The sequence below is a fragment of the Eptesicus fuscus genome, chromosome 3 (genome assembly GCF_027574615.1).
Source record: "Eptesicus fuscus isolate TK198812 chromosome 3, DD_ASM_mEF_20220401, whole genome shotgun sequence".
Taxonomy (NCBI): Eukaryota; Metazoa; Chordata; class Mammalia; order Chiroptera; family Vespertilionidae; genus Eptesicus; species Eptesicus fuscus.
The window spans coordinates 67,049,993-67,122,081 of NC_072475.1; the positions used below are offsets into that span (position 1 = coordinate 67,049,993).

Consider the following 72,089-nt stretch of genomic DNA (forward strand, 5'->3'; position numbering starts at 1 on the left):
CCAGATTCTATTTTGCCTTTTGTCTTTCATCATAAAATTGAAGATAGTTTTAAACTGGTTTTTAAATACAATGCAATGACCTTTAAGATTGTAGTAAATTCTTTAAATTTGCACATTTAAATAAATGTATAATTTTATGATCAAACAATACATGATTATAATAAGACAAGGGTCAAGATTGAAGTTTAATTACTAGAGGAGATATAAATGTAAAGCAAAATTGGCTTGTGAGACAGGCTTCTTTGAACTCTTCTTTACTAAAATGAAACAAGAAGTCTGATTCTGAGGGCGGGCTCTGTCTCCAGTGGAGCTCTTGGGACTCCAGCTATGGAAGGATAAAGGGCCATCATGCTGACAAAAGTAACAAAATAGATATATTTTAAAAATACATATTGCAAATGTATTTTTTACAAATTCTACCTAATTAGCATAGGCTTTTTATGTAAAGAAAAACTTTAAATAGTGAATCATAAAGTTTTTGTTCCGAGATAAACAAAGTTTATATAACTGCTCTCCAGTTTGTGACAATATCCTGAGATCCGTGGTTTATGGTTCATGGCTTTTGACTCCTGGGGCCATTTTAAAGGGATAATGAGCCTTGTCTCAGCTGCCATAGACAGTTTGCACTCCACCTTGAGCATGGAGAGCTGTGTAAATGCTGCATGAATATTTCACAGGGTGTTTACTGGGTAAATATTGGAAGCTCTAAGAAGTTATATATAATTGCTGTGGGTTACACTGTGGTGGTTGAAATGCATGAATACCTAAGTTTCAACACTAAAGGTTCATATGAGAAAATTACAGTACTGATTACTGAGCTCCTTAAAATCAGGAACTGTGACAAAATAAAATAAAATCAGGAACTGTGATTCATTCATCTTTGTGCCTCCAACCTGTGCACAATAGTTTATTTGGATCAGTAAGTACATGAAAACTGTTTTTTTTTTTTTTAACCTTATGCACTTAAAACCATTGAAATTGGGCCTTGGAAGAAAATTGCCAGACTCTGAGAGAAAGACTCACAAAACCAACTTCTGTCAATGACCAGAGATGTCACAAATACAGATTTCTCATTTGGAATCTCAAGTGGGTGAATTTAATGAACTCTTATAATTAGAAGCTAATTATTAGAAGTGGCCTTGGAGCAAACAGTCCCACATCCACCCTGAGCTATCTGATCTTGAACTTTTCCATTCATTCCCTTATTGTTTCAATTCTATTTAATCCAGACAATAACCACATGAAGAATGTTGAAAATGAAAGTTTCCTTTAATTGGTATTCAAGATGTCATTTAGCTCAAAACCTTATTATTTGGAGAGAACATGTAGTTAATACTAACGATGATCTTGTTCCATTGATATTTATCTACAGATTAAAGACAGTTGCCCTTCCCTCACCTGTTGAGGAAGTGCTTCCTGCCACTCATTTTCTCCATAACCTCAAGCAAACCTACATTGGTTTAATGACAATAAGCGTTCTTATTTTACCATGACATGATGTTTGGGAAGAAAAATCTAAAATCTTTTACATAAAAGAAGTTTCATAATCACATGCTATGAAAAGGGGGAAAATAAGACACTTACCACAGGTACTTTTTACCATGAATTTCTTGACCTTGATTTCATTAAAGTCTCAACCTAACATTGCAACAATATAGATTTCTTTAGAGTTTGTTCATTTCATTGAAATTTGATTGAGAAAAACTTCAATGTGGGACACAAAGGGTGATAAGTAGAAGGAGAAGTTAGGGACTGAGCTGCTTTGCAGATCAGAGCATTTGAAAGTGAACACCCAATGTGACAAGAAGCAAAAACCACAGGATACCACGTACTCTTTCTGTTCATTTTGCTTCTCAAACTACTCAAGCTCTTCCTAGTGTCTGTACCTACATCCTCTCTCTGTATGTCACAGATGTCGCTGAGGTAGTGAACCTGATCCAACCCTGAAGAGCTCAGGGGAGGAAGGAAAGCCTTCTACTTCAGAAGATTTTGCTCCCGATGGGCACAGGAAATGAAGATATTGCCTGCCATGCTTGGAATTGGGAGATTGTTTTGGGTCCTCTTCTTAATCGCACCTCTGGGCATCTGGAGTATCGACGGTAAAACACCTACTTAGATTATTATTATTTTTTTTCCTCAGGGTGCATGTTGGAGGTAATGTTTTTCCTTGCTGATCTTATTAGGATGTGGCGTTTATATGGAAGACAATGGTAGATAAAACGAAGTAGTTAGATTTGCTCACTGAAGACATTCTAGGACCGTGGTCGGCAAACTGTGGCTCGCAAGCCACATGCGGCTCTTTGGCCCCTTGAGTGTGGCTCTTCCACAAAATACCACGGCCTGGGCGAGACTATTTTGAAGAAGTGGCGTTAGAAGAAGTTTAAGTTTAAAAAATTTGGCTCTCAAAAGAAATTTCAATCGTTGTACTGTTGATATTTGGCTCTGTTGTCTAATGAGTTTGCCGACCACTGTCTAGGACATTAACCACATTAGAACATGGTATTCAAGTCACTTTGGCGGATTTTCTTAAAAACATGTTCTAATAGTAAGAAAAGGAATTGGGTAGATGTTATAAATAGTTAGGGACAAATTTAGCACTACTACTAGCAAAATGGCTCTGAATGTCATACTGATGGTGAATGGCTTGTTCTTTCCAAACCGAAGCTTGGCAGAGTGAGTGTTGTATTACTCGGTTGGGTAGGAAAGGTATCGGATACCTCACTCCATGGCCACTCTGGAATAATGTTGCTAAATAAAATCATACTACTTGCTTCCATGGAGTGTGTGCCTGGAGAATACTGATTGAGAAAATGCTGAGAAAGATAGGATTGTAGCATTCTGTCATTGAGTCTAAGAAAATGGTTCTGACTCGGGTGTCATTTGACATAGAAAACAGCATGGGTTCTGCATAAATGATGTTTGGCCACTTTTGCAAAGATTTTATGTGAGTTCACTTGCTCCCTAACTTTGACACATTATAAAGGGGGAAGGGCTATAAATAGCTAGTAGCGGTTTTAGATTTTTCTCAGGTCTGGTTTCAAATATCCTACTTTATAATACCCACAAGCACATATACTCTTTCCAGTTTTAAAACCTATAAAATGGCATCTACAACTCTGGAATGGGGTGATTTGGAATTTGTCTCCAGGAGCAAAATAAAACTTCCCTTTAGTCATCTAAGTATTTTCATGATTGTATATTTTTATGTGTGTATATTTGGTATTACGTTGACAAGGGGGTTTAGTTGGATGACTGGACTTTGCACTTTCCATAAGATGCCTTCAATCACATAGCTACAACTGGAGCCAACTATCATAAATATTATTAAAAGTAATTTATACCAATTTGAAGAATATATATACAATTCCCTGTAAAATGAAATAAAAAGAATTTTTAGTGCTGTATCAGACTGGGATTGGGCTACAAGTTCTATTCCCCCTCCCAACATGCTTACAAAAAAGAACTTGAGTGTTAGAATGGGGTTAATTTACTGGCTTTGCCACTTACTGTGTGCCTTTGGTTAAGTTTCTTATCTTCTCTTATCCTTAGTCTCCTCCTTTGTAAAATAGAGATAATAATTGTACCTAAATTGTGGGCCTATTGTGGACACTACCTATGCAGTAATATGGATAAAGTAACTGGCACAACAAGTGCACACAATAGAAGCTTGCTAAATATTAATGGCATTTTTGCTAATATTCTTTTCACAAGAAACCCCCACAGAATTCAGTTAAATGGGCAGCAAGTTTTAACATTATTATTTAAAATAGTTGAGTTTTTAAAGCTAAAATAAAATGAATATATTTGGCCCACATCGTGAACCGAATTCTTTGGAAAATGAAAGGGAAAGCCTTGGATAAAGTCCTGGCCAAGTATCTTACACAACTGTTGATGGATTACAGCATTTCTTGCATTAAATTAGGACACAGGTTGAGATAAGGGAATGTTTGGCGAGATTTGCTCTCCCAGACAGAGCTTATGGCTATTTTTTAAAAATCACACAACCTTTAGAGCTTGGAGATTTCCTGTGATTTAGTTAATCACGGAATTCTTTACTACTGGCACAGTTTCAAAGTGTTTAAAAATAACTTAAAAATATATTTTTCATCCTCCACTTCAATGCAATGTGAGATGGGTGTGCCTCTTCCCAGGAATCAGGCTGCACTGAGAATACGGTTGTGAAAAATGTAACATTCACTATAAAATACCTTCTCTATAATGAAATCATGCATGCTTAAGTGTTTCTCAAAAATGCATCAGGGGGGCACTCTGCCCCTCGGTACCTGGCGTAGAATTTCTATTCCGATGAAAAGTACATGGGCAGAACACGCTGGCAGGGACTAGGCTGCAGTGCAGAAGCCCCTGTCAGTCACCTGCCTCATTGCCCGTGAGCAGCTCCAGCTGTGAGGCCCTGGGCCACTTGTTCAGTTGAGGGTCTACCTAGGATTCCCCCTTCAAGCAGGCAGAAGCACTGCAGTTAATGTCTGGCTACACCCCTTGGCACTATATAAGATCCTGAATGAAGGCTGTAGGAAATCTTTGCTTGATCACGGCTTATTGTGAGAAAAAAAAAAAATCCTAATCTGGTCTAGTAGCAGAGAACACTCATAGTTTGACTCCTTTGAGAACACAGTGGTTATGGCCAAGTCTCCTTTGGGTCTTGCCTGTGTCCTCTTTAGCCTGTGCTGTGATACTTCGGTATGAACCATGGATCCACACTCCACCTCCCACCCACAAAGATGGTGTTGCTTCACCGTGAACTGGCCATAATGTTAGGTCAGAGCAGAAACATTAGGGCAGAAAGTGCTCTGCGTGTGTTTCTCATTCCTTGAAGTTTCAGGGTCTTCATCAGGCTTATTTCTAAGACCGTATTTATTTGTTCCTATTGCAATGGGCACAGGAGGTGGAGCTCTGCCTTCTGCCAAATGCCTGTGTATTGTTATTATATGAATGCCTGCCACTAAATATGGCTACCTTGGACGTAAATGCCTAGGAGTACTTTCTGCAGCTGCAGGATTTCCTGAATTAAGGTGTGAATAGGTTAACCCCTCTGCTGATTACAGCCTTGAAGAGACTTTCCAAACACTGAAAAGCGCTTTAATTAAGTGTTGCTTCCTCTCTCCCACTATCAAAATTTCCTCTATTGTAAGGTTGAAGTCAAGTGCTGTTTGTCTTGCTTCACTGGGACTCTCCTACTTACTTTCTATTATTTGTGAATGTCACCTTTACTGAGAGTTCAGAGTTGTTGAAAGAAAATGTTCACAGGTATCTGTAATCAGGTCTAAAACTGAAATCAACTTTTTGCTTTGTTCTTTGGAGAGGCAGTGGTGGGACTCTAGAGCTAGGACTGGATTACTATCCCATCTCTGCCATTCACTGGTTCTGTGACTATAATCTCCCTGGTTCTCTTTCCTCATCTAAACAATGGGGACAATAATGATATTAACCTATTTGGGGTGACAAAGTCATCAAAGTCAAGTAACTGTTGATATCATTACCTGCTATCATCCCCAGTCACCAAGAAATGATAATAGAATTTGGGAGTCATGAGATTTGCGTTATATTCTGTCATCACATTGTATCATAAGCAATTTGCTTCACTTTTCTAATATTCTCCATTCTCTTACCTTAAAATAAGCTCGGTATTATCCACCTTTATGGTATCCTCTCATGGATTCTTACTTCTGTGTTTATCCCATAGAAGAAATTACTTACATGCATGTTTCTGTGTGTACACAAGCAGGGGTATCATTTTAGTTTGCTCAGAATGTAAATATGTACATTTTGAGGTTCACTTTGAACACAGGGCAGACAGTGTTAGAGGCGCCATCTTGGCCAGTAGTAGGGAAACACCAGGTTTAGCTGGTAGAGCTCCATAACTCCCCGCCTCCTTCCTGATAGCCACATTTATCTTATGAGTACAACCTGGAATTTGAATATATCACAAACAATCCATTGTCCAGAAGTGGCTATAAGGAAGGTTGGGGCATTTAGGTTCTAGCTGGATGGTCATGGCTCCATTTCACTTACTTCTCTGATATTAGAAGAGGATAATTAATATTTTTTTTTGGGGGGAGAGGACAATTGGCAGTTTCTGCCCACATAGATATTGTTAAGTATCTTCCAGGGCTTTGAAAATGCCAGTGAATCTCAGTGTAGCAGATTGTATTAGGAAGCCCAGGAAGTATCTGGGAAAGAAGTGAAAATGAACTTTCCCTGTGTCTTTCTGATAACACATAAACCTAAACTTATTCTGAGCACCACACTTAACCATTCTATCACTGAAGGCAATATTTAAAAATACCGGTACCCATGTTGGTTTCTTTTTTTAACTAAATTTTTGGGGTGATATTGAATAAGATCATATAGGTTTTATGTACACATCTCTATAATACATGATCTGTATATTACATTGTGTGCCCACCACCCAAAGTCAAATCACCTTCTGTGGCCCCCTTTACCTCTACTAGCCCCAATCCCCTTCCCTCTGGTAACCACCATACTGTTGCCTGTGTCAAATAGTTTCAATTTTATATCCCACATATAAGTGAAATTATATGGTTTTTATATTTTTCTGACTCACTTGTTTTGTTTAGTATAATAATCTCAAGGTTCGTGTTTTTATGGCTGAGTAATATTCCATACTACTTTATCCAATCCTCTATTGAAACACACTTTGGTTGTCTCCATGTCTTGGCCACTGTGAATAATGTTGCAATGAACATAGGGGTGCATATATTTTTGCAAATAAAAGTTCTGAAGTTTTTTGGGGGGTAGATACCTAGGAGTGGGATTGCTGGGTAACTCTATTCTTAATTTTTTAAAGAACTGCCATACTGTTTTTCATAGTGGCTGTACCAATCGACATTCCCAGCAAATGAGGTTTCCTTTTACTACAAAATCTCTCCAACACTTGTTATTACGTGCCTTGATGATAATAGCCATTCTAACAGATGTGAGGTGGTATCTCATTGTAGGTTTGATTTACATTTCCCTAATCATTAGTGAGGTTGAACATTTTTTTTCATATATCTGTTGGTCATTTGTATGTCTTCTTTGGGGAGGTGTCTGTTCAGGTTCTTTGCCCATTTTTAAATTGGATTGTTTGTTTGGTGCTGAGTTGTATGTGCTTTTTTTTTTAAAATATATTTTTATAGATTTCAGAGAGGAAGAGAGAGGGAGAGAGATAGAAACATCAATGATGAGAGAGAATCATCAACTGGCTGCCTCCTGCAAGCCCCACACTGGAGGTCGAGCCCACAACCTGGGCATGTGCCCTTGACCAGAATCGAACTGTGACCTCCTGGTTCATAGGCCGATGCTCAACCACTGAGCCACACCAGCCGCACTGTATGTGTTTTTTATATATTTTGAATATTAACCCCTTGTCACTTGTAAATATTATCTCCCATTCAGTTGGATGTCTTTTTGTTTTGTTTTTTGTTGTGCAGAAGCCTTTTAGTTTGATATATTCCCAACCATTTATTTATTTTTCTTTACTTCCCTAGCTTTTGGGGTCAAATTCACAAAATGTTCTTCATGACCAAGGTTCATAAGTTTAGTACCTAATGTTATCTTTTATGAAATTTATTATTTCTGATAAAATGCTGAAGACTTTCTTTGATGCTGCTATCTCCAGCTTCTAAGATATTCTCTTAGCTTTTTCTGCCCTGCTTTTCTTCCTGAAGTCACTATGACCAAGGTGAAGGGCCTATCACCTCTGAAAGACAGGCCCACCTATGTCAGGCAATTAGTGCCTTTCCCAGGCCAGAGCTAGTCTCTAAATTGACAACATAAAACATTGTTTTTTTAGGTCTCATGGTATTGGCTAAAACATTTTGCTACGCCAGAGAGATAATTACACATTGGCCAACAAACTTTCCACGAGATACTCAAACTTGTCATATAGGGTGGGCATGACTCTGAATCCTCTGTCCTGGGGAGGCAAACACGGTGCCAGTAGGGTAGAATCACAAGGGGACATTTGTTACCTGGTAGGGAAATACTTGGAAAAGTACTCAAAGGCAAGTATTTGTTACTTGACCAAGGCCGGCCTTGCTGGTTAGTGTATTTCTGTAGGATTTCATCTCTCAGATAAAAGAACATTTTTCTCTGGGATATACTGCCTTTTCTGTATTATATTTGTTTGCCTGGTGAGTAAACCCATTTTTATACATCACTGCTGATTCCTATGAAAGCAGTTGGGAAAAACTATTCAGAGCAGAGGCACTCGAAGCAGATCTGGGTTTCCGTCTTCTCTCTGCTACCTACATGCCTTGTGACCTTGAACAATAACTCAACCTCTCCACATTAATTTTATTCAAAATATGTAATACCTGGCATTTATTGTTTATTAAGAGCAAGCAGAGTCCTAAGGACCCTTCCTATATGTTCTCATTGACTTTCACAACTATCCCCCTGCAAGAAAAAAGCTTGTACTTTAGAGTTAGTTGGCCCTGGGTTCAAGTTCTGGTCCTGGCTCTGCCTCCTACCAAGTAGTTATCTTGACCTGTTAGTTTCTCTAACACTTCGTTTCCAAAACTTAAAATAAAGATAAAAATAGTAACTACCTCATAAAATTGTTGTGAGGATCAATGAAACAACACACATATACACACACACACACACACACACACTCACACCCACACACACACTCACACACACACGCGTGCGTGCACACACATACACATATAGCACCTAATAGTGCATAAGACATAATAAGAACTCAAAAAAAATTAGTCATATCCCTGTTTCTTCTATTTGGAGGATCTAGGATGAATCTACAGCACTCAGATAATGTGAGATGCAATGTGCTTGTGGGCTAGTGGCAATGAATGCAAAGCAGTGATTCTGGAGGTGAGCTCCCAAAGTGACAAACCATCCATGAGCTATCTGACCTAATGATCACTAAAGCTCTCTGCTTGTCCTATTCTTTAATATCTCAAAAGAGACATGGCACAGGTACTTTGTAACTTTGCTAACTTTTTTTAAATTGATTTCAGAGAGGAAAGGAGAGGGAGAGATAGAAACATCAATGATAAGAATCATTGATCGGCTGCCTCCAGCACGCCCCAGATTGGGAATCGAGCCCGTAACCCAGGCATCTGCCCTTGACTGGAATCCTTCAGTCTGGGACCCTTCAGTCTGCAAGCCGATTCTCTATCCACTGAGCAAAACCAGCTAGGGCACTTTGCTAACTTTTAGGCAAAGCTATACTAGAATGACTGTTTCAAAACAAAACAACTTCAGAATAATTACAAACTAGGTAAAGCCAAGAGATACATGGCTTGGTCTTAAATTGCTCAATACAACTACATTGAAAAGATAGCCTTCACATTTTCCTCAAGTAGTTATATCACAAGATGAGAAACTCTATCTCTAGAAAAAAAATTGCTTCAAAATATGCTAAATAAATACCTTATAAAGCAAACCTAAAAGAAGGTTTTAAAGAGGAAATAATAATAAAAGATGACTATGACAGTTCTCTTAATTTTCTTGTTTCATGGTCTTTTAAATAAAGAGAATAAATATGGAATTACACCATGTGTATTCTTGGTGTGAAGTTAATTATTTCCAGTTCCATTTTAGCAAAAAAAAACACTTCATATTATGTAAGTCTCTCTGTCCTCTCTCTCTGTCTCTCTCTCTCTCTCTCTCTCTCTCTCTCTCTGTCTCTCTCTCTCTGTCTCTCTCTCTCTCTGTCTCTCTCTCTCTCTCTCTCTCTCTCAGTGTATGTGTTTAGACTGGGAAGAGATGCCTACTTCTCTCAAAAGAATAGTATCAGACAATATGCACAGAAAAGAAAAATTTAAACTATTATTGCATAATAGTTCTATGTCTTTTATCTACGTTACATTATGTGTTTCTCAGGTAGATGTGGGTGAATATCTTCCATCTTACAATAAGGGCTGAGACTCAGTCAGTTTTTATTATACTCCTTAAGATTAATTTATAGAATTTTCTTAAACTAACAATCATCACTCTTTACAATAGAAACCCTGATTTTGACATATGTATGTGTGCATCTTTCTTATTCAAATTTCCCCAGGTATTTCCAGCATTTCTTGCAATATCTGATTTATGGAGTGGGTTTGTTTACCACAGAGTTAAAGTAATAAGTTTAATCAACATTACACAATACAACATAATATTAGTGGTTCTGTATGAGGTGGAACTCCTCAGCCTCATCTCATGTCACCACATTTCTGATTTTGTGAGTCAATGGCAGCTAGTTTATGAGGGGAAGAATGCCCAATGGGCTTTCTGATGCTGTCCATGTAATTCCCTGGGACTGTCCAGGTGGATGCTCTTCCAGGATCTTTGATGGATGATTACATGGCTGCATGTACATGGAATGGCCTTGCTGTACATGGATCGGCCTTGGCTACGCTCAAGCCACTGCCTCAAGGGATCACTAAATTCACACCAATCTATAAGGGAAGCAGCACTGGTTTCTCTTCCCTGGTAGTCATCATAGCTCCTCTCTTATCCAAACTCCAATCCTCTAAAGGTAAGCAGATCAGCCCACCTGCATCCTCTGAAGACCTATTTTCCTCCTGAGGCTGAAGAATTATCTTTCCATATCCTTCCTACCATGTATCTGAAGTTGGTTAGTTGGTGATCTATCATAGTATCTTCTGAAAGAAGCTAAAATCCTAGTTTATGTCACAGAAAATTAGCATATTATACCCTACATAATCATTTCAGTTTTTCAAAAATTGTGTGTTTACATTTTTTATGTTCAACTCTAATGTTGTCTTAGCTCCAGTCAGACATTCTGCATTTATTACAGGTGCTCCTTTCTTTCAGTGAATATAATCACTTTGAACTTTCCATAAATATGTAAGAATTTTTCCAATGAAAATAATTTTTTCCAATGGAAAGCTTGGTTGGAATTTTCCTCACAATAATAATCAAGGCATATGGACTTTAAAAATAAGAAAATTTTTTATTTCATATAAGATTTTAATTACAAACTTTTTTTTAAAAGAGCTAAGTTTCACAAATTATCTATCCTTTTTGGCTCCTGATGGCATTTATACCTGCAGCTACACTTGCTCAGCTGGGAGGTACTGGACCAGGCAGTTGTTTGGGGCTGGCATGCCTTCCTGATTGGTTGATGTGGGTATCTGGATGACCACAGAGTGGTCACTTATTAAATATTTTGAATATCAACCTGGGTCAACATAAATCAGGTCTTTCCACACTGCATACTCATGAGGTCTAGTTTTTCTTTAGTGGTTAAAGCTTAACCACTGCAGGGCACGTTGAGGTGCATACATCCTCCACCTCAATGCCTTTGACTGGCCTCTCTAAGGGAGTTCAGCTGTGTCTGCTCTGTGTCCGCTCTGTGTCCTTAGTACACAGAGAGCATTAGTCAGAGTTGTGGTCAGATTTTTCTCTCCATGAAGCTGTCTCTGTTAAGTCTCAGGGTATATCATGCCATCTCACTTTTGTACCTTTTCTAAGGCCATCTCCTGGGTAGAGGCAGGTACCATCCCACCAAAAAGGTTGTAGAGCAGATAGGAAGACAGATGTATAAATACATATACTATATAATAAAGAGCTAATATGCTAATTAGACCAGACAGCAGAACGACCTTCCAGAACCACCAGTGGGTGGGAGGCGGGGCCGCAAGGCAGCAGGGGCTGCTGGGAGGGCCGAGCCCCTTGCATTTGTTGACATCTGAACATGTCCCTGCAAGTATTAAAGAGTCTCTGGAGGGTTTTAGGCAAAACGTCATATGATTGGACTTTCATTTTAAGAATGCAAACTATCAGTAATGTGGAGAATGGATTGAAGTAGGGGGAGGGGAGCAAGGCCAAGTTTGGGATGTAGAAGATTAGTTGGTAAGCTGTGACAATAACCCACATGGAGCATAATAAGACACAAATTAAAGTAGTGGCATGAAAACAAATTTTCCATGCTGAATCAAGTTACTTGGGGACTGATAGAATGGAACAGTAAAGGTAAAAGATATCAAGATGACTCCCATGCTGCTACATAGATGATGGTATTATGCTATGATAATGGGAGGAAGACCAGATTTGCCCCAGGATGGAGTATGGGGCTGGAGGGAGTTCAATCTCCTCCTTGAAGCCTTTCTTGATTGATCCAGCCACAAGGGCTCTCTCCCTCTTTGAGATTTGAAAGCTCTGAGAGACTGTATAATCAAGATAATCACCTGACCGGTTTGGCTCAGTGGATAGAGCATCAGCCTGCGGACTCAAGGGCCCCAGGTTCGATTCTGGTCAAGGGCATGTACCTTGGTTGTGGACACATACCGAGTGGGGAGTGTGCAGGAGGCAGCTGATTGATGTTTCTCTCACATTGATGTTTCTGACTCTCTATCCCTCTCCGTTCCTCTCTGTAAAAAAAATCAATAAAATATATTAAAAAAAAGATAATCAAAGAAAAATCTAATGGGAAAATTAAGGAGCAATGCAAGCTTCTTTCTGCATCCCCTTTGCACTAGAAACATTCACATTACTAAGTAAACTATCACATGAACAATGGGATATTCACCCTCCTGGTGTGGGCAGTAAGGGGTACATTGTCTGTACAGAATTTAAAAACAAATAAAAGTTGGTCTATTTTTAATTATCACCATGTCCCAGCAATTCTAAATAGCATCAGGGTAGAATATTCCTCCTCTTAAAAATAACTTTGGTTTAAAGTTCTAAATAATTACTATGGTTACTGCTGAGTTTTAATAATATGTATGAAAGCTTCAAATTAGCATATTTTTAGTACTTCCTCTTTGATAACCATTACATTCTATGCAAATAATAATGTGGTGAAGGCCTGAGGTGGGGCAGGAACTAGGTAGAGGGTGGTAGTGGGGTTAAAACGGGGTCATCTGTAATACTCTCAACAATAAAGATAATTTTTTAATAATTAAAAAAAGAAAATTAACTCAGAGAACTTCCCAGTTATAAAGTTGGCCCTGGACATATACAAATTCAACTACATTTCAAGAGTAAATTCATAATGCTCCAGGCACAGTGTGTAAGTCCAGTCCCTGTGGTTTTCCACATTCCTGCATTTAAACAGTAGATTTTAAAAACACAATAATACCACAGTGATTATAGAGACAAAGAGACAGAATGTGAGAGGTTTTATTTCTTTCATTCTATGCAACCATTTTGAATATTTATTCATTTAAAATTTGAAACAGTAAAACTGTACAGACTATGAAGTATAATTTCATGTATGAACTAAAGTGCATTCATACATGAAATGTTTGATTGATTAATATCTTTACAATTGAAATATATTCTTCTCTTTAAAGTGTTAAATATTTTTAAATTAAAAAATGAGTCAAGAAAAAAAACTTTATATTTAGTAATTACCTACATTTTATCTTTTTTAGCATTTCAGTTTTTAATATAATTCACTTATTAGTTACTAGAAAATTATTTATATAAACTAATATATCAGGCTATAACTAAAGAATTAAAGTTCATACTAGGTAGATATAAAATTATTAAGTACATTTTTACTTTCTTGAATTTTAACATTACTTTTCAAATATCTTTTAATTTGCATGGTTATATATACAAAGTTCAGTAAAAATTATTCACTGGCTATGTGTCTTTTCTTTTCATTTTATTTGTTTCATTTCACAATTATTTCTGAGAATATGTTTCCATATAGAAGAGGGATTGTTAAAAATGTTCTCTGAGCATCAAATATGCCAGGTACAGCCTAGTCCTGGGCTATACACATTGTGATAATACAACAGTTGTTTCCATGAGAATTTTTAAAAATTAAATCTTTATTGTTGAAAATATTACATATGCCCTCCTTTCCTCCTATTTACCCCTTCTAGCCTCCATAAGAATTTTTAAAATGAGAAGCTTCCTAAACCTATAAAGACTTGGAAATGTTGGTTGAGATTTCATCCTTTTACTGCATGTATTTAAATTATTTTTAGCATTGAGAACTTCCTACCATTAAATGTGAATGTTTGAGAAAAACAACAGGTGCAATAATAGCAGGAACAACCATAACTAACATTGGCCTATAAACCCCAGCCAAAAGCAAATGTGATCTTCATCTCTCTTCAGAAAATGTTTTGTTTTGACAAGACAAACTCATTGGGGACAGGTTTGGATGTCCTGAGTGTCATAAGAGGGATACGCACAATTCAAGACAAGCAGCAAAGAAATGTCAATATACTTGTCAGCTGGAAAATTAAAATGGTGCCATTGAGCTCAGTGCATCATTCCTGCACTACAAACATTAGTTTTTTTTCCGGAGACATGGGGAATATAATACCTTCTTTGTACAAAGAAGAGTATTCTTGATGACTTTTAGAGCGTATGGCAAGCCTGCATTTATCTATTCATTCCTCCATTCAAGAAAAATTCTCATGCTAGACAATGTGCAGTCAATGATCCCCATTCTGCTGATAAGAATATGCAGGAACTGCAGAAGTGTTCCCATAATCCCATTGCAAGCCAGCAATGTGGTCAGCTTGCTCTCTTCTCCATTCTGTACACTCCTCCCAAGCATATAGTCAGAGAACGCTGAAACTACAAGGGATGATCAACTGTACTACTAGCATTGGGTGACAGCTTGATGGCTAAATGTAATATAACAGAAAGTGAGTCTTACAAGCAATTTTGTAGTGCCAGTCACACACTGAGGGAGGTGAAGTTGTGTATGTATTTTTGTGTGGGAGAAGGTGGTAAGTGATAATTTTCTTCTTTTTGCCATCCAATCCTTTTATTTTAATTTTAAAGAAATGGAATGCCAGGGAGACTGGGTGGCTCTCTCAATATCACACAATGTTTTAGCATTTGAACAACCATGTTCAAATGAATATTCTAATTTTTAGCTATCTCCATGACCTTTATAAGTATCTCAAAAGAATCAAGCTCTGTATTTTCTCATGTTTGATAAGCAAAATGTAAACTTCTCCCACCTAATGCTATTCCATTTATTCTGAAGCAGCTATAGGTCTTCATGTCACTGTTTCAGAAAACCATGACCCAAGTGCATATCAGTTCATCAATCTGCCATGAGATCCCTGCCCTCTCTGCCTTTGCCCCTTCCATGACCTCCCATGCCCACTCAGTGCTCTAATATCAAAGAGCTCCTCGTTCACCTCATAAGGTTCAGCTCAAACACAACCTTTCCATAAGCCTTGTTCCAATAGCCCCAGCAGAAGTGAATCTGCTGCACACCCACGCAAAGTTTGTTGTTTTGTTCTCCCACTGGTCAAGTGTTTTTATTTTCCACTGGAAGGCAAGCCCCATGCTGACAGATACCATGTCTTATTTATTTCTAAGAGATCCCTCTGAGACCTCCTTTCAGCCCAGGTGAGCTTGAAGAAAAAAGAGTGGTAGATCGTAAAATTATTTCAGAAAAGATACTCTGTTGTTAATTAATCTTGTCTCACAAATGGAATGGTAAGTTTCTTGAGGGAAGAAAGTCTTTGTCACTCTTGCTGGGTGGCTCAGTTGGTTGGGGTGTCATCCCCTACACCAATAGCTTTTGGTTTCTATTCCTGATCAGGGCACATACCTAGGTTTCAGGTTTAATCACGGGTCCGGGTACATACGGGAAGCAACCAATGGATGTTTCTCTCTCTCTCTCTCTCTCTCTCTCTCTCTCTCTCTCTCTCTCTCTCTTCTCTCTCTCTCTCTCTGTCCCTTCTCTCTAAAATCAATAATAATAATTTTAAAAAATCCTTCAATGAGGATTAAAAAAAGAAATTTTTTGAAAAAAGAAGGCCTCTGTCTATAACGATCATGTCGTTTTGCACAATGCTGGCACAGAGTTACAGGCTCCATAAACTATGATTGACTTATCCACGTAAATGAAAAGGGAACTTAGGAGGCTGAGAGAACTATTAACTTTAGGGGGAGCATTGGACTTCTGGAAACAAAGATTTCACTTGGTCTTTCTGCCTCTGCCTCCTTGCTTTTTTGTCATAAGTTTAACCACATCCAGGTCGGTACTTCCTTTTGGTAAATTATCTTACCCTTTCTCTTCAATTTTTTGAAAACCTCATTCTCATAACTTCACTTTTAGTTTGCTTTCATTTTTATTCTGAATTTTTGGAAGCAACTGAATTGGGAAGCCTTATTGTGCACTTATTTGAGATCTCAGAGCAGTTATAAATACAGGGTGTTCCCCAAAAATGTATACACACTTTGAATGATTATAAAGTCAGTGTTTATTAACATACAGTTCATTTTCAAAATTAAGTGAGTTATCAGCTGTTAAAATGTGTATACATATTTTTGGGGCACCCTAATTATAAATATTCAGAGGTTCTAAAAGTTATTTACAGGTCTCTTGTCTCAATCTGATTCCTGAAAACTCAATCAGGTAATACTTATTCTGAGCAAGGATTGATTATATGTGAGCAGAAATTATGGTGTATAAATATTTCTCTCTTTTCTGTGTCCAGCACAGCTAGAGAGTAGACAGGAGTCCTGAGTAGGGGCGATGGGGGATTGAGAAAATGAAAAACAGACACAAAGACAGTAGGGAAAGCTGGGACTGGGTGGGACAGCTGTCCTCTGATGGAGAGACAGGGACCCAGAGCTGATACAGTGAATTTATTTTATACAATAAGATACCAGGAAGTTTTACTAAAGTTTAAGCTAAAGAAAAGATGTGTATACTTGTGGCTTCTTTGTAATCATCACTTCTGGGTGGGCCCGGATAATTGTGTTTGATCCTGATGCCTGGCTGGATTGAGATAATGAAATCCACCCCCTGGTGCCTGAGCTAAAGGTCAGACTGACAACACACTTGCCTCTGGCAAGGTATGTTTCCAGGGCATGGCTCTGCCAGGTGCGACTGGATTCAGAAGACAATCAGCTCAGGGGCCTTTCCCAGATGTTCTCTACAATGGTGACAGATTTATCAGGTGTTAGAAAATAGCTGAAAAAGAGCATATTTTTATACCATGCTGCCAAGGGTATAGAAAAAAAGTGAAAAATTATGCTAGGTAGAGCAGTATGGGGAATGTGGGGCCATAATACCATACATCAGTGATTTTCAACATTTTTCATCTCATGGTACACATAAACTACTAAAATTCTGTGGCACATCTAAAATATATTTTTTGCTGATTTGACAAAAAATAGGTATACTGTAATTTTGGTTCATTCACAGCAGATGGCTAATGTTGTGTTGGCTGTCAGCATTTTTTTGGACAACCTAAGGGAAAAGAGGTCAATGCTTCCGACTAAATAGGTATTGCATGTTTTAAAAATTCTTGTGGCACACCAGTGTACCTAACGCAGCACGCCAATTGAAAATTTCTGATGTATATTGTTTTTGTTGTAAGAAGTAAATGAGTTAAAATACTTATGTGTTTTAAACAGCCCCTGGAATATAATAAGTAATTGACCAAAAAATGCTGTTATTATTTGCTTCCTATTAAAGAAGGTATATAATAATAAAAATAAGTAACAATAAAAGAAAATATACTTTTATAATAAAAATATTTTGGAAATTTAGGAAATTATTGAATAATTGAGGAAATAATTTATTTTATTTTTTTTTTTTTTCAAGAAACATTTATTACGTGCTTATCATGTGCCAGGCACTCTGCAAGTGAGGGTTAATTACTGGAAAATGTTATCTCAAAAAATTATAGCATGGTGCTTGAGAAATCTTTGGCAGAAACTGTTGAAGTGGCAAAGATCTGGTTCTTCCAGGACAGATTTGATTTTAATTTTGTTTTCATCTTTCAGGAGAAAAACCATGCAGAGCACAACTTCGTGTTAAGAGTAAGTCAATGCAGAACGTCTTTGCAGGGAATCCATTTCAACTGGAATGTCCTGTGGTATACTGCGCTAACAGACCTAACGTGACCTGGTGCAAGTTGAAAGAAAAACAGTGTTTGCCTCTGGAGGCTAGCCATCGGGAACACATGAAATGGGAAAACAGAAAGAATATTTTCGTTTTTATTCTACATTTTGATCAAGCATTGGCTAGTGACAATGGATCATACCGCTGTTCTTTGAATGTTTCATCTGGACTCATTGAAAGTCACTCAATAGCTATTAATGTGATAGGTGAGTTCTAGACAATGAGACTATCTAATATTTTTCTCATTATGTTTCAAGGAAAAGAAGAACCCAGATTCTTAAGTAACTGTGTTAGACACTGAACTTATATAAAACACTAGAATGGTGCTACACCTCATAGACTGTAACATCTATGCACACATGTGTGTGTAGGTATATGTGTGTTTTGGGGTGAGTGAATTAGAGAAGAGTAGAAAAATAAAATAAAATTTATTGTTTTGCCTTAAGGAAGAATAAAATTTATTTGGTAAGTCCAAAAGTAAATCTCTAAAATGTGGGAGAAATTTCAAAGTGGATACCAATATTAGTAGACAGTTTTCTATTCCCTATCCTTGTTTACTTTTTCTTGTATTTTTTCTTCCGTATTTCTGTCTTGACTTTTACTGATAATAATTCCTTGAAGATATGTTTGTAGTGGTCAGGAAATTATACATTTATTAATAAATCCTTGAATTTATGTTAATAGTTCATGTTTGAACAGAGGGCAAACAGCACACAAATAACTTGACTCCCTGATAAGTTTTAAGAATAGTTATAGATTTAGCTGTCTCCACAGAGTCTCTCCAGAGGATCTCAATAGGCTCAAACTACAGAGAAGAGACAGGTTGACATTAAATTGGGCAAAACTAAACTGAATGAAACATGGAAAATAAAAAAGAGGATTGGGAGACAGTAAAAAAACATTTGGTTTATAAAACTCTCACAACTAATATCATATTTACTGGTGAAAGATAAAGCTTTTCCCCTAAGAAGAAGAATAAGACAAGGATGTATGCTTCTATTTAACACTGAACTGGAATTTCTGGCCATAGCAACTAGGCAAGAAAAAACAACACCATCCAAATTGCAAAGGAAGAAGTAAAAATATCTTTTCACAGATGACATGATATTATATAGAGAAAATCCTTTAAAATCCTCAAAAACCACTAGAGCTAATAAATGAATTCAACAAAGTTATATTCTCAACAGAAAAATAGTAGTATTTTTATCCTCTAGCAATGAACTAGCAATCTGAAAAAGAAATTAAGAAAAAATTCCACTTAGAATAGTATAAAAAAGAATAAACTTACCCTAGAAGGTACAAGACTTATACACTGAATAAAACATACTGGTAGCTTAAAGAAGGTATAAATAAATACAAAGACATCCTGTGTTACGGATTGGAAGATTTAATATTTTTAAGATGGCAATAGTTCCCAGAGTGATTTACAGATTCAATGCAATCCCCACCAAAATCCCAACAACCTTTTATTTGCAGAAATGGAAAAACTGATTGTAAAAGTTATACAGAATTCCAATGAGCCCAGAATAGCCAAAAAAATCTTGAAAAAGAAGAACCGTGTTGGAGGGCTCAACATGATCTTGGATTTGTCAATGATTTCTGAAATATGATATCAAAAGCATAAGCAACAAAATAAAAATACGTAACTTGTATTTCATCAAATTAAAAAAACTTTCTACATCAAAAGACACTCTCAAGTGAGTGAAAAGACAACATATAGAATGTGAGACTCTATTTGCAAATCACATATTTGATAAGGAACTTGTGCCCAGAATATATAAAGAATACTTACAACTTCACAAATAGAAAAGCAATCAATAAAAATAAAATAGGCAGCCCTAGCCAGTTTCACTCAGTGGATATATTGGTCTTTGGATTGACAGTTCCCAGGTTTGATTCTGGTCAAGGACACATGCCTGGGTTGGGGGCTCTATCCCCAGTAGGGGGTGTGCTGGAGGCAGCCAATCAATGATTCTCTCACATCATTCTCTCCCTCTTCCTTCCACTGTGAAATCAATAAAAATATACTTATAAATAAATAAATAAATAAAATGGGCAAATCATTTGAATATATATTTCTTCAAGGAAGATATGTAAATGGCCAATAAACACATGAAAAAATTCTCAGTGTCAGTCATCAACAGAGAAATGCAAATCAATATTATGATGATACCATTTACAACTACTGGAATGACTAGATTTTTTTAAAGAAAAATAAATGCTGGCAAGGATGTGGACAAATCGAAACCCTTATACATTGCCAGTGGGAATGTAAAATGGTGCAGCTGCTTTGGAAAACAGTCTGGCAGATCTTCACAATGTTAAACATAGTTGCCACAGACCCAACAATTCCATTGTTTCGTAAATACCCAAGTCAAACAGAAATATATGTCCACACATAAACTTGTACGTGAATGTTTATAGTAGCACTATTCACAACAGCCAAAAAAATCAAAACAACCCAAATGTCTATCAACTGATAAATGAATAAAGGAAATGTGGTAAATCATATAACAGAATATTATTCAGCCATAAAAAATAATAATGCACTAATACATTCTACAACACAGATGAACCTCAAAAACATTATGTTAGGTAACAGAAGCCAGATACAAAAGATCACATATTGTATGATTCTGTTTATATGAACTACCCAGAATAGGTAAATCCATAGACTAGAAAGTGATTAATGATGTGCCAGGCACTGGGAGAAAGGGAGAATAGGGAATGACAATTTAATGGGTATGAGGTTTCTTTTTGGGTGACGCAAATGTTCTAAAATTTGATAGTGGTGATGATTGCAGTCAATAAACATTGTGAATAGTTTAATAACACTGAATTGTATACTTTAAACGATTAAAATAGTAATTTCTACATTACCACATAAAATATATTTGGATCAAAGAAGATCTCCCTTTATTATAAGAAATGAGATGGAGTTTCTTTTGTAGCCATAAATTGACCTTGAAGATTATTGCAAAAGATAAAAATTTAAAAGATGTGGTATAATAGTAGCATGTCTGAAATCTACATGTAGTCTCATACAGTTACTTCAAAGGATGTCATTCACTTAACTGCTTACATTTTGTGTGTGTGTTTAATTAATTTATTTCTTTATACACACATTTTGGAGTCAATCTTTAAATTCCCTTAAAGTGGTCCAATGAAGGAATCTACTTAAATTCCAATTAAAAATTTTTTAATCACTTAAAAAATTTTTAAAGCAGGCCAATAAGGAAATGTACAATATTTTGGTGCTAGCTGCAACCCTGAGACTCTACTTTTGCAAATTTGGGGTCAAACTCAATGATAGTTGCCTATAACCATCTGTGCACTGGTCTCAAACATCTTTGGTTCTCTACAAATAGATGGGATGCATAGTGTCTGGCACATAGTGGATGGCTCAATAAAGATTACTTTGTAAATGAATTAAAAAACATAATCTATGGTAAGTGAAAAAAAATGCCTTTAATAACCTGGAGAAGCCCATATTGAGGATGTATGGAATTAATGCTTTCTGGAGAGAACTGTACTATTAATTCACATAATAAGATAAAATACTAAAATTTTAAAGAAGTAATATATTTTTTTAAACTGGCAAAATAAATGCTAAAACTAAGCAAAACTTGCTCTAGCTGGTTTGGATCAGTGACTGGAGCGTTGCTCCTCGGACTGAAGGGTCCTGGGTTTGATTCTGGTCAAGGGCATGTACCCTGGTTGCAGCCTCGATCCCAGCTCCAGCAGGGTGCGTGCAGGAGGCAACCAATTGATGTGTCTCTCTCATATTGATGTTTCTTTCTCTGTCTCTTCCCTTCCCTTCCACTCTCTCTCAAAAACAAAACAAAACAAAAAACAAACAAAAACTTGTCCTAGCCAGTGTACTCAGTGGTTAGAGCATCAGCCCAGAGTCATAGGTTCAATTCTGGTCAAAGGCACATACCTGGGTTGCAGCCAATTGATGTTTCTCTCTCTCTCTCTCTCTCTCTCTCTCTCTCTCTCTCTCTCTCTCTCTCTCTTTCTCTTCCACTCTCTCTAAAATGTCAATGGAAAAAAACAGCCTTGGGTGAAGATTAACAACAACAAAAAGAAAAACTTGCAAATATGTTACTTCCTGGATGATATTAATTATACTGTTAAATATAAAATAAGCACTACTAGATAATTTATATAATGTATATTAATGTAATATATAAGAAAATTAAATATAGTGACATCAAGTCCACCTCTTTTGGAACAGAGTATTCTTGTGCAATTTAGTCTTTCCTTGTGAGACCAATCCACTTCTGTATAAGAGAGAGGAATTTAGCCAAATGTCTCTCCCATATTTGGGTCTTTCCTTGACCACTCCAGATGGTTGTACAGATGGTAAAGTGCCTGTTCTAGGGAATCAAGTCAAAGCTAAAATTAGGGTTAATAATCTGTCTCTATAATAATCTGTCTCTCCTGTGGAGGAGGGAGCTTAACTTCAGAGGAAAAGGGAAGCAGCAGCCCCTCTTATACCCTGTGCCCTGAGGGGATGTGATTATTATTATTAGGATCAGATTGGGACAAAGAATATGAAGGATGAAGTGGTCTAAGAGCTAAGTAGGAGACATTAAAGGCCTTTTAAATTTCTCTTTGAAGACTTCTACTCTCCTCATTTCCTATTCTCCTTCCTTTCTTTTCATTTCCTTTATTTTTTTTAAAAAAAACTATTTTTATTGATTTTTTAAAGCGATAAGAAGAGAGAGGTATAGAGAGATGGAAGCATTGTCAAGAGAGAAACATTGTCAATTGGCTGCCTCCTGTACGCCCTGTACTGGAGATGAAGTCCACAACCCGGGCATGTGCCCTGACCCAAATCCAACCAATGACCTCTTGGTTCCTGGGTCAATGCTAAACCACTGAGCCAGTCTCATTTATATTATTATCACTCTGTTAATTAATAGTCCTGACCCCCATTGGGAATTCCCCAGGACTTTGCTTTGGCCTTCTATCTTTGTCTATCAACAACCTTCCACTCTCCCGTGTGTAGCCTCCTACAGCTTCTACGATCCTCTCAGATTTTCATTATCTTCCTCCTAAATGATTTCAGTTTATTGTATGACCTCCTCGTCTTCAGTGTTTTCCAATTTTTGTCCATTTCAGCCTAAAATCTTCCCAATACACTTAATTTTTTTTAATAAACTTTGGTCATAATCCCAATCTTTTATTGTGCCTCCTGCAGAACATCCCCAACACTTATAACATTGGGTTTAAGGCTGTTCACCAGCATTCAAAGCTTTCCACAGTCCATCCGCACCTATCTTTCTGGGTTGTTTCTGGATTCCATCAAGAAACTCTCAACTCCAGCCTAACAGCCCTACTTGCCATTGCCGTATCTTCACCACGGTCCTTCCAATGCCGCTGTCACCACTCTTGTGACCCCCAGGCATCTGCCTCCATCTATCAAATTCTCCTCTCCTGTCAAGACCAGCTTACTTCCCAAGTTCTTAATGAAAACTTTCATGTTCATCCTTGAGGGAGTGGTTTCTTTTTTCTAGCCACTTTTATGCTATTGAAGCTCTGTGCCTCTCAATTATCACACATCCCTGGTACTAAAATAATGGGTGGCTATATCTTTTATCCCATCAAGGATTATACTGTCCTGGGAAGCAGGAACTGTGTCATAATTCTTGGGGTCACCTCTGCTACCTCGAAAAGTCAAATAAATTACTCAATAACTGGCTTTTAACTGAGTGGAATTTTCCTTTCATGAAGTTATAAAAGCAAACAACAGGAAAGGGTCAAGGAAAAATTCCTTTTCTTCTATACCTGGAAGTATTCAGTGAACTAAGTACAAGATGAGGAGAAAACTATACTTTGAAATTATATTTAAGAATCATGCTTTTTGTAAATACATTTTGGATGTGTTATGAAAAAAATATTTCCTTTTCTTCCTTTGAAATATCTTTCTTAGGGGATATTGGAAATTTTTCTATTTTTGTATCTGATTCCTGTTTGCTTTTTAAAAATTTGTTTAAGTTATTGCGATGACAGTGGTTAATAAAATTATATAGGCAAATGACACTGCAATAAACATAGGGGTGCATATATTCTTTTGAATTAGTGTTTTGTGTTTCTTTGGATATATTCCCAGAAGTGGAAGCTGGGTCATAATTTTTGGAGGTAACTCCATACTGCTTTCCACAGTGGCTGCACCAATTTGCATTCCCACCAAGAGTGCACAAGGGTTCCCTTTTTTTCCACATCCTCGCCAACATTATTGCTTGTTGATTTATTGATTCTCACTTGCTTTTTATGTTCAAGTTAAGAATTGGTCTATGTGATAACAGGGATGAAGAAAAGCAGGGGCTTGGACATTGTTGGGAACTATTCTTCCAGAATGAACCAATGCACGTTGCAGAGCAAAGTCCCAAAGGGAAAGTTGACAGAACTGGGGAACAGTCACTGGAACATACAATGGCCTGCAACTCCATCCTTCCCAATCTGCCCTTGCTCAATTCCCGATGAGGAAGTTTGCAAAGAAAAGTGATCATTGTCTTAGCAGAAAAGCACGGGTGGTATGAGTAGGCAGCAAGTGAGAGGGACTATCTTTGTTTGAGAATGAGTGCTCAACGTGTCATCAAAAGCGTTCTTTCCTCATGGCTTTCCACACTCACTTGGAACACCTGCTGCGTGTGTGTACGGCGTTGTTATTCTCGGTATCAGAAGATGTCATACAGGCTGTATTGTGTCCTTATTCTTAAGGAATGAGGAAGAGGAAGTCAGAGCAGACGGATGAAGGTTGTTACATATTTACTCAGTCTTTCTTTGAGCCTCAAAATCCACCCAGTAATTTCCTTTGTGTCTATGATCTCAGAGTTACTCACAAATTACACAAACTGCCTTTTTCTGGATTATTGGATTCTCTGTTATTGTGCAAATGCAGGAGTCATCTCAGATACTAGCCCTGATTTTAGACATACCTGATATACACCCGCATTCTTTTTCATAACCAAACTCAAAACTTACCTTGTTTTTCTCTTTCAGAATGGACTCAAAATAATTCAGGACACCCTCTAATAAGTAAGTATCAATCTAGTTAAATAAAATGAAGGGAACTAGATTGTTTGATGGCTGCAGAAATAATAAAAGTTGGATCTTCTTAATTGAATGGATTTGTTTGTATTAGGTTATCTGTTGTGGGAACCTTTGTTTTTATTCCTATTCACACCCTTCTCCCAGACAGCTGTGTCTGCAGCTGCAGCATGAATAATACAACATTTGTTACCATTTTGAATTTTCAAACCACTTTATACCCAGTTCCAGTAGCTCCTATACCCCCCAAACAAGCATAGGGGGAAGCTAAAATGTAACTATATTAACACATTTACGAATAAAGCTTTTCTGCATAAAAATGAACACAACTATAAAATTAAAGATGTATGATGCATTCTGATATTTTTATTCTGTAATGTTTAATTTTAAAATTTTATTTGTGATCAATTAAATTATGTCATGAGCCAAAAATAAGCTGCACCCTATCAAGGACAAATATGGACTTAATGCATGTTAACTGCTCAAAAGTAATGAGCACCAGCTATATGCCCAGCAAACCATAATTGAAGATGTCAAAAATATCTGGAGATACCAAAAGTATTTGGTATTTGGAGATAATAAAGAGTTAGGAGACAATGAAAAGGCATTGTATTAAAGGAACCTGAATTAAGTATCAGAAAGATGTTGACTTGAGTCCCAAGTGTGCTCAGTATCTGTCTGACCTTGGGCAAGTCTTGGAACAATAATACTCTTCTCAAGGCTTGGGGCTAGATAAAAATAATGGCTTTGTTACTTTTCTGAAGTTATAAATATGAGTTAAATAAGACAGTGTAAAGGAAAGGGCTTGGTGACGTGTTTTCTGAGAGCTTTATGGATGTTGTTTTACAGGGGATTAATCTGAGCAGAATGAAGAATAATTGTTGCAAAAAATAAATAAATTGTAACCCAGAACCACCAACATATGCTCAGCAATAAAGCAAGAAGTGAGAGAGTACTAATGCTTGGGATTCTTGGGGAAGGTTTGCTGGAAGGAAAATGCAGGCATCTTCTTTCTTCGAGTTCTAACAATGCAGAGGGTGTTGCCGATCCTCATATATTTCAGATTTCCTAACTGCCTTTAGCATTGACTGACATTTCAGATACAACCAGTGCTGCAGGACCACCCTTCCAGAACGAGATGGAGGCCAGACCACTGATCCTTTATTGCTTGCTTTCTTTGGGAGGATTGCTTCTACTCATTACCTGTTTCTACCTATTCTGCTGCCTGAAAAGGCACCAAGGTGGGTTCCATCTTCCCTCTACTGCTCTGTGCCACACCTTTAGCATTCAACTACTAGGACTGATATACTTGTAGTTGGTTTCTGTTGCTTTCTTTGCCAACACTTTGCAATAAACCATAGGTAATGCTTTCCTGGGGGACAAATCATCCACGAAAAGTCTAATGGATTAATTTAGGTTCCCTCTAGCCTCGGTGAGGCATGCTCACCACAGCACAGCCAAGCCTTGTGGTAAGGAGGGAACCTTGCTGAAATTTACTCATTCTACTTGAGTCAATCTTCGGTCTGTGTGGGAAGCTCTTTTAAATGTTCAGGGTGTTGAAAGAGAGGTTGAGATAATCTCTCAACATGTCTGATTTGAATTAGTTTGTCTCATTCTCTTTTTCACAGCCACACCACGCCCTGCCAGTCACACATTCCCTTGTTTATGTGAGGGCCCTCTGTCCTCAGAGAAAATTCCTCTGCTTGCACTTTCTGTTGCTATTACAAATGCATGCTTGAACTGAGCCCTCACTCAACAATAATAATAAAAATGTGGATTTTGCATGATAGAGGAAGTGTGATATATTTTGAACCATGCCTTTCTGCTTTTGTTAAGAATTCCCTCAATGTCATGAGGGAACACTTAAGCACATAAGAGACAGATGTATGGAGAATTCTGATCTAGCTCTGGTCTGAACCAACTCCATTCTTTCTCTCTCTTTGTTCCACTCTGCCATCTACTCCCATCTCTTTTCCCACAATAGCAGCCACAGTGTAGCTATAGAAACTAAGTCAGACAAAGAAACCCTTATTTCTGCCATAGGAGAAATCTTTGTCTGGGCAGAGGTGTTCCTGGTATTTTCCAGTGAGGACTTCTGGAGCCCAGAACCTCCTCAGAATCCTGAGAGTCTTCTGTAACCCCAATTCCACATCCGCAACTCCCAGGATCTTTCCATGGTCCCTCTCTAAGCTTCACCACGTTTTCAGAGGCTATTGGGACCTCTCTCAGATCTTCAGAAAGAGTCAGGGGTAAATCCTTTGATTTCCCACATCCAAAGTGAACTTGGTGGTAGGAAATCCTGGCTATGCAGGTGACGGGACAGCCATGTGTCTGGCACTGAGTATAGATTGTCCCCAAACTAGGATTTCCGCCTTTCAAAAGTGATGTCCTAGATGCTATCTCTGCCTCTGAATAAATATGTCAGAGGACTCTCTGGAGGGAGAAGTGAAGAAAATGGGGCAGCATGAATTCACAAAAACGAGTTGTGTGCGCTGTGCTAGTCACAGCAAATAAACAAGCCAAACTAACAATAACGCTCTCACTGGTATGCACGTGGGTGGGAATGGGTGGATGGGCATTCCACCTCTGCTCTAGGGACTGAATTTCAAGCTAGCGGTCTGATTCCAGAACCCACATTCTTACCACAACCCTAATTTACAGGGATTTGGGGAAGGATTTTGTGTTGTCCTTTACTCCTTTTAGTTTCTTATTTTTCTTTTTGAATTCCAGGGGAACAAAAGGAGCCTTCTGATACAACAGAAAGGGGAATTAACCTGGTATGTTCACTGTATCTGTTAAAACAAATGCAATCTATGTTATTTCATGTTATTATTTATATTTTTTATTTGAGTTTCTATAACACTTGCCATGTGCCAAATATGTCCTAAGTGCTATATATATTGATTTACTTAAAGCATTTGTTTATTTTAAATTCACCTCTGATTGCAGCAGAAATTCCTCAGGATTAACAAGTCTCAGACGAAGTCATTTTTTTTTTTTAAGAGCATGGGTGGCAGTACAGAATCAAAACAGAAAATGAGAGTGAATGAACCATAGATCGTGACTCTGCTCTTGGCCTGTTATGTGGCTTCACGCTATTCATTCATTCTCACAAATACCTTAAAGATTTTGTGTCCTTGAGTAAAAAACTTTTATTAAATATTTCCTTTCTTTCTATAGTGAACAACAACTAACTGCATTTTGTTACAATCAGGCCTGAGAACTATGAAACCATTTAAAACAATAATCTAAATAATTTATCATACAAGTAAAGGCCAAGTTGGTCAAAATGTAGTTATATATATACTAGAGGCCCGGTGCATGAAAATTCGTGGACTTGGGGGAGGAGGGTCCCTCAGCCTAGCCTGCACCCTCTTGAAGTCCAGGACCCCTCGGGGGATGTCCACCTGCCGGCTTAGGCCTGCTCCCCTGGGGATTGGGCCTAAACTGGCAGTCAGATATCTCTCTGACAGCCTGGGACCCCTCGAGGGATGTCCACCTGCCAGTTTAGGGAGAGGCCTAAGCTGCAGTCGGACATCCTTAGCAAATCATGTGGAGGTGGCAGGAGAGGCTCCCACCACCTCTGCTGTGCTTGCAGCCGTCAGCCCAGCTTGTGGCTGAGCAGAGCTCCCCCTGCGGAAGGGCACTGACCATCAGGGGGCAGCTCCTATGTGGAGCGTATGCCCCCTGGTGGCCAGTGTGCGTCATAGTGACCAGTTGTTCCTGGTCGTTCCGCCATTAGGGTCAATTTGCATATTACCTTTTATTATATAGGATTTTTAATCCTCACCCAAAAACATGCTTTTTCATTGACTTTTTAGAGGGAGAGAGAAACATCAATATGAGAGTTAAACATTGATAAGTTGTCTCCCTCTAGTGCTCCAACTAGGGATCGAACCCGCAAACTGGAAATTGAACCTGCCCCCTTTTGGTGTGTGGGACAACGCTCCAACCAAATGAGCCACACCAGCCAGGGCTAGCCGTATTGCTTCCTGTGTAAGCTGGACAAATTGTTTATGATTTGAACTGGAATTCAAGAGGGGTTTTTCTGTTTGTGCAATTATTTGGGGTTTTTTTAAATTGAATTTATTGGGGTGACATTGCTTAATAAAATTATATAGGTTTCAGGAATACATTTCCATAATACATCATCGATATATTGTATTGTCTACTCAGTACCCAAAGTCAAGATTCCCTCCATGGGAATTTTGCTGTTTGTTTTTTTTTTTATATATGTATATTTTATTGATTTTTTACAGAGAAGAAGAGAGAGAGAGAGAGAGTTAGAAACATCGATGAGAGAGAAACATCAATCAGCTGCCTCTTGCATACCCCCTACTGGGATGTGCCCGAAACCAAGGTACATGCCCTTGACTGGAATCGAACCTGGGACCCTTGAGTCTGCAGTCCAATGCTCTATCCACTGAGCCAAACCGGTTTCGGCCGGGAATTTTGTTTTAAGGTGTTCATATCTTTCACAGGCATTCGGTTTCCCCCCCTTTGATTTGTCAAACATTTCAAAATAAAATAATAGAAAGGGTGCCATATTAGATCTCTGAGACTGACTACAAATTTCTTAAAAAGGAACCTGTATGGGAACCATGGAATAGAACCCAAAAGTAGAAAGAAACTGGTAAACACATGGCAGACACATATAAAAGCCAGAGTTCTCATCTTATTCCAGAATGGTCCTTTAAGGGTATAAAAGTGCTGGTATACTAAAAACCACTAAATTGTACACCTAGAAAAGTGAATTTGAAGGTACATGAATTACGTGTCAACACATTTTTAAAAATATGTTGTAAACTGGACGGTGCCATACAAATACAGAGTAGGAGAGCTGCTTCACCATTTGCCATCTCTGCCCACCACAGCAGGGCGCACCCGCCTTGTGCACCCACCCTTCGATGAGGTGCCCACAGGGTAAGTTCAGCCACACAGCACCACGGTTTCTTTACCTCCTTCATTCTAACAGTTTTCCATGGAAATGAGACAGCTTTTGGGGAGAAGCCAGGTAACAGTCAACAGACACAGATTGAAAAATTCGACAGAGAACTTGACATATTGAATATTTATGTCTATTCGGTCACATGGAGTCTTCTTCACCGCTCCTCTGTAGACTTTAACCAGGCTCCTTTGCGTGAAGGTTGGAGCACTTTTCATCTGAGCTAAGAGACAGGGACACAGGGACATTGGAAACAATCCCTAACTCTCTCAGTCATCCAGCCTTCGTGTTATTTCCTGGGCAGACCCCTCATCAGAGGGAGGCAGTGTACTCAGCAGTTAACACCTAGTTTTTCAGAATAGGCCCAGACATGCTTGTGTGGTAGAACTCTGCTGAGGAGAAGTAGATAGGCCACTGCACACATAGCAGTGAAAACAGCACAGGGCCACACAAGGCATGTAGACTAACAAAAACTGTGGACCTGATACCTTAAAGCAGCTAGGCCAGAGTTCAAGAACATGATTGACAAAATTGGGATATAAAAAATTGGAATAAGATGACATCTTCATTTTTACCAATTGAGTCCCCTTGTATAACTAAGAATTACAAACAAATAATTGAAAAGAGTGAAAAGCATCGGGATCCATTTACTCTCTGTTTCCATAAGTTCACCTCTTTTGCAGAAGCTTTCTGTAAAATATTTGACTCTATTTTGAAGTGTAAGAATTTTCTTGTGACATAAATAACCATTGAAATATTTTAAACCTTTTCTAAGCTTTGCTCCCCCCCAAATAAAACCCCAGCAAGGTTCCAATTCCAGGTATTAAATCATAATACTATATCTTGAATAAATCCTAATATTTATTTTTTCTGCACCTTAGAGGGTATATGTTATGCTTTATCTTTAATGATTTTATTCTAAATCATATAAATACTATCCATTATGTTGTAGGTTGCCTGAAGTCCCTGAGAAATATTTGGTGCTTTTTTCATAAATTTGGGGTCTGCTTTTCATCTTGAAAAAGGATATAAAAGTGTTCTGTGGTCTCAAAAGTGACCAATAATATAGCATAAAGTAACTATTTGGGACGAACATAGTGGTCCTTAAGCTTTTATCCTTAATAAGGGAGAATCTATTAAAAAAATAAATGTCAACAGCATATGTGAGGAAAACTCCATTATTTCTCTCCATGTATAAGGACTCAATTTAGCCTGCACTTATAGTTTGCTAATAAATATGCACCATCACATCTTAAAATTATAATTAAAGCAATTTTTTTTCCTCTTGTAGGCTGATGTTCCTTGGCCCTGTAGAAGTGAGCAAATTGAAGTGGGCACCAGACAAAATCCCCAAACACTGCCCTCAGAAACTGATGTTTATGATAATGACCCCTGGGTCAGCGTCCAGGAAGAGTCTGGGGTTTATTCTAACCCAAATCTGGAGGAAAACAAACAGGGCATTGTTTATGCTTCGCTGAACCACTCCATCATTGAAATGAACCCAAGGCAGGCAAGAAATGTGAAAGAAGCACCTACAGAATATGCAGCCATATGTGTGAGGAGTTAATTCTCGTCCCGCTCTCACACCAGTGGTCATGAATGATCAGCATGTCCATACCATTAACTGAGACCTACAGAATGTCAAATAATATTCCTTGACCTGAGAAGATTCACTTTCAGGAGGGTCATGTTGGAGCTTGGATCTTAAAGGTCAGTAGGACAAATGACTAATAGTTCTGCCAGAAAATTCTTTTGGAGCATTTTATATTATTGCCATGAACAACATCTCCTCTCCAAAACTGAGTGAGATCATGAATAGCAGTGCAGTAGAACATTTAAACTTAGCTACATTTTACCCAATATATAAAGTCAATATTTTCTTTGGAGCTATCAGAAACACATGCAGGGAAGAGAGATATGTGTTATCTGCATCAGTTCACTACACACTCTTGAGAGAAAGAATGTCCAATTTAACCATAAATATGGAAATGATAGTATGTTTATTTCCAGTCAATCTTTGATAATAAGAAATTTTCCTCTGTCGAGCTAATGTTGAGGTTTCTTATATGTCAAGGAGAAATCATTTTAGACTTGATGATATAAGAAAATAATGAAAGGAATAAATCGTGCAATAAAGATGTGGAATATAACAACTAGATGTGGGTCGATGTTCCCCACACCGGAGAAACAAATGCTTCTATCCACCCTGTTAGATTGCAAAGCAACTATCTGTGGTGATGGAGCATTTAATGTATGGTGCATTTATAACAACGTGGTGACTAACTGTCTGGGTTACAAAGTCTAGTACATATGAATTGACGTTATGCTGCTGCTGAATTAATGTATTTGTTGGGTGTCTGAATAAACATAAAAATCAGTGAGAATAGTTATCATCAGGCAGGTGAATATTGATGGCTTAAACTGCTTTATGGTTGACCTGATGTCAAACTTAAAACACAATTAATGGAATGGAGAAAAGTCCAGAATATTTAGTTGGCCAGTATGGGTTAAGATATTTTCAGTCACCACATCTGTATCTTGCTGTTCTTCTTAGTAAGGAATCAGGGCAGATCATACATAGTGAAGTAGTTCAGCTGGATAACCATTTGTTTTAAATATTGAGGTTGCAGCCACTTAAAAGTATAGCAAGCATATATGATTTCAGTTTTCTGAATTTCCAGAGTACTTGAGTCTAATTATTTAAAAAATAGCCTGCAAATCCATTTGAATACATGAGCTGCTGCACAAATGAATGTGAAGATGTGTGTGTGTGTGTGTGTGTGTGTGTGTGTCAGTGTCTAGAAAGAAAGGTGAGTGACTTAGAGAAATGGTAAAAGAGAAGCTGACAAAAGTGACATACCATTTCAGTTTGCTAAAGAAACTCAGAAAACTAGAGCAAATGAATCATTATAGAAAAATGTATGAAAATAATGTATGACATCCCATAAAAGTTTTTGTCCTAAAAAGACTAAACAGATTTTGTGGTGGAGCATTTCTTATGTAACTGGTGTTAAAATTTTAACCCTTAGATTGGGGTAGTGAGTATTGTTTTAGACTCATTGTTATCCACCCAGCATAATATCATTACTCCTAGAAATTTGAGCAATCAATTTTGTGTAGTTTTTTTTCAGCCAAGCTGCATTTACAGGAAACATATGCACAAAAGATAAATTAGAATAGCTGCTTGCGGTATTCTTAAAAATAGAAACAGGAAGAACAGGGAGGATACACTTTGCTGTCCTTATCAGATAAACACACAAAGCTGAACAGTTCCTTCATAATGAGTTTAAATATATATACATATATAAATATATATATTTCTGAATATTGTTAACAATATTCTTAACATGTCTTATAGTCATGTTGATAATGATTTCACCTCTGTTAATGATTTATACTTATATTTGTATGATGCTGCCAAAATCACAAATCATTTATGTTTTTATTTTTTCTTAATAAAAGGTGTCAGAGTTATATATGTATTTTGTAAATAAATCTATTTCAGTATTACTTACATGGCTTATTTCATTAATGAAATATGAGAAAAAGAATATATAGATAATTTAATGATTTTCCATGATTTTAAGATTGTTAACTATTCCCAATAAGAAGGTAAAGTTATTAAAACTTATTTGGAATAAATATAATGTTGACTTTTGTACCAAAAAATGCATGGACATGAACTTTGAGTGATTCTCAAATCTTATGGCACATAAAAACTACTTGAAGAACTTGCTAAAATGCAGATGACCAACTCCCAGCACTAACAAATTCTGCTTCAGGAGATTCAGCATATGGCTCTAGAATCCTCACATTAAAAATCACCCCAGGTACATTTTTTTAATCCTCACCTTAGGATATGTTTTTATTGATTTTTTTAATCTTCACCTGTGGGGTGAGGATGTTTTTTTCCATTGGTTTTTAGAGAGAGTGGAAGGGAGGGGTGGGGGAAGGGAGAGAGATAGAAAGAGAGAGAGAGAGAGAGAGAGAGAGAGAGAGAGAGAAACATCTATCCCTTGCCTTCCCCTCCCCTACCCCCCAGAACCAGGGATCAAACCAGCAACCCAGGTATGTGTCCTGAATAGAACCCATAACCCTTTGTTATATGAACAGATGCTTCAACCAACTGAGCCACCCGCCAGGGCACCCCAGATAATGTTGATATGGGTTTCTCAGTGCAGAGAGGCTAGTCTGGCAGGGACATGGGACGAGGGCAAGGTGCTGGTGATGCAGGACCCTATCTACAGTAAAGGTCCCAATAAAAGACTTTGAAGGGAAGAGCAAGAAGAACCTCAGAAAGGGACCCCTATTGCTCACGGTTGCTCGTTGTCTCCCATTAGTACTTACTTAATTAATTGTGGAGATGGTCCTAATGGCCAGAGGAGGGGGGTACTTGCTGGTGCATTTCCTTCAAGAGTTGGATGGACTGTCCAAACAACTGCCTGTCCTTATACACAAATGCTGTTTTTTTAAAAAGCATACACACGCACACACACACACACACACACACACACACACACACTCACACACTGAGTGGCCAGATTATTATGACCACCCCATCAGTACTTCATTGGGCCACCTTTTGCCTTCAATACTGTGGCGATTCTTCTTGGCATTGACTCCACGAGATGTTGAAAGGTGATGCTAGGAATCTGACACCATGCCTGATGAATAGCACTGTCCAGTTCTGTGAGATTTGATGGCTGTGGAACCAGCTGCCTGATGGCTCTTTTAACTTCGTCCCACAAATGCTCAATTGGATTAAGATCTGGTGATTGTGGGGGCCACCTAAGCAAGGTAAAGTCTCCCTCATGTTCTCGAAACCACTCCTGCACAATATGAGCACCGTGGCATGGCGCATTGTCTTGTTGGAAGAAGCCATCTCCATTGGGATACGCCATCAACATGATAGGATGAACTTGAACAGCAACAATACTTAGGTATGTTGTGCTATTCAGACGTTGTTCCACACGAATTAAAGGGCCCAAATCATGCCAGGAAAACATGCCCCAAACCATAACACTGTCCCCACCAGCTTGAAGGGTTGTACTCATGCATGTGGGGTGCACACTTTCATGCTGTTTCTGCCACATTCTCACTCTGCCATCTGCATGATACAACCGGAAACATGATTCATCGGACCACATGACTTTTTTCTAATGCTCGACTGTCCAATCCTTGTGTTCCTGTGCGAATTGGAGATGTTTTATCTTGTTAACTGCAGACAGCAAAGGTCTTCGAACAGGCCTTCGGCTTCCATATCCCATATGATGCAGTGTACAGTACGGCTAATTTGCCTACAAACATCAGGTGGTCATAATAATCTGGCCACTCAGTGTGTGCGTGTGTGTGTGTGTATATATACATATACACACACACATACACACACATTTGTTTTGCCCATCAATGAAGCCTTTCTAGGTCCCAGAATTGATTCTCTAGCTTGATCATATCTATCCATCTATAAAAGCACATACACATTTTTTAAAAGAGCTGTTTTAGGTTCAGCAAAGCTGAAGAGAAAGTACATGGAATTTCCATATACTCCCTGCCCCCACACCTGCACAGCTTCCCCTGTCATCAACATCCTGTGCAGAGTGGTACATTTGTTACAATCAGTGAGTCCATAATTTATATTAAGATGTACTCTTGCTGTATTCTTTTATTTTTTTTCTTTATTGTTGAAAGTATTACATAAGTACTCCTTTTCCCCCCATTAACCTCTTCTAGCCTGCTAGGTTTTGACAAATGTATAGTGACATGTACCCTTTATTATAATAATGTACAGAAAGTTTCACTCCCCTAAAAAACTGTGTTGTACCTATTATTCATCCTTCCCTCACCTCAAACACCTGGCAAATACTGATCCTTTCCCTGTCTCCATGTCTTTGCCTTTTCCAGAATTTCATATAATTGGAAAATCATACTGTATATAGCCTTTTAAAATTCTCTTTAGCACTGAATAGTATTCCATTGTCTGGATGTGCTACCGTTTTCATATCTTTGGTTGTTTCCTAATGTTGACAATTGTGAATAAAGCTGCTATAATCATCGGTGTGCAGTTTTTTTGTACAGACATCAGTTTCAACTCAAGCAAGTACCAAGGAAGGTGATTGTTGGATCATATGATGACAATATGCTTAGTTTTGTAAGAAACTGTCAAACCACCTTCCAAAGTGCTGCGCCGTGTTATTTCCCATCAGCAGTAAATGAGGGTTCCTGCTACTCCACAGCCTCACCAACAATTGATTCAGATCCTGTCCATTCTGATATGTAGTGGTTTCTGTCCATTCTGTCATGTCTGTCCATTCTGTCCATTCTGATATGTGTAGTGGTTTCCTATTGTCTTAATTTCCAATTTCCTAATGATAGATGATGTTGACATCTTTTCATCTGTTTACTGGCCACCTGTGTATCTTCTTAGTGAGGTATCTGTCAAGTTCTTTGGCCTACATTTTAATCCAGTTGTTTTCATGTCATTGATTTTTAAGATTTCTTTGTCTAATTTGGATAGCAATCTTTTATCAAATATGTCTTTTGCAAATATTTTCTCCCAGTCTACGGCTTGTCTTCTCATTTTTTGAATGGTCATATCATTTATAGCACTTATTTGTTATTGTGTTTGCTGCCACACTAGACTGGGGCTTCTCATGGGCAAGAATTATGTCACATTGCTCTTTAGCTTCTTAGCTCGGTGCTTGGCACATGGTAGAATGAAATAATGTATAAGGAATGGATGATTGTGTGTGTGAAGCTACTCAAAGGATGGCCTTCAAGTCAGTAGCATGGTCCTCCCCTGGCAGTTCTTAGAAATGTATAATCTCGGGCTTTACTTACTACATAAGAATCTGCATTTTCACAAGATCCCGTAAGTGATTTGTAAAGCTGTGATCCACTAAGCCTTTATGAACCCACATCTGCCCCACAGTAGTTAAGTGTGGTAGAAGCTAGTCACTCATTTGGAAAGTTCTATTTTACGCTGCAACAGGGTGGGTTTCACCACCCAACCCAGAGAGTAAAAATGGTAAGTGAGAAAGGAAACATTACTAGCTTACAGAAAGTTTGTGCTAAAATTGAGATAATAGGAACTGAAAATTCTGTGCTAGAAATCAAGGTGCAGGTTCAAAAAGCAAGTTCTAGGGATTGATCTTTAAGTTGGGCCTATTCTGAAGTTAGTTAGGGAAACATTCTATGGGAATCACTTTATCTGCAAGCAATCTAAGACCACATACTAGGCACCTAACACTTTGCTAAATTCTGAGGTGACAGGGTTGAGTAAGATTCCATTCCTGCCTAACATTGCTTATAGTATAGGTGAAGAGGTAGAAACTAAACAAAAATTATAATCTGATAGCTGAATTTTATCATGAAGGTGGGTACAAAGTACTATGGAAACACCATAACTATATTTTTCTTTGCCTGTAAGGAACCTGTTATATTCACTGTATTAGAATTTGTGATCGTGGGACACCTTAAAAATGATATTACTAGAAGATATATTTGCACGCATACATACACACAGAAATGTAAATATAAATTTATATATATCATCTTAATTAAAAATAAAAGCTAAAATTAATGTATTTAATGTTATTATTCATTAACTTAAACCAAATGGCTACCTTTTGGTGAGAGGAAAGACAGTGTGGAAAACTCAGGATGGAAATGAGATTTTAATGAATGTATCTTGGTATAGTTTTAACTGGAACCATGAAAATTATTTGCATAATTCAATAATAATAATTTATAAAAAAAAAGTAATCCCCCCAAATCAAAAACAAGCTTAACTATCTATCAGGTTATTAACCATGTATATATAATAATTGCATTAAGTAACTTTAATCTGTGTTTTAACTATCCATCCATGTAGAAATATAAGAACAAAAAGAACCATAATGATATTTTAATCTCTACTTGATATTTTTCACAGTTATGTTGATATTGTTTTTTAAAAAATAATTTGAGTTTAATAAAGGATAAAGCAAATATATAACTATTAATATATTTAGAAATAAAAATTTCTTACATAACAAAATTTAACTCAAGTATAAAATTAAAAATGTTAAGAATCCTGCAATCCAAGCTTCAAATTGGAAATATAAGCATAAACTCATCATTTTCCCTATTAAAAATCATTTTAATGCTATGAAATCTAAACAAATTAAAAGAAACAAAATAATAAATATTCATAGATTATATAATTTTTAAATTATATTTTTATTGATTTCAGAGAGGAAGGGAGAGGGAGAGAGATATAGAAACATCAATGATAAAAGAGAATCATTGATCGGTTGCCTCCTGCACGCCCCCTACTGGGGATGGAGCCTGCAACCTCAGGCACGTGTCCTTGACAGGAATCGAACCTAGGACCCTTCAGACCACAGGCTAATGCTCTATCCACTGAGCAAAACCGGCTAGGGCTAGATTATATAATTGTTAGCCTGATAAACTCCAGAAATTAACTAGAAATTTATTTTTAAAAATTAAGGTGAAATGTTATAAAACATACAAAAATAACTTCATTTATACATTGCGGAATCATAAATATTAAATGATAGCTTCTCAAATACCAAGGGATCAAATAGATTACACTAGTAAAGACCAGATAGACAATTGCAGCAAGCTAATTAACACCTGCTTGGTCTAAATCAGATACCTGATAGATCTATCGTTGCCATATAATAGTTGTCTATTTTCCAAAGTTTTCAAGAGAAGAAATAAGCCCAGTTTCTATGTGGAAACATCTAATTTTTAAATCTTAAAAGCAAATTTTTTTTTTTTAATTGTGAAAGCCAACTAGAGCATAAGAGCATACTAGATTTGTGCTATGGTTGACCAATTCTATCTGCTATAAACAAATAAAAATGTTAGAAAATAAAATTTTTTAATATAATTTTATTGATTTCAAAGAGGAAGGGAGAAGGAGAGATAGAAACATCAATGATGAGAGAGAATCCTTGATCAGCTGCCTCCTGTATGCCTCACACTGGGGACAAAGCCAGCAAATGGAAACATATGCCCCAAGCAGGAATCAAATTATGACCTCCTGGTTCCTAGGTCGACACTCAACCACTGAGCTATGATGGCCGGGCTCTAGGAAACAAAATTCAAGGCAGGTCCACTTTTTAGTAATAAATATATAACTAAAATATCCAGGTACATATTTTACTGGATATTCTTAAATGTATAGAAAAAAACACACACAAAAAAACTTAAAAATATTGCTAAAGGTCTTCTGCCTCAAGTCATGATGAAAAACATTATACCAGATTAGCCCTTAAATATTAAAAAAAATTATAACTGGACAAAATATGTGAAGCGGCTCTTGGATCTCTCTTCCATTTCCCTTATTTTTTGGTTAATAATGTTCAATTATTTTTTTCTTTTTATCTGAGTTATGAACAATTAGTTTCAAATGTATTTTATTGAGTTGGCAATCTGACGTATTCTAATCACTACCTCTGACCTCTGCTGGTTTTTAAAATTTTTAAGTAGAAATTTTATAGAAGTAAAAGAGTTATAGAGGAAAAACACACAAATAAGTGCAAAAAATTGTTGAAACTGAATCGAATACCTTATGTAATCAGCACCCTTTCAGACCAAGAGACAAACATGACCACCACACCAGGAGCTTCCCTAATTTAATTTAATGCCAAGAACTGTAAGCAAATTTAGTTCAATGTTGAGAACTGTAAAAGTCTTGATATTATACCTTACTTGCAAGCTGACAAGTTAGCTGCCATGGATGCTGGGAGAAGACATGAGATTCCTGGATCAGAGACAAAGGATTTTATTTATGTACTAGAAGCCCAGTGCATGAAATTCATGCATTGGTGGGGGGGGGGGGTCCCCTCAGCCTGGCCTGCATCCTCTCCAATCCGGGACATCCCTCTCACAATCTGGGACCGCTGGCTCCTAACAGCTCACCTGCGTGCCTGCCTGATCGCCCCTAACAGCCTCTGCCTACTGGCCCGATTCCCCTAACTGCCTCTGCCTACTGGCCTGATCACCCCCTAACTGCTTCCCTGCTGGCCTGATTGCCCCCTAACTGCCCTCCCCTACTGGCCTGATCACCCCCTAACTGCTCCCCACTGCCAGCCTGATTGCCCCTAACTGCCTCTGCTTTGGCCCCTGCCACCATGGCTTTGTCCAGAAGGATGTCTGGAAGATGTCCAGGCTAATTAGCATATTATTCTTTTATAGTGTAGACTAGTGGCCCAATGCACAAAATTAGTGCACCGGGGCGGGGGGGGGGGGTCCCTCAGCCTGGCCTGCACCCTCTCCAATTCGGCAGTTGGACATCCCTCTCTCAATCCGGGACTGCTGGCTCCTAACCGCTCACCTGCCTGCCTGCCTGATTGCCCCTAAGCACTCTGCCTGCCAGCCTGCTCACCCCCAACTGCCCTCCCACCAGCCTGATCACCCCCAACTGCCTTCCCCCACTGGCCTGATCACCCACAACTGCCCTTCCTTCTTGGCCCCTAACCGCCTATACCTCGGCACCGCCACCATGGCTTTGTCAAGAGGAACGTCCAGAGGGTCTTCTGGAAGGTCTCCCAGTCTAATTAGCATATTACACTTTTATTAGTATAGACAGAGGCCTGGTGCACGGGTGGGGGCCACCTGGTTTGCTCTGAAGGGTGTCCCGGATCAGGGTGGGGGTTCCCTTGGGGGGTGGGGCAGCCTGGGCGAGGGGCCTGTGGTGGTTTGCAGGCCAGCCATGCCCCCATTGGGGTGGGGGTCCCCACGGGGGATGGTGCTGGACAGGGCAAGGGGCTGGGGCAGTTTGCAGGCCAGCCACGCCCCCATGGGGTGAGGGTCCCCACTGGGGGGCTGTGGCCAGCCTGGGTGAGGGGCTGAGGGCCATTTGCAGGCCCCTCCCTTGGCAGCCGGCATGGGCGACCCAAGCCTCCCACTCTGTGGCTACCACCCACAGGCCCCTCTTTCGGCGGCCGGCCCAGGTGGGCGGGAAGCTTGGCTTCCTCCGTCGCCAGGGGAGACCCAAGCCTTCCGCCTGCTCCGGCTGGCTCTGTGGCCGCAGCCATCTTTGTCCTGGTAATTTGCATATTCCCTCCTGACTGGCTGTGGGAGTTCCGGAGTGATGGTTAACTACCATATTTCTCTCTTATTAGTATAGACTAGAGGCCCGGTGCACGAAATTCGTGCATGGAGGGGGGTTGTCCCTCAGCCCAGCCTGTACCCTCTCCAATCTGGGACCCCTCAAGGGATGTCCGACTGCCCGTTTAGGCCTGATCCCTGGGATCGGGCCTAAACGGGCAGTCGGACATCCCTTTCACAATCCAGGACTGCTGGCTCCCAACTGCTTGCCTGCCTGCCTTCCTGATTGCCCCTAACCGCTTCTGCCTGCCAGCCTGATCACCCCCTAACCACTCTGCTGCCAGCCTGTTTCCCCCAACTTCCCTCCTCTGCCGGCCTGGTCACCCCTAACTGCCCTCTCCTGCAGGGTTGATCACCTCCAACTGCCCTCCCTTGCAGGATTGGTCCCTCTAAACTGCCCTCCCTTGCAGGCCAGGTGCCTCCCAACTGCCCTCTCCTTCTGGCCATCTTGTGGTGGCCATCTTGTGTCCACATGGGGGCAGGATCTTTGACCACATGGGGGCAGCTATATTGTGTGTTGCAGTGATGATCAATCTGCATAGTACTCTTTTATTAGATAGGATAGAGGCCTGGTACAGGGGTGGGGGCCAGCTGGTTTGCCCTGAAGGGTGTCCCTGATCAGGGTGGGGTACCCTTGGGGCATGGGGTGGCCTGAGCGAGGGGCCTGTGGTGGTTTGCAGGTCAGCCACGCCCCCTGGCAACGCAAGCGGAGGCCCTGGTATCTGGAATTTATTTTCCTTCTACAATTGAAACTTTGTAGCCTGGAGCAGAGCCAAGCCTGGGGCTCCATCCGAGGCCCGAAGCCATTTGTGTTGGGGTTATAATTGAAACTTTGTTGCCTTAAGCGGGTGGGCCTGGCCAGGGTGTGTGGAAAGCTTTGCTTCCCCTGTTGCCGGCGGCAACCCTGGCCTGCTCTCTCAAGCTCCATTCTGCTGCCATTTGTTTGAATTTGTTTACCTTCTATAATTGAAACTTTGTAGCTTGAGTGGAGGCTTAGGCCTACAACGGCTGGCAGAAAGCTTGGCTTCCTCTGTTACCTAGGAAACCTTGCTCTCTGTGGCTGTAGCCATCTTGGTTTGGGTTAATTTGCATGCTCGCTCTGATTGGATGGTGGGCGTGGCTTGTGGGCGTGGCTTGTGGGTGTGTCGGAGGTATGGTCAATTTGCATATTTGTCTATTATTAGATTAGATGGTAAAGCAAACAGCATGAGAATGGGCATGTTTGTGTTACTTTCCCCTGCCCCTCAAGTGCCACTGGAGTGATGAGGATGAGCCCAGATGGATGCCTGCCCAAATGGTAACTTGCGTTATAGGAGAGGAATTCCAAAATTAGGCAAATTGATCTCTTTTATTGTGTGGTAAACAGGACTGCCCTTTGCTCTAAGGCAGACATTACCTCTATTTTTAAGGCTTTTTGCTATGTAAAGTTTCTGGGAAAGATGGTATGGAATACAAGACCTTGAAAAGAATTAGAAAAATTCACTTTTTTAAAAAAAATTAAAACTGAACTCCTATGAGAGTAAAGGCTCTAGAGGGGTTTGTTGTTGCTTGCTTGTGTGTGTGTGTGTGTGTGTGTGTGTGTGTGTGTGTGTGTATGTTGTTTTTTTTTGTTTGTTTGTTTGTTTTGGCAGCTCTATTGACTGAGAAAAATCTCAATGGGCCAAGAAAAGAAAATGGTCACAACAAACATAACTGACTGAAGTAGAGTTTAAATTCCAGCTTTCCTGTAGTGGCCCTTTTGGCTCTGCTCTTTCCCATACAGCCCTGAACACAGGCCCTAGAGCATCAAGAGGATCCCCTGGATCTTTGGGTCTCAAAGGAATAGGAGAGCTAAGCTGTGAGGTCTCAGGGATCCAGAGTCACAGCAGGTCTCATTCAGCTTTCAAAGCAGCCAAATACCTAAGCACCCAAAATCACATCAGGACATTTGTCTGTGTTATCTGTCTTTCAGAGTAAATTTGATTTATATCTTTTGAGTTTAACTGTATTTATTTAATTGATTCTACAACTGCTCTTAATGAATTTTGCTAGAATTATATTTCCTAAAGTAGTGTTTTTTAATACAGATGACCCTATATAATAAAAGGGTGATATGCAAATTGACCCTAACTGCAGAACGACTGGTCACTATGACACACACTGACCACCAGAGGTCAGACGCTCAACACAGGAGCTGCCCCCTGGTGGTAAGTGTGCTCCCACAGGGGGAGCTCCACTCAGCCACAAGTCAGGCTGATGGACTGTGAGCACAGCAGCAGTGGCGGCAGCCTCTCCCACCTCCTCGGCAGTGCTAAGGATGTCCAACTACAGCGTAGGCCCGCTCCCCTAAGCCATTAGTCGGACATCCCCGAGGGCTCCTGGGCTGCCAGAGGGATGTCTGACTGCCAGCTTAAGCCCGATCCCCCAGGAGCCAGACTACCAGAGGTCACAGGCCAGGCTGAGGGACACCCCCTTCCCCCTGAGTGCACGAATTTTTGTGCACTGGTCTAGTTTAAATATAATTCTTATGAATTCATTTCCTTTACATTGGATCTGCTAGAATTGGATACTATAAGTACTATATTCTGATTGAATTAATCAGTCCACTGTTACTTAAATCATAATTAAAGTTTGACATAGCCAGGTGAAGGTATTTGGAAACAATAAAGACCATTAATCTAAGCTATGAGTTATTAAAAGTAACTTAACATGTACTTAAGTAAATTTGATTGGCTTTAAAAATAACTCACACACAAATGAAAAACTAAAAACGTCACTGCCACCACTTATTAGCATTTTTATTAGTTAATCTATTAGTGCTTTTATTAGCTTAGCATTACACTCATAGATGACGAACGTTGAGATTTTGGAACAATTTTGTTTCTTGTTTTATAATTTCTATTTGATCTTTGCATTTTCATTTCTGACATTCTTTGTTGTTTAAGATTTCTAAATTCTATGTAGTTAGAATACAGTTTTCTTTAAAAATACTGCATATGATATAAATCTTTTATTGTACACATCATACACCTTTATAAAGTCCTCATCTGTTGGAAACCGCCCATTGCCTTCACTAGCAGAGAGGTGTGGACAAGGAACCCAGAAGGCTGGTCAACCTTGAAGCTCTGAAAGATCAGAGCCAACCACCCACTGTCTAGTTGAGACAATAGTAGCTAAAGCAACTTCCACCTTTTAATCTTATGTAAATCCTTGCTGATTGGCTATTATTGGAATTGCCTGCCTCAAGGCTATGGGTGTATCCCATAGTCTTAATAAAAGGGATATCAAGGCCAGAGTGGGGTGGAGTCCTTCCCCTTGAGTTGGGCTCCTGCCTGGCCCCCAGTATTTCCAAATTAATATTTTCTAGTCTCTTTCATTTGTGTGCAGCCTCCTCCAGAGCCTGAACCCTGAACCTGAACCCTGAACCATGCGGGACGTGAAAGGGGTTCACTACACTCATCATTTTGCATATTATTTCTAATGTAATTCTTTAATAACCAAGCATCACAAAAGGAGCAACCCATTCACATAAGACCCCTTTTCCCCAATTTATAACAAAAAGTGGAATCTGGTTTTTTCTTCTGGGACTTCTCATTTACAATTTCTCTCTCTTTTTTTTTTCTCTTGACTATGACATAACTATGGACTAATGACAATCGGTGAAGGATAACACAATTGTAGTGGCTTTCATTTGGTATGGAGAGAAAAACACAGAGAGAAGTAGGAGGAACCCGGGAGAGGCCCACCAGCGGGAGGCTGCAGGTGTGGGTGGCCATTGTGGGGCAGGAGGGGGCCCCACATTCCCCACCCCTTCAGCGATTCCGGTGCCTGTGGGTGAGTTCAGCTGGGGGTTTCCTGGAGGCCCTGAGCCCAGGTTGTCTGCTGGGCTCAAGGGCCCCTGCAGTGGTGGTGGTGGTGGTGGTGGTTGTGTGTGTGTGTGTGTGTGTGTGTGTGTGTGTGTGTGGTGGTGGGGGGACGGGGGGGGGGGGGGGGGGCGGTTGGAGGGGCGGGGAGAGAGGAAAAGTAAGGGCGGAGAGCCTGGCAGGGATGGGGATCGGTTGCCAAGGACAACCGGGTGTTTACCAGGGAGCTGACCAGTTGGTTGAGCAGTGAATGAGTGTAAACAGCTGAAGGAGAATCAAGTAGGGACACGGTGTGAAAAGGCTGAGGAAATGTTACCAAAAGATTCAAACGTGCAAGAGGTTCTTTGTCCTGTTACCACCTGTGGAGATGTGCGTGGTCAATTCCATGACCTTTTGGAATCTTTAGAATTGGAGGAAAATCAGCAGACATAAACTATGTTCATGAGCCACTATGTAGATGGAGGTTATTAATCAGTGGAGACTTGACTCTTCTTGTAGCAATTCCAGATGCCTTATCCAGAGTGCATTACAATACTGAGAGGGAACCACGAAAACCGGCAAATTACCCACGCATATGGCTTTTAAGATGAATGCCTATGAATGTATGGAAATGCCAATGTTTGGAAATAGTTTACAGATCTATTTGATTATCTTCTGCTTACAGCTTTAACAGAGGGACAGATATTCTACTCCAAGGTGGCCTCTCTCTACCCATAGATACACTGGCTCATGTCAGAGCCTGGATCCTTTACAAGAAGTTCCACACGAGGGCCCAACGTGGGATGTGTTATGGCCAGATCCGGATGATGGAGTGGATCGGGTATTTCACCATGTGGTGCTGGCTACACATTCGACAGGACTTTTTTTTTTAAATCATGCCAATGGTCTCACACTGGTTTCTCGCACTCACCAACTTGTAATGGAGGGATACAACTGGGGTCATGATCGGAATGTGGTTTCCATTTTCAGTGCACCCAATTACTATTATCTTGTGGGAACCAGGCGGCTATTATGGAATTAGATGACATTTTAAAGTATTACTTTCTTCAGTCTGACTCAGCACTTCCTCCTGCAGAGCTTTTTGCTACCTGGCACACCTCCGACTGCTTCCTATAAATTCCTCCTGGGTATGCAGATATATACTGCCTTTTTAAATATATATATATATATATATATATATATATATATATATATATATATATATATATATATATATATATATATACACACACACACACACACACACACACACACATACACAAAACAAGCAATGGCAATCTATGTGTATATGTAACAAATTGGGATCTAGCATTTAATGTCTTAGCATTAAACTATATCATGGAACAAAATGTGCTATACTAATGAGCATTTACCTGGTAGCACAATGACAGCACTGAGACTGAAATTTAGTACAGTTCTAGATCAGTCTTAACAGTTTGCCTCTTGTATTGTAAGAGACCATTTTCCTCTGTACTGTTCAAGCAAAAAATATAACGAACTCCTTCATCTCCTTTTGCACTTATTTAACAATTATAGTGTTTAACTGGCATGGATTAATAGAGTTGGAGTTTTATTTTTAAGAAAAATTCACACAGTAACTTCTACTTAATCCACTACCCTTTATTTTATTGAAATGCACAATTAACTAAAGAAAAAATTCTTCTTGGGAGTAGGTTGTCATAACATTTAAAGAGATTTCCCTTCATTTAAACTAAATTACTGTTTTACGTTGATATTTCTGTATACTTGTCATAATAGTGCTTGCATCTTATTTGATATACTGAGCAAATAAAATTTTCATTTTAAACCAGCAACAACAAAAATATAAATAAAATAGTGTGGGCAATCTCAGCCATGGCTGACTTCTGGACCCTGGGTAGCACCTGGACCCTGGAGCCCCCATGCGTCCCCTTCCGCCTGAGTCATTGGACCCCCACCCAGCTCCCTCAGCACCTGAAAGCCGGATGGAGCCGGGTGCCCCCATGTCACCTCCAGTCACTGTCTTCAGGGTGATTGCACCCACCTTGGCCTGGCGCCGCCCACTCACCTGCTCCACCATGCAGCCGCAGTCCCACTCTAATCGGGGCCCATTGGGGCCTGCAGCGCCTCCACTGCTGCCTGCTGCCAGCACCACATTGCCAACACCCTCCATGTTCTGTGTCGCCCCCTGGTGGTCAGCACATGTCACAGCGAGCGGTCGAACTCCCAGTAGAGGGGAAATTTTGCATATTAGGCTTTTATTATATAGGATAGGTTGTATTTTTACTCCCAAACAATTTTAAATGTATACAGACTAAATGTATTATTCTGTCATTATTGACATACCACTTAAAGTCCTCAAAGTCCTCATTAAAGTGATTTTTCCATAATTTAAAATAAATGAGTTAATATAGCTTAATCTGAAGCTAGGTGCTGAAAATGCTATTTTATACCTATAAATATAGAAGCCTGGTCTTGATTCTTTTATTAATAATAATATGACTTTTCAGTGTCCATCATCTTTACTAGTGAAAATACCCTTGGAGCCATAACCGGTTTGGCTCAGTGGATAGAGCTTCGGCCTGTGGACTGAAGGGTCCAAGGTTTGATTCTGGTCATCTACCTTGATTGCGGGCACATCCCCAGTAGGGGGTGTGCAGGAGGTATCCGATCAATGATTCTCTCTCATTGATGTTTCTAACTCTCTATCCCTCTCCCTTCCTCTCTGTAAAAATAAAAATACCCTGGAAGACCAATGGAGCTGACCTCAGGCCCTCTTTGAAGTGGTTCATTACACCCGGCTCAACCACATCCCCAGAGTATTCCAGGAATGCAAATTAGAAAGTAAATGAAAGTTTGACCAACTTTTACTAAATTTTGGGCCAGCTATGATAAATTTTTATTAATGGATCATATTCACTAATACTAATAATATCAATCACTGTGCTTACAATATATGGATAATGAAGACATTAATTATTGCCATTGCTTTCATAGAGGTTTGTATAATATTGCTACCAATTTATAAATACTCAAAGCACCATTCCAGTTTCCAATCATATATATGGCTTAAAATTTTTTGAGAGATAGGGTTTTGTGGTTTACATACAACAGGAACAGCATTTCTAACATATCCTTAAATAATTATGGATAAGTAAATTATACTTAAAATCATACAAAAAACTTTATGTATGTATGAATCATATGTATATCCTATTTTATATACCCCATTTGGATTGGAAGCTACCATTTAATATTGACATTTTGTGAATTTCATATGCATCCATCTATTGTTGAAGTCATATGCTCTTTTTTTTCCCCAAATTTGTAAGACTTTATTAAAACAATTATAATATATTCTTACCATTCACATCTCTACTGCATCTCCACTGAGTGGCCAGATTATTATGATCCCTGAACGCATAATAATCTGGCCACTCAGTGTATATCCTATATAATAAAAGTCTAATATGCAAATTGTCCCCTCGACCAGGAGTTTGACCAGCAGGCAGGCCAGCCAACCACCCATATACCCTCCCCCTGGCCAAGCTGGCTGGACCCCACCCACTGATGAATTCATGCACCGGGCCTCTAATATATATATATTGAGTGGCCAGATTATTATGCATTCAGAGATCATAATAATCTGGCCACTCAGTGTATACTTAAGTTCCCTTTTTCATCCTAATATGTTAATGTGTATCTTCCTTCTTTTTTCTTTTTTAAAATTTATTTTTATCCTTGAGAGTATTACAGATGTCCCCCATTTTCCCTCTTTTGTCCCTCTCCATTTGGTTCCCACCACCCCAGGCCTTCACTGCACTATTGTCTGTGTTCATTTAGTTTAGTAGAGTTATGATATTGTCATGGTTAATTTTATGTGTCAGTTTGCCTGGGCAACAGGGTGTCTAGACATTTGGTGAAAAATTAGTCTGGGTGTTTATATGAGGATATTTGGGATGAGATTAACATATAAATTGGTAAACATTTAACTGAGTAAAGCAGACTGACCTCCTGAATGCACTGTGCCTCATCTAATCAATTGAAGGCTGCATACAGCTAAAAGGTTGATCCTTCGTTGAGTAAAAGGGGGTTCTTCCTGGTGACCTTCAACCCAGGACACTGGCTTGTTCCTGACTTTCAGACTCAAACTGAAATATTGGTTCTTCTTGAGTCTCAAGCCTGCCAGCCTCTGTACTAGAACTACACCATTCACCCTCCTGTTTATCAGGCCTTCAGACTCAGACTGAAATGAACATCTCTTATTTTCTATTTATTATAGTTTTAAAAAGACCCTCAAACATCTAAACCAATGCAACCCACTCAAATGAAACTCTTGGAATGGGGAAAACATTGAAATTACATACCAAATAAATTTCTGAATCATTCCCCTTCTAGTGGTATGTGGTGATGTGTGGTGTGAGCTTTAGCCTGCGAATCATCTATTTGCATTGTCAGATGAAAAGAATGATTGCTCATTCATAGTTTTTCATCTTAACCTCAGCCTTCTTGAAACACAATTCACTAAATAGCTATGTTTCAACTATAGGGGGTGAGGGAGAAAAGTATTTAATTTTACTTTTCAACTAATTTAGGGGTGGAAGTAATTGACATGTGAAATGCTCTGAAGCAACAGGAAGATTTAAGAATAGGAATAAAATGGTGAATAAATGCACAGGGCTCAAAATAGAAGAAATCATTCGAATATTTGAGAATAAAGGGAGTAAAATGCTTAACAGGGTTATAAAGGATTGGAGCAATATGATGATTCATTTCATGTGTCAATTTGTCTAGGCCCTGGTGCCCAGTTATTTGGTCAAACGTTATTCTAAAAATACTGTGAAGGTATTTTGTAGATGCATTTAATATTTAAAGCAGTAGACTTTGAGTTAAGCAGATTGCACTTCATAAGTTGAGGGTGGGCCTCATCCAATCAGTTGATGGCCTTAAGAGAAAAGACTGACCTCCCTAGAATAAGAGGGATTCCACTATCAGATGGCCTATGGCTTAGAACTGCAACATGAACTCTTCCCTAAGTCTCCAGCCTTTCAGCCCACCCTAAAGATTTTGGACTTGCCAACCTCCACAATCATGTAAGCCAATTACTTAAAATCACTCTCTTTCTTTGTCTCTCTCAACATATATAGAGAAATGTACATCTCTTATTGTATCTGTTTCTCTGGTGAATCCAGATTAATACAGGCAGATTTCCAGAAACAAATCACTTTGGTATTTTAACATAGTATATTTTTTTAAAGAAGCACTCAATATTGCTACTTTATTTCTGAAGCTGAAATATTAAATTCCCAAGACAACTATAATTCAGTCCCAATAACCCTAAAAACTATTCTCTCAATAATATAAATATGTTTACTTTCACTTCTCATTCCTTCAGTCAAAAAAGTTAAGTATTGTTTATTTTTTTCCAAAGAATTTATTTTTGCCGTAGCTAGGAAGCCTCATTGATTGTTTATTTCCTGGCTTTACCTTTTTCCCTTTGTGTTTGACAGTCAAAACCATAATTAGAACTCAATCTGCCCTAATTATCCTGAGAGTGAAAATGGGGTGAGCCAAACAACTTGAAAACTGATATTGCTCCCATGAATTATGATGGATATTTATTGGAAGAGAAGAGATCACTTCCTGAGAAACTTAAAAGCATTATAAGATCCTACACACAATCTCCACAGCAATGATTCTTTTGCCAATGGAACTGTGAATTGTTAGAACATTTCCTCAGTACTCCATTTCTTCATTTATGCAAGTAAAGTATACTGACTTTCAACTGGGAATAAAGTAGAAAGATGTATAAGATATGCCCCCTACCTTTAAAAATGTTGTCATTACATGTTCTCACTATGAACAAAATAAACTGATGAGCAAAATAGATTCAGAGGCATAGAAACATGGAACAGACTGAGGAAACTCAGAGAGAAGGCAGGAGTGGGGAGTGCAGGGGAGAGATTAACCAAAAAATTCATATGCATATATGCATAACCATGGACACAAGACAATAGCTTAGTGAAGGCCTGGTGTGGTGGTGGTGAGTACAGGATGGAGGGGGTCAGTGGGGAAAAAAGGGAACATCTCTAATACTTTCAACAATAAAGATTAAAAAAAAGATTGGTGTCCAAGAGAGAAGGAGAGATGTGGAGAAAATTTAGTACAAGAGTACTAGAGGCATAGTGATGGAAGTATGTGTAGTGCATGTGTATATAATGGAGACCAATTTTCTCATCTTTATATAGAAACAAAGAAATGCTGGCTCCAGATTTTATTCCAAGATCATCTCTGATTGGGCACTGGTAATGATTACTTTTTTAAAATGGCTGCTAAAAAATTCAAATTATATAAATTCCTTGTACAATTTTTCTGCCACCAGAATTTTAAAAATTCTTCTCTAAATGGTGAGCTGCCATACTGTGTGCATCCATTTGTCTGAGGGGACCCAGAGAATATTTTGTTTTAAAAATCACACCATTAGCTTCCCTCATATTATACACCTGTCACTTCATCAGTGGCATTTCTGAACTATGTTTCATTCCTTCTTTAATACATATTTATAATTCTCAGCCAATTATGTGTTTGAGAAATAGGTGGAAGAGAGTATGTATACTAGATGGAGTTGCCACAATTTCCAAATAGTCTTTATCAGCAGCTACACACATCCCCCAGCTGCTATACCTGTGAACTGCTAATGGCTCACAGCTGCCTACCTGCCTCCTTCCTGGGAAATTTGTCCTCAGATGACAGCACTTCTCGGGAATATTATCAACTTCCCCACCACAGCCTACAACTACTGCCTGAGTGAGTAGTTGATACTAGATATGATAGATTAACCTCTTATCCTAAAAGGTTACACCCAATCCCATGGGATCCACCCAAGGCTATTCTGCACCAGGGGTCACATCCTGTTTCCCTCTTTCTACTTCCCTCTTCTGCTTCACACACTCTCTAGAGATTCATCTGAACAGCATTCCCTTAATAAATCGTGTGCATACGGATCCCTTTCTCAGGCTCCATTCCTAGGCAATATAACCGAACCCAGTTAATCTCATAACTGAAGGTTATGTGTTGTTTGTCTTATAGACAGAAGCAGGCAGAGAGCAAGGGAGTAGCTCATGATTATTTGCTGCTTGGGAAGGAAATAATCAGTGAAGTTACAGTCCATAATCTCCATTTACTAGTGAATCCTCAACTAAGAAAGAAGGTAGGCAGGACAAATCCCCTGATAAACATGGGAGACAGAGAAGGTGCACTAAAAGGCCTGAAGACAGAACTGGGAGGGTATGAAGGTGCCATAGATGGAGAGAACCAAGGCAGCGGGGGAAGTGGCACATTGAAAAGTGTGACTGGAGAGATTATTTGATAGTTGTCACCTTAACCTGAGTCTATAGCTAGGATGATATTGTATATGATTGAGTTATGGTGGCCCTCATTCTTTGCCCAATTTTAATTGGCCATGCCTCATGGGAAACCTTTGGAATTATCTTATCCCTTCTTAAATATTAAGCAACCCAGAATTCCAGGATGCATCAAGAGATAACTGCTCTAATAAAACAAATAATTGAGGTAGAAGTGTTGATTCTTACAAGCTGCCTTAACAGTTTTATCTGGCTCCAGCCCATAAGGCAGATGGTTTCTGGATGTTAATAGTAGTCTGAGGAGGATTTAAAAAACTGTTTTTGTTATTTTTTGTTAGCTTCAGTAATATTTGATACAGTAAAAACTATGTAGAAAGGCTAAAGGAGATTGGTATGCCACTTTATGTTTTATTAATGATTTCTTTTCCATCTCAATTTTCGAGCCCAGAGCATAGTGACATTCACAGATTGACACTGATATGATTTTGTGCAGAAATATTTGAATTTGCTGATGTATTGTCATAATTTAATGAGATTCAACTTGACTCGATAACCATTAAGAGCAAGTCAGAGCACCACATTCCTGACTTCATGAGACCTGCTCCTTGGAGGATGCTCAGAGGCCCTATGAGCCTTGATCAACATTATAATAAGTAAATAGTAACTGCAGCTGAAATTTGACCCACTTCTAAATTGGGAACTATGTGGGCAGAAGCAACTAGCAATATTCCTCAGACTATGAGAAGCAAAGTATTTCTCAGATGTTTGGGCAAAAATCATATTGCTCATCTAGAAATCTTGTTGGACGTAATTCACAAATCACCAAAAGAAATTTGCATTTTAATGAGTTTTTGAGCAGAAATAAGTGTTGAAAATTTTACAAAGGGCAGTGGCACATGTAGTTTTATTCTGTTCTTATGAACCAACTGCTCAGATGATATCAGAAGTATCTACAACCACAATATACTCATGCTGCAGCTTTTGACAAAAATAAAATATATTACTCAATGATACCCCTCAAGTTTTAACCTCAAAAACTGCTCATTTGAAAAACAATTGCTAGCTTGTTGCTTGGCCTTGGCCAGACACTGCCCTCACCATAGAAAAGCATCATCTATTTTTTTTTTAAAATATATATTTGTATTGAGTTCAGAGAGAAAGGGAGAGGGAGAGAGAGATAGAAACATCAATGATGAGGAAGAATCATTGATTGGCTGCCTCCCGCACACCCCCAACTGGGGAATGGAGCCCAGGCATGTGCCCTGATCAGAATCTAACTGGAATCTGACTGTGACCTCTTGGTTCATAGGTAGATGCTCAACCACTGAGCCACACCAGCTGGGCAAGGCATCATCTAATTCGAGGCCGGTAATACAGATTGAGTTTTGGGTGATGCCAAGGAGACTGCCCAGTAGAAAAGAACTAGCTCAGCAGACTCTTTTACATAAAGTAGATGTGGTATACTTAAGAGCATGCCAAAGGGGGATGTCGGGGGGCATCCAGCACATATAGGAGCAAGTTGACTTATTGCCTATAGGGACAATGATGGAGGCCTCTGAGGATCTTCCTGGCTCCATCACTGAACCTTGTGATTGTTCTCCCAGCTGAGCAAGGCCTGGTTCACTAGCTTTGTTTACTGGTGAGAGTTCCTGAATTGGAAGCCATGTTGCTATATGGAAATCAACAGCATCCTGAAGAGGAGAAGCCTTAAAGGAAGAAGTCAACAAAAATCTGTACAACGGGCAGAGCTGGGGATTACCTATTTAACATAGGACTTGATGTAAATCTCTTACCTCAGGCAGTTATTTGGATATTTACAAACTCCATGGCTATAGCCAGTGGCCTTGCCATATAGTCAGGCAAATAATACCTAGGTGATTTAATAGAAAGAATATCCATGTATAGTCATGTCTATTAAAAGTCCTCAGTTGCTGGCTCAGAAGTGAGGGTTAGAAGTCCAAAGCAGCTGTCTTAGTCATAGCCCAAGCCAGAAGCTATCTTGGTTCCTGAAACCCATAAGCATGAAGAAACTTAAGTCATGCACTAATGGGCTTACAGATGACACATTACCTTTGTATCTACTGATTCATGTGAACAGAAAGTACATCTTTGTCTAAAACAAGGCTGGGGAACCTTTTTTATGCCAAAGGCCATTTGGATATTTATAACATTATTTGTGGGACATACAAAATTAGCTACTTAAAAATTAGGCTGCTGTATTTGATCAAACATTTAATTAACTCATTCCTAATGCTTTGGCAGGGCCAGACCAAATGATTTTGTGGGCTTTGTACTATCTGCAAGATGGATGTCCCCTACCCCTGGTCTAAAAGAAAGAAAGCCTTGTATAAGTTTGATTGAGGGCAAGGCCCTGTGCATATTTGGCAAGTGGACTGTATTCTTCCATTACTGGCGGTCCCAGGAGGCTACAAGTGGGTTTTAACTGGGGTTAAAACTACACTATAATGGGTTTGTTCATCCTGTAACAGAAGCAACATTGGAGAATACAATTAAAGACCTGGAAGAGCAAATTATCCATCAGTTTGGTTCAGTTGGGTATATTTCTTCTGAATAATATAGGTTTTCCTTCTACCAATATACAGAAATGAACAAAGAAAAATAAATAATGTTGCATGACTATTCCACATTCCTTTTCACTCTTACAGCAGTGGCTTCGTGGAAAAGTGGAATGGTATTTGAAACCCTTGTTTTACAAAAAACGTTAAAAGAAAACATAAATGTTGAATTTAGTTATTCAAAAGATTGGCTATGAAGGGAAGTAAAGCTAGGACTACACTGAAATTATTTCTAAAATCTGGAGATAGGAATGGTGGATGGGGAGAATGTACTTATAGTTCTTTATAAATTCCTCATCAGAAAGGGATGAGGCTAAAACACAACCCTTTCTATATTGCTGATCTGGTGATACCAGGCTTGGGTTTAAAATTGCCTTATAAAGGTAATATAATATCCATGTTGTTAATTTTGACAATGTGTATTCTCAAAGGTACTTTTGGGTAAGTCAGAACTTCATTCTATGCAACCAAATTTGGGTTAACTATAAATATGATTTCATTTCTAAGCAGCAGGGATAGTTTTATGTTCCTTTACTTTTTAAATACTATGACATTTGGAACAGACACTGAGAAGTTGGTAACAGTTTATTCCAGAATTCAGTTTCTCTCACAAGAAGATAAACTAGCCATTTGGTCTGGCCCTGCCAAAGCATTAGGAATGAGTTAATTAAATGTTTGATCAAATACAGCAGCCTAATTTTTAAGTAGCTAATTTTGTATGTCCCACAAATAATGTTATAAATATCCAAATGGCCTTTGGCATAAAAAAGGTTCCCCAGCCTTGTTTTAGACAAAGATGTACTTTCTGTTCACATGAATCAGTAGATACAAAGGTAATGTGTCATCTGTAAGCCCATTAGTGCATGACTTAAGTTTCTTCATGCTTATGGGTTTCAGGAACCAAGATAGCTTCTGGCTTGGGCTATGACTAAGACAGCTGCTTCAGACTTCTAATTCATCAAAAAGCCACCATTGAGAAAATCCCAGAATTCCGGGGATGAGGCTAAAGCACAACCCTGGACCACAGGGACCCAGGAGTACTCCATAAAAAGGTAAGAGGAACCACTATACTCTGCCACACCTCCCCTCCCACCTCCTGGAACTGAGAGGGTCCCCCTGGGCTACAGTTTCTCCACTGGTAAAAAGAGTACACATAATGTCGGTTGTCTTAATCCAGCATCTTTAAGGGGTTCAGGAATTTGGAGAAGGTGCTGTGTGTAAATTAATCAAGAGTCCAGTGATGAAACATAATTTTGGAAGACATTTTGGGGAGCCAGAGAAAACTTAGCTAAGGAAACCAAGTTCTTCTGTCTCTCTGGAGCCCTTGCTTTTTATTAACACAAATTATCCTAAAGCAAGGTAGATATACATATCAAAAAACAAGGTTTAGTATACAGAGGCATTTTTGGATTGGAGAAACTGCCTACGGCTGTTCAGGTGTTTGGCCAGTAGGAGGCAATAACATGCAGATTAAAATGCCCTCAAGCAATAATTTATGCATCCTTTTCAGGTTTGGGGAAATGCCCTCAGCCATTCCAGATGATTCAGTCCTGCTGACATGCTGGAATTAGCTTCTGGCACACACAAGGTGCATATACAACTAGCTCCTCCAGTGTTGTGGGGCACTTCTCAGAAGGCCCACTTAGGTCTTTCTTCACAGAGATCACTGGAGAAATCTTCAAGGCTTGATCACTGGGGATCACATAGAGACAGAAAAGGGTTGAGGCTCATAGCAACTGGATCTTGAGGGACCATTTTTCTTCTTTGCAACAGTGCCAGAGCAGAGTCTGGGGGCCTTATCTGGCCTGGGAGCTTGGTAGGCAGTTCTATCTCATTCTGGCCCCCAGTTAACAAGCCATACAAGCAAGGGGGCCCATTCTATGGTTCCACTCAGTCAGGGAAGCAAATCCCTAGTCCTGCCCAACTGATGAGTATAGCCTGTAGCCTCATCCAACCAAGAAGCTTGACCAGAGAATCTATAGCTGTGCTTGGTTAGTGAGCCAGGACAGGGGTACTGCCCAACTGTTAGTATAGACTCTGGCCCCACATAACCAGGAACCCTGAATGCTAGGATGGGGCAGGAACTGGGTGGAGGGGAGTGATGGAATAAAATATGGAGGACATCTGTAATACTTTCAACAATAAAGATTACATAAAGAAGACAAAAAATGGTCAACCAAGACACAAAAAGATACTCAACTTGATTTGCATTTCCTTGATGCTAATCAAAACGTTAGTGAGATATCACCTCACACCTGTCAGAATGGCAAGTACCAAAAAGACCAGAGAGAGTAAGTGCTGGGGATGATGTGGAGAAAAGGGAATCCATGTACACTGTTGATGAGAATGTAAATTGGTATATCTGTCATGAAAAACAGTATGGCATTGTTTTAAAAAATTAAAAATAAAATTACCATATGACCCAGCAAATTACTCTCTTAAAGAAATGTTAATTGCAGCATTATTTATAATAACCAAGATGTGGAAACAATCTAAGTGTTCACCAATGGCTGAATGGATGAGGAAGATGTGGTAAATATATGCAATGGAATATTATTCAGCCATGAAAGAAGGAATTCCTGCCATTTGTGACAATATGCATGAATACTAAGTGAAATAAGTCACACAAAGGAAAACATATACTGTATGACCTCACTTATATGTGGAATCTTAAAAACAAACAAACTCAGAGAGTAGATTGATGATGGCCATGGGTGGGGAGGGGCTGGTGGTGTTGGGGAAATGGGTGAAGGTAGTCAAAAAATACAAACTTCCAGTTATAAGATGAATAAGTTCTGGGATGAAATGTACAGCATGGTGACTATAGTTAACAATACTGTATTGTATATTTAAAAGTTGCTAAGAGATCTTAAAAGTTCTCACTCTCCTCCCCTCCCCCCCCCAAAAAAAATTGTAACTATATGAGGGGATGGTTTTATTAACTAACCTTCTTGTGGAAATCATTTTGCAATGAATACATATATCAAATAATCACATTGCACATCTTAAACTTACACAATGTTATATGTTAATTATATCTCAATAAAGCTGGAGAAAATGTTTTAAAAATAAAATACTCTTCTTCCTGGAGGTTGGGCCAAGGAGCATCCACGAGCATAATGTTGTTCTTAAAGGCTACGTGGGTAAAGGTACATCTGTCGAGTCAAAAAATTCAACCATGGAGGGAAGTGTGGTATCAAAAGGTAATAATCAAAATCAGTAAAAGATCATAGAAGAAGGAAAGGGTACTTACAAGGGGATAACAATACCATGCTATTTCCATTAGGACATTTGGGAACAAGAGAATAGTACTCATAACTATCTCAGCGCTAACACTGGCTAGTATTGGGAGGATTTAACTCATAGATCCTTTTTATTAAAAAGTAAAACTTTCCTGGAAACTACTCAACAAAATTTCTTATGACTATTATTAGGTGCAAGGGAGCTGAGGGAACTCAACTGTCTCAATAGTTATAAGCCTAACCAGTGGTCATGGACAACAGGGGGGTGGAGGAATATGTGAGGAGGGGTTCGGGATGGGAATAGAGGGATGAGGACAATTATGTGATACCATAACCAATAAAGAAATTTTTTAAAATGTCAATTATATCTCAATTTAAAAAAATTAAAAAAAAAGAATAAAGGAAATTGAAATGGCTGTGGGTTTACCTCATTAATGGTATCTTCCACTGAGGGTGAGGAGGGATGGTGATGAAAGTTATATTTTTGAAAGGTCATTGTATCTGTAGAGTAAAAGATGGAGAAGAAAAGGCAAATTCTGGAGCTAGGGAAATCAGTTAGCAGGCAATTGTGAGAGGAGAGGGAATGAGGCTGAAACTAAACCTGTGGTGGTAGGCATTGAGGAGGAGGTAATGTATGAGTGATAAAGTGGAGGTATATACTTGTCAGACTTGGTCACTAGATAGGAGAGACTAGGAAAAGGAGAGAAAGGACACTTAGGTTCTGACCAGGGTGAATACTGATGCTAATGAAAGAAGAATGTAGAAGATGAAGGTGATTCATTTGTCATTTTGTTCCCATCTAATTCCACTTATTTTTCACCCTCTACTTTTAAATGCCCTTTCATTTTTATTTTTGGACTATAGTGTCCTAAACTAAAGTAAAATGGGTCTGAAATGTTATTGCAAATGTGACATTTATTTTAATCCCAAACCGTGTAACATTAGTGTCATGGAAACCTATATATAGATCTTAGTGTTACAAGGCTTATAATTACTTATAGAATTCCTGTTTCAAGCCTCCAACTTGTTACATCCCAGAAGAACCTTATTAGGACCTAAGGAAATAATTATGAGAAAATTCTTTGTAAACTGAATTTGGGGAGAAATACAACCTCTGATGCTTATACTTATGAAAATGAGGATAAATTTTTACTTCATTAAACAGGGAACATTATGTACAAAACACTTCTAATTCTCAACCCCTTCCTCACATTTTCCTATGAGAAGAGGAATGGCGAATTGGTGAGACAAAACTGAACTTCTGGGTTTCTCTCACTTTAGATTAGCCTGGCTGCAGACAGGCTCATTCTAGTCATTCTAGTCTTCTCTCCTATTCCTGGCAGTGGTAGAGCAGGCCTAGCCTTTGTGGGGGAGGGTCAGTTTACATCGACAGTGTAGTATTTAAGCAACTCGTCGCAGTTGCATATTTCATCTACATTCTCCAATCCAGCTTTTGGCTAGAGTATATTGATATTTTGATCTCCATCAGCCTAGCTATGAGTCTAATTAACTGCCTATATCCAAAGGGAGAGGAAGAGAATTATCTAGATCCCAACCCTGTCCATTAAAATCACCTCCAGTGAATATTTTCAAAACCTCACCCAATAACTTGCCTCAAATACAAGTATGTTTCTTCTTTCTTCTTTTCTAGGAGTTTCTAATAAGAGTCTCCATTCAATACTAAATATAGAGAATACTGTTGTCATTGATGGGATTGAAAAATGGCAGAGGAAATAGTTCACATTCCAATTCTATCTGATGGAGAGAGATTAAACACACAGGAGAAATCCCACTTCTGGGCATTGTTAGATTCAAGATATTAGGAATGTCTTTATAGGATCTTATTGTGGTAGGCAGTTAGACAGGAGCAGAGCAAGGAGGATGGGCCAAGGAGAAAGCCCTGAGTGCCTAGCAAAGGACAATTGTAGGGTGGAACCTTGCCCCCGCATGACCTTTCCTCCCTTAGCATCTCACTGGTCATGTGATTTAGACCCCCTGATTTTTCCTTCCTAGAGATAACTTTTAGGCCTCAGTTGTATTTCAGCTTCAGGCCCAGAAAAGCAGCAAAACCAGGCAAGAAAAGCCATGGCTGACCTCAGGACCAGCTACATTGAATACTGATCACCTGCTCTGGTGCTGACCAATCAATCAGTGGAGACCTAGACCCTGAAAGGGCAACGTGGAAAACTGCTAAATATTTTATTAAAATCTTCCCCTAGATCCTCCCCTAAAAACTACACCCTTAAAACCCTAGGACTAAGGACTCAGTGAGCTCTCCCTCCCAGGAGCATGCCTACACCATTCCCCTCGCGGTGTCACCTTTACCTTCCTCACTCCCAAGTTCCAAGAACCCTCCCTTCCTTTGTCCCTACACCTTGTTTCCTAAGCCTATTTCTTCTAAAAATTACTTCTTCCACTTCTGTAATTTTATAAGTAAATGTTCTCTTACAGTGTGAGCCATAGCTCCAACTCTTTCCTAGCCAGAACCCAAGTACTGAGGTTGCTGAACCCAGGTCCTGTCTAACCAAATGGGTTTAACACTTGGTGCCATTCCTTCCCCCCTCCCTCCCCCCCAATCCCTCCTCAACATTAGTAATGATATTACATGCATATCTAAGCTCCAAGATACCTGAATTTTATATTAATACTAGTGGCCTGGTACATGGGTTTGTGCACATTGAATTAGAAGGTGACCAGCAGGGCGGGACTGGGTGAGATGGGCCAGACACACCCTGGAGTCAACCTCCTGTGGTCCCTCCCAAGTTGGCTGCACCTGAGGTGGTGCCGTGGCTCGAAAACATCTTCAGAGTGAGCAGGGTCCCTCCAGAAGGTGAGGTCCCTGGGCCTGGCCTGTGGGGATCAGGCCGAAACTGGTTCTCCGACATCCCCTGAGGGGTCCTGGAGTGTGAGAGAGCATTCCACAAAGTTGCTGTCCTACAGGGTGTGGAACACAAACACAAGTGTGCAGTAAACCAGATTCTTGGGACCAACAGTGCCCCAGCAACAACATAACCCACAGCTGAAGTTGGAATTGTGCAGCCCTGCGAGGAATCAGGTTCCCTCCTCTATGGTTTCGGGGTGTGTCACCTGAGAGCCACCACTGCCAAATCACTGCAGCTCAGCAGCTCCTGCATTGAGCATCTGCCCCCTGGTGGTCAGTGCGCATCATAGCTACCAGTCAGATGGACACTTAGCATATTAGCCTTTTATATATATATATATATAGATATCTTAACCATGTCAAGTTGTCTATGTCTGTTGAGAGGCTCACATCATGGTGGAAACTCACAGGAAACTGCTGGCCTAATAAGTTTTTGTTCCTTTTATTATTATTATTTATTAGTCCTTATCCAAGGGTACTTTTTCCATTGATCTTTAGAGAGTGAAAGGGAGGGAAGAGGGAGAGAAAGAGAGAGAGAGAGAGAGAGAGAGAGAGAGAGAGAGAGAGAGAGAGAGAGAGAGAGAGAGAAACATCAATGTGAGAGAAACCCATCGACTGGTTTCTTCCTGCATGTGTCTCAACTGGGGCCTGGGATTGAACCTACAACTGAGGTACATGCCCTTGACTGGGAATTTAACCTGAGACCCTTTAGTGGGAGGACTGATACTCTAACCACTGAGAAAACTGGCCAGGTCAGTTTTTGTTCCATAAGAGAATATAATTTATGAGTGCAAGGCATTCTTTCTCTGCTCCCACATTCCGATTTCAGAGTCACACTTTTTTTTTTTTAGGTGCTAGGCCAATCACACTTAGAGAATAAGGTCTATTTTAATAATAAATACAATTTTAAAATCCTAGAACGAGGCAAAAATTTGGCTCAGTATCAATGATGGGCACTGGAGCTGCTTTCATTCCTTTGAAATGGGAATTTTTAGGAGCGAAAAAGCAGATTTAGGAAATTTTAGAAAGTAAGGGGACCTTGGAAGAAGCACAGGGCTGCAGAGCAGCAGATGGTATATTTCGTAGAATGAGGGAGCTGGAAACAACAGAAGGTCTATATTTACAAAATAAAGGGAAGGAAATCCTCATTCAAAGGGAGAAGAAGAAAGCCCAAAGGGAATAGGAAAACAATAAGGAAAGAGGGGAGGAAAAATCTCACCTGTCTCATTTGAGGTTCACCTGTGAGCTCAGGAATTACTATAGTAACCCGTCTGAAGGAATAGTGACCAATCAGAAGTGATATCAAGGCACAAAGATCTGTAGCATTTATAAACCATGCTATGAGATTCTTTCCCCTTCCCCCCATGGGAATTCTTTTTTATTTTTTTTTTAATTTTTTTTTTTATTGATTTTTCACAGAGAGGAAGGGAGAGGGATAGAGAGCTAGAAACATCGATGAGAGAGAGACATCGACCAGCTGCCTCCTGCACAGAGGGGGATGTGCCTGCAACCAATGTACATGCCCTTGACCAGAATCGAACCTGGGACCTTCCAGTCCGCAGACCAACGCTCTATCCACTGAGCCAAACCAGTTTTGGCCATGGGAATTGTTTAATGAATTTCCATCTTTGCTATACCATCTTCTGTCCATGGATTCATTCTTCAACTCCCACAGACAAAGAGCCCGTGAACCATCCTGCCCAGGGGAACACTGTGTGTTCCAGTCCAAAAGTTCTGTTTCACCTTCTTAACCCTTCTGGCTGCTGGCCAGGGCCTTCCTTTGTTCTGCGCCACCCCCTGGTGGTCAGCACATGTCATAGCAATTGATCAAACACCCGGTCTCTAAAAAATCTGATGAACAGAATAAACTGGTAAATATAATAGAACTAGAGGCCCGGTGCACGAAATTCGTGCACGGAGGGGGGTTGTCCCTCAGCCCAGCCTGTACCCTCTCCAATATGGGACCCCTCAAGGGATGTCCGACTGCCCATTTAGGCCCGATCCCTGAAATCGGGCCTAAACGGGCAGTCGGACATCCCTCTCACAATCCAGGACTGCTGGCTTCCAACTGCTTGCCTGCCTGCCTTCCTGATTGCCCCTAACCACTTCTGCCTGCCAGCCTGATCACCCCCTAACCACTCTGCTGCCAGCCTGTTTGCCCCCAACTTCCCTCCTCTGCCAGCCTGGTTACCCCTAACTGCCCTCTCCTGCAGGGTTGATCACCTCCAACTGCCCTCCCTTGCAGGCCTGGTCCCTCTCAACTGCCCTCCCTTGCAGGCCGGGTATCTCCCAACTGCCCTCTCCTGCTGGCCATCTTGTGGTGGCCATCTTGTGTCCACATAGGGGCAGGATCTTTGACCACATGGGGGCAGCTATATTGTGTGTTGCAGTGATGATCAATCTGCATAGTACTCTTTTATTAGATAGGATAGAGGCCTGGTACAGGGGTGGGGGCCAGCTGGTTTGCCCTGAAGGGTGTCCCTGATCAGGGTGGGGTTCCCTTGGGGCGTGGGGCGGCCTGAGCGAGGGGCCTGTGGTGGTTTGCAGGCCAGTCATGCCCCCTGGCAACACAAGCAGAGGCCCTGGTATCTGGAATTTATTTTCCTTCTACAATTGAAACTTTGTAGCCTGAAGCAGAGCCAAGCCTGGGGCTCCTTCCGAGGCCCGCAGCCATTTGTGTTGGGGTTATAATTGAAACTTTGTAGCCTTAAGCAGGTGGGCCCGGCCAGGGTGTGTGGAAAGCTTTGCTTCCCCTGTTGCCGGCAGCAACCCTGGCCTGCTCTCTCAAGCTCCATTCTGCTGCCATTTGTTTGAATTTGTTTACCTTCTATAATTGAAACTTTGTAGCTTGAGTGGAGGCTTAGGCCTGCAATGGCTGGCAGAAAGCTTGGCTTCCTCTGTTACCTAGGAAACCTTGCTCTCTGTGGCTGTAGCCATCTTGGTTTGGGTTAATTTGCATACTCACTCTGATTGGATGGTGGGCATGGCTTGTGGGTGTGTCGGAGGTATGGTCAATTTGCATATTTGTCTATTATTAGATAAGATCAGGGGCATAGAAAGGGAGTGGACTGACAATTCTCAGGAAGGAAGGGGTATGGGGAGTGCGGGACAAAAATCGTATACCTATGGATAAGGACAGTGGGGGGGGGTGTGAAGGTGGGGGGGAACTGGGTGGAGGGGAGCTATGGGGGGCAGCAAAAAGAGGAACAACTGTAATAATCTGAACAATAAAGATTATTTTTTTAAATATTTATTTGGTCTTCATCCTAATTTCTGGCACAGAGGTCCCCAAACCCTGGGAGTTTTCTAGTGTTGAGAGTGATTAAGGTGTCTTTTGTTATGCTAATAAATGACTTTTGGAAAGCACTTAAGGATGGAGACTGAATGCTATAGGAGCCAACCATGGAGTTAGAAGATTGGGACTGATTTCCAGGGAGGGGAGAGAGACTTGAAGTTGAATCAATGGGCAATGGCCAATGACTTAGTCATTCCTGATTATACTAGAGGCCTGGTGCATGAAATTTGTTCACGGGTGTGTGTGTGTGTGTGTGTGTGTGTGTGTGTGTGTGTCCCTCAGCCCAGCCTACACCCTCTCCAATCTGGGATCCCTTGAGGGATGTCTGACTGCTGGATCGGGCCTAAATGGACATCCCTCTCACAATCCAGGACTGCTGGCTCCCAACCGCTCACCAGCTTACCTGCCTGATTGCCCCTAACCGCTTCTGCCTGCCAGCCTGATTGCCCCCTAACCACTCCCCTGTCAGCCTGATCAACGCCTAACTGCTTACCTGCCAGCCCGATTACCCCTAACTTCCCTCCCCTGCCGGCCTGGTCACCCCTAATGGCCCTCCCCTGCCAGTCTGGTCGCCTCTAACTGTCCTCCCCTGCAGGCCTGGTTCCCTCCAACTGCCCTCCCTTGCTGGCCCAGAAACCCCTAACTGCCCTCCCTTGCTAGCCTGGTCCCCCCCAACTGCCATCCCCTGCTGGCCTGGTTGCCTCCAACTGCCCTCCCCTGCAGGCCTGGTCCCCCGCAACTGTACTCCCCTGCAGGCCTGGTCATTTTCAACTGCCCTTCTCTGCTGGCCTACTCTCCCCCAACTGTCCTCCTCTGCCAGCCTGATCACCCACAACTGCCCTCCCCTGAAGGCCATCTTGTGGCTGCCATCTTGTGTCCACATGGGGGTGGCCATCTTGTGTGTTGGAGTGGTGGTCAATTTTCATATCACTCTTTTATTAGATAGGATAATGAATCCTCCATAAAAAACAAAAGGACAACTTGTCGGCCCCATTTTTGCAGAGCTTCCACACTGGGGAATCAAATTGCTTCCATGTGCAACAGGCCAGCTCCCAAGTGCCACTGGTCAGAAGCTCCTTTGTTCCAGACCTCACCTCATCTGGCTGTTGATTCATATTCTTTAATATCTTTCATAACCAATTGATAATCTAGTGAGTAAATGGGTTTTCCTAAGTCCTGTGAGCTGTTCTAGGAAGTTAATCAAACCCAAGCTGAGGAGCATGGGAACCTCTGATTTACAGCCACTCAGGCGGAAGTGCAAATAACAACCTAGGCTTTCCATTGATTTCTGTAATTAATGGAGGGCAGCCTTGTGGAACTAAGTGCTTTATCAGTGGAATCTGATTCTATCTCCAGGTAGATAGTGTCAGAATGGAATTGAATTCTCAGACACTCTGCTGGTGTTCAAGAATTGCTTGATTGTATAGGAAAGCTTACGCGCGCGCACACACACAGACACACACACACACACACACACACACACACAGAGTTGGGTTAAGTCAAGGAAATCATGCAGATGGATATACAACATTTTGTTTATCCATTTATCAGTTGACAGACATTTGGGTTGTATCTTAGCTCAGGCTGTTATAACAAAGATACCACAGACTGGGTGACTTAAACAACAAACATTTACTTCTCATAGTTCTGGAGTCTAGAGAGTTTAAGATGAAAGCACAGCAGAGTTGGTGGCTACTTCCTAGTCACAGATGATTATCTTCTCTCTGTGTCTTCATATCCAGGAAAGGATGAGAGAGATCTCTGGAGTTTCTATTATAGACACTAATTCCATTTATAAGGGTTCCACTTTCATTACCTAATCACTGCCCATAGGCCTTACCTCCTAATACCATTGCACTGGGAGGTAGAATTTCAACATAAAATTTGGGGGAGGACACACACATTCAGTCTATGGCAGTTTGTTTCCTCCTTTTGGTTATATAAATAACGCAGTTCTGGGTGTTTTGGCCCTAAACATCTTTGTTCCAAACATTTTTGAAGTACAACTAATTGGCCATAAGGTGATTTTGTCATGAAAGACAAAATACCAAAAAAAAAAAAAAAAAAAAAAAAAAAAAAAATTTAAAAGGGCCATTAAGAAGGACATAATAAAGCATGGAAATTAATAAAATTAAAAAGACTTTATTGCAAAAAATCAAAATACATTGTCTTTGAAGTCTTTTGCTCATAGTATTATTATTATTTTTTAAAATATATTTTTATTGATTTCAGGGAAGAAGGGAGAGGGAGAGAGAGATAGAAACATCAATGATGAGAGAGAATCATTAATTGGCTGCCTTCTGCATGCCCCCCACTGGGGATCGAGCTCACAACCCAGGCATGTGCCCTTGACTAGAATCAAACCCGTGACCTTTCAGTCCACAGGCCAACACTCTATCCACTCTATCCATTGAGCCAAACCAGTGAGGGCTGCTCATAGTATTATGACAGGTACCTCTCACAGACACCAGAGAGAGGTGTCATTGGACAGCCCCTCGAGTTGAAGAGAGAGAGCTGTCCCCTCCTCAATTTTTATTTTCTTGTATGAATGAATTCAAAGGAGTGACTCCAGATGATTGTGTTATGATAAAGCCAATTTATTAAAGAAGCAAGGCAAACAAAGCTATATCTGAGCTCGAGCTAGCCTGGGAAGCCAGTGTGGTGGGGATTCAAGGGGTTATATCCCCTTCTGTGGATAAGTTTCAAAATTTCTCTGCTGAATATTTTAGTATAGTTTAGTTTTCAAGTTCCCCTTTTACTTTGAGGTGGCTTTCCCAGAATTTGTGAGAAGCACCTGGCCAATTCTAGCTTGCCAAGTCTTGCAACTAACTGCTAGCTTCTCTGCTTAGGGAGTGAAATAAAACTGCTCTTCCCTTCTCCCCCTTCCCCCTCCTTTCCTGCATTCTTTGGTTAGGGAGGAGACATTAACTATTTGCTCTCAAGTGCCCTTGGCTTAGGATAGATAATGGCTTGTTATTTACAAGCCAGTTGCAAGCTGTCCAGACTGTTTGGCCTTGTTTAATTTTCTTGTCTCTGTTTCCCTATTCCTCCTGTCTTTAATTTTTTCTAGCTTATCACTATCCTATATTAGTATTATACTTTTTTTTTTTAAATTTGTTGATTCATTTCCGCTGTTTGGCATCACACACGTTTCTTTATTCCTTCCTTCCTTCCTTCCTTCCTTCCTTCCTTCCTTCCTTCCTTCCTTCCTTAGTTCCTTCCTTTTTTTTTTTTTGCTACAATTCCTTTTTTCATTAAGAGAGGTATCAGTTTCCAACTGAAGAATCAATAACTAATGTTCTTGAAGACTCTTGTGAATGAGTAGCCTCCTCTATATAGTGTGGCAAACTTTTGGCTTTGATGGGTGGGAGGGATGACACTTTACTGAAGGATTTACAAACTGAAAGTTATCATTTTCTAGTGTAGTAGTCCATCTGGCTTTACACATAGTTCTGCAATCGGGCTTTAGATGTAGTTCTTACCATCCACTATTTTTAGACTACCACATCTACTTGTCATTGTATTAACTATTATGAAGGCTAAGATTTATATAATAATTTATATAATATAAAAATGGGAGTCCTAGCTGGTGTGGCTCAGTTGGTTGAGCATCCTCCATACACTAAAAGGTCACCTGTTCCAATCCCAGTCAGGGCACATACCCAGTATGGGTTCAATCCCTGGTCCGAGTGTGTGCAGGAACCAACTGATTGATGTTTCTCTCTCTCTCTCTCTTCCTCTTTCTCTAAAATCAATAAAAACATATTTTTAAAAATGGGCATACTGTGAGAACTTTGTTAATGGAGAAATGAAAGCAAACTAACAAGTAGCTTGAATAACTTAAGTCCGCCAAATATATATCAAATTGTCATCCAGTTATTTTATCTTTTATGGGAAATTGCCTTATGGCCACTTAGTTGTGCAGTGAAAATGTTTGTGGCAAAAATGCTTGTGGGAGAGATGTTTACGGCACAGATGCTTACTGTGAAAATAGCTACTATCATTTGTTACCATCAATCTCTTTATTATACCTGCATTATCACATATCTAATACAATAACTTGCCCCGGCCAGCGGGGTCTTCTAACGGGGGTACCGAGGCGGCGCACCTAAGAGAATGAGAGACAGACAAGGGACGCAAAGAATGGAGGCAAGACAAAGGGGTTTCTGATCAAGCCTCGAAATTTTATTTTTTACAGCGTTCCTTATATATAAGGGCAGATGCCTAGGAGGGGTGGGGGCTGACTTAGATAATCGGCTAAAGTCATAAAGGGTGCCGACTATAGAAAGGGTGTGGCGGTTGAAGGGCGGCTACAGAAGGAATGCTTTGTCCTCAGGCAAGAGGAAGTGGGCCTAGTTTCCGTGAGTTTATGTTTCAGTAATTTACTGAAGGTCAGAGTTAATCCTTTGACCAACTCTTGGCTCCTGACATATTTATTTTACGGATCTATATCAAGATAAGTTTCAGATAGTGCATTTCCAGTGAAATACTTACATTTGCATATCATTAGCTAGATGTCAATATTTGTTTATTTTTTTCCTTTATGTAAAACTTGCATGCAATGAAATATACAAATTTCATATGTGCATTTGCTGAATTTTGAAAAGTGCATGCACCTGGGAAACTCAAACTCCTATCAAGATATGGAGCATTGCCGAAACCGGTTTGGCTCAGTGGATAGAGCGTCGGCCTGCGGACTCAAGGGTCCCAGGTTCGATTCCGGTCAAGGGCATGTACCTAGGTTGCGGGCACATCCCCAGTGGGGGGTGTGCAGGAGGCAGCTGATCGATGTTTCTAACTCTCTATCCCTCTCTCTTCCTCTCTGTAAAAAATCAATAAAATATATTTAAAAAAAAAAAAAAAAAAAAAAAGATATGGAGCATTATTATCACACTAGGGGCCCAATGCATGAAAATTCATGCACTGAAAGGGGGGGGGGATCCCTCAGCCCAGCATGCCCCCTCTCACAGTCCAGGAGCCCTCAGGGGCTGGAGGCAACCTGGCAATCAGGGGAAAGCAATGCCCCATCACACCTCTGCTGCTGCCACTGCCGGCAGCGCAAGCCTCAGCCAGCCCTGGTTACCTGAGCCTTGGGATGCCCTGGGAAGCTGGGCAGCTGCCATCTGAGGCTTGCCTGTGCCTCGGGTCGGCCCTGTGTGGCTGGGGGGCTGAGGGGACTGGGGGACTCTGGAGGCAGGTGCACGGAGCCGTGCCTTGCCGCGTGCCTGCAGCCCCAGAGGGGCTGAGGGGACTGAGCGCCACCATCTGTGGCTGTGGGTGCCGCAATCTTTGAGGGCATAGCAGTCAATTAGCATATTCCCTCCTTATTGGCTGTGGGCGCTACCATCTTTGAAGGTGGGGCAGTCAATTAACATGTTCCCTCCTTATTGGCTGTGGGTGCTTCCATCTTTGCAATGGCATGAGGGTCAATTAGCATATTCCCTCTTTATTAGATAGGATCAGAAAATTCCTTCATGGCCCCTCCCAGTCAATATGCCCAACTCCCAGAGATATGATAGGCATTATTAAATACTACTTAATAATACTTAATAACTAGAGGCCTGGTGCATGAAAATTCGTGCACTGGAGAGGGTCCCTCAGCCTGGCCTGCCTCCTTTCACAGTCTGGGAGCCCTCAGAGGAAGGAGGCAACCTGGCAATCAGGGTAAGGTGACACCCCATTACACCTCTGTTGCTGCCACTGCCGGCAGCGCAAGCCTCAGCCGGCCCTGGGTGGCTGGGAGGCTGAGGGATCTGGGGGACTCCAGAGGCAGGTGCATGGAGTGGCCAGACCCACCTAAGTATGGGCCTGTCTGTGCCATGTGCCTGCCGCCCCAGTGGGGCTGAGGAGACTGGGCACCGCCATCTTGTCACTGTGGACGCCGCCATCTTTGAGGGTGTTGCAGCAATTAGCATATTTCCTCCTTATTGGGTGTGGACTTCACCATCTTTGTGAGGGTGTGGTGGTCAATTAGCATATTCCCTCTTTATTAGATAGGATATTTAATAAAATTCTTTCACCATATGTATTATAAAATAATATATACCTAGATATTTTTAAAAATGTGTTTTTGTCTTAATGGAGTAATATAACATTTGTTTTTTATGTGTTTATTGATTTGATTGAAGTTATTCCTTACCTCTTCTTTTAAATTTTACAGTTAGCCTCCTTTTTCACATTTCCTATGTTTTTTCCTTTTTTCCCTCAACTTATTTAAATTTTTAAAATTGTCATTCTATTCTCTAAAGGTTAATTTTGTGTCCCATTTAGTTAAGTGTATATTTTTTCTAACAATCAATGTCTGTCTAATTGTTGCCAGAGAAATGGATGTCTCCTTCACTAGTGGGAGTGGGGTTCTTATGATATCGTTAGAAAATAAATTTTCTAAGACTGGCAGGGGAGAGTGAGTGGTTTTTATTCGTGTGTGTGAGAAATCTCACCTGTCTGAATTCAAATAACAGACTCAGGGACAGAAGTATGGTGAAAATGAGACTCTTCATACACTCTCAAGACCGAGTGTGGGCGTCCATCCTATTGTACAGGCACACCTGGGGCAGCAAATGCGGCCCATTTATTCAGTCCCTCCACCGATTTGGTTCCTCGTTGACCGAACACCATGGGTTCTCCTGTTTCTTCATGCGTTGCTTAGGTCTTGCTGTCTCCCATTGAGCCATTTAAAAAATTGGGCTGAAGCCTTCTCTAGTTGCCTCCATCTTCCCTTGTCTAGCTGAGGCAGGCACCTTGGAGCTTTCCACCATGATGCTGGCCCACATGCACAGTTCTTTTTTCCTATATCCTCTTCCCTCCTTCCTACATTCTGTTTGCTCTGGGGGAAATTTAGCAAATTCCATTGAAAGCCGACCATGCTGGAGATGGACCACAGAGGTCCATTTCCTACAGTGTGGAATTGTATTTCTTGAGTTGCAAAGTCCCATTATCCTTAGACAAGTCATAGAAAATATGTAGCTGGAGCTCCAGCAGAGCCAAAAGTAGGGCCAGTGTCCAGAGCATCCATTCCATGGTGGAACTGAGTCCAACAGAGCATCAGGCTAGATTCAGTCCATCAATCCATTGTGTGGGTCCCACATGGCTGTCAGTCATGTGGGCAAATGCAGGGAACAATCCTCTGCAACAGGAGTCCCAAGAGGGCCAGGAGAAGCGAGAGAGAGAGAAAACCTTCTTTGTTTAGGGATTAAGTATCTCAGATTTTGAGCCCTTGCTGTGGCCACACCTATTCTGGCCACTGACTTGGTCCCAGGTGTGACTGACAGGTAAGCATCTTCCCACATCACTGGGACCTTACTGGGCATGCATCTATCATCCAGACTCTTCCCCCAGGATCTGTGGGGAACAGACTTGGAGAATAACTGCAGCTTCTTGACAAAGCTGGTATAAATGATATGTCTATATTATCTAGTCTTCCCTTTATTCCTTTCCTGTTATTTAGTTGTTATTATAATGGTATCATTACTAGTAACTATATCCTTCAATTGAACAAGACAAGAAAATTGGTACATTTAAAAATCTCTGCTCCCTTCCTAAGCCTCTACATCCTTTACTGTTATCAAAAGAGATGATTTTGCTCACACACTTATATACATACTCTAAGTGTGTGTGTGAGTGTGTTTGTGTGTGTATGCACCCATATATTTCCCATTACTGCCATAACAAATGACAACAAACTTGATGTGTTAAAAAATAAACATTTAGCCCATCTGACGTGGCTCAGTGTTTGAGCATCGACCTATGAACCAGGAGGTCAAGGTTTGATTCCGGTTGGGGCACATACTCAGGTTTCGGGCTTGATCCCCAGTGTGGGGCATGCAGGAGGCAGCAGATCAATGATTCTCATCTATCTCTTTCTCCTCTCCCTTCTTCTCTGAAATCAATAAAAACATTTTTTTTAAAAAATTAAAAGATACGTAAACATTTATTTTCTCACAGTTCTG

General features: G+C 40.1%; 1 protein-coding gene across 2 annotated transcripts; it reads left to right on the forward strand.

Moving 5' to 3' along the window:
* The first annotated feature begins 2,011 nt into the window (after positions 1–2,011).
* Positions 2,012–31,410, forward strand: BTLA (B and T lymphocyte associated). Of its 2 annotated transcripts, none has more exons than XM_054711972.1 (6): positions 2,012–2,099; positions 17,722–18,045; positions 24,851–24,886; positions 25,981–26,139; positions 27,629–27,675; positions 31,135–31,410. In XM_054711972.1, the coding sequence occupies exons 1-6, from the start codon at positions 2,012–2,014 to the stop codon at positions 31,408–31,410; spliced, it is 930 nt and encodes a 309-aa protein (XP_054567947.1). The 2 variants fall into 2 exon arrangements, with proteins under 2 accessions (XP_054567947.1, XP_028009089.2); XM_028153288.2 differs by having other exon boundaries at positions 25,999–26,139.
* Positions 31,411–72,089: the final 40,679 nt, after the last annotated feature.

Bases quoted from the DNA above. Each gene is read 5' to 3' on its own strand.
- BTLA (XM_054711972.1), top strand. From the start codon at position 2,012: ATGAAGATATTGCCTGCCATGCTTGGAATTGGGAGATTGTTTTGGGTC. The intron at 2,100-17,721 runs GTAAAACACCTA...TTCATCTTTCAG, and splicing joins GGGCATCTGGAGTATCGACG to GAGAAAAACCATGCAGAGCA. The intron at 24,887-25,980 runs GTAAGTATCAAT...AACTGCCTTTAG, and splicing joins TTCAGGACACCCTCTAATAA to CATTGACTGACATTTCAGAT.